General features: G+C 40.4%; 2 protein-coding genes and 1 non-coding gene across 7 annotated transcripts; 2 read left to right on the forward strand and 1 right to left on the reverse strand.

The window, feature by feature from the left end:
- The first annotated feature begins 6069 nt into the window (after nucleotides 1-6069).
- On the forward strand, nucleotides 6070-6207 carry LOC146394594 (U4 spliceosomal RNA). Its single transcript, XR_014835928.1, has one exon. It is a non-coding gene; the product is annotated as a U4 spliceosomal RNA (small nuclear RNA).
- Nucleotides 6208-6799: 592 nt separating this feature from the next.
- Nucleotides 6800-13371, reverse strand: NUDT11 (nudix hydrolase 11). 2 transcript variants are annotated; one of them, XR_014835407.1, is made up of 2 exons: nucleotides 12190-13136; nucleotides 6800-8237 (listed from the first exon to the last, which is right to left on the reverse strand). XR_014835407.1 is itself a non-coding variant. In XM_003360326.5 (2 exons), coding segments are annotated over exons 1-2 (495 nt in total). In that variant the 5' UTR covers nucleotides 12967-13371; the 3' UTR covers nucleotides 6800-8236. The 2 variants fall into 2 exon arrangements, 1 of the variants encoding a protein (XP_003360374.1); XM_003360326.5 differs by having other exon boundaries at nucleotides 12473-13371.
- LOC146394595 (uncharacterized) lies at nucleotides 13274-39106 on the forward strand. 4 transcript variants are annotated; one of them, XR_014835410.1, is made up of 6 exons: nucleotides 13274-13324; nucleotides 13652-13694; nucleotides 14428-14516; nucleotides 33706-33785; nucleotides 35449-36386; nucleotides 37233-39106. XR_014835410.1 is itself a non-coding variant. In XM_085007930.1 (4 exons), the coding sequence occupies exons 1-4, from the start codon at nucleotides 13687-13689 to the stop codon at nucleotides 21498-21500; spliced, it is 369 nt and encodes a 122-aa protein (XP_084864056.1). In that variant the 5' UTR covers nucleotides 13522-13686; the 3' UTR covers nucleotides 21501-22343. The 4 variants fall into 4 exon arrangements, 1 of the variants encoding a protein (XP_084864056.1); XR_014835411.1 differs by lacking the exons at nucleotides 13652-13694; nucleotides 37233-39106 and having other exon boundaries at nucleotides 13274-13403; nucleotides 35449-36136; XM_085007930.1 differs by lacking the exons at nucleotides 13274-13324; nucleotides 33706-33785; nucleotides 35449-36386; nucleotides 37233-39106 and adding exons at nucleotides 13853-13943; nucleotides 21320-22343 and having other exon boundaries at nucleotides 13522-13694.
- The last annotated feature ends 32983 nt before the right edge of the window (nucleotides 39107-72089 follow it).

Here is a 72089-nt window from a genome sequence, read left to right on the forward strand (position 1 = left end):
ATCCATCCATGTAGTAGCATAGTATTCCACTCCTTTTTATTGCTGAGTAATATGTCCCATTGTATGACCATACTACATTTTGTTTATGCGTTCATCAGTTAGTTGATGGGCATTTAGGTTGTTTCTGTTTTTTGGCTATTATGAATAATGCTGCTATAAATATTCATGAACAAATATTTTTTATGGAATATTTTCATTTCTCTTGAGTGCATATCTAGTAGTGGGATTATTGGGTCATGTGGTAACTCTAACATTCTTAAAAAATGGCCAAACTATTTTCCAAAGTGGTAGTAATATTTTACACATATGAGGACACTGATTTCTCCTCATCTTCAATGCCACTTGTTATTTTTAGTCTTTTTCATTATAGTCATTCTAGTGAGTGAGAAGTCGTATCTCATGGTTTTGGTTTGCATTTCTCTGAGAGCTAATAATGTTTCATGTACTTATTGTCCATTTGTATATGTCTTTGGTGAAGTCTATTCAAATCCTTTGCCCATTTTTTTTTTTCTCTTATAGGTGTGCCTGCAGCATATGGAAGTTCCTGGGTCAGAGGTTGAATTGGAGCCACAGCCACAGCAACACCAGGTCCAAGCTGCATCTGTAACCTGTGCTGCAGCTCACGGCAACACCAGATCCTTAACCCTCTGAGCAAGGCCAGGGATTGAATCCGCATCCTTGTGGAGACAACATCAGGTCCTTAGCCAACTAAACCACAATGAGAATGCTGCTGATTTTTTACATAGCATTATTCATTATTGACTTATGGATATTCTTTAATATTCTGGATAAAATATAGATTTTTTGATGATTTCAGAGACAACTTTTAATTTGCTAATTTGCTATTTTCACTGTTTTCCTATTTTTAGTTTATTTACATTCTATTCTTTTGTATTTCATTTCGCTTGCTTTGTATTTACTTTGCTCTTCTTTTCATAGGAATTTATAATTATGGATTATCCTTTCTTTTACTACTTTAGCTGCATCTCACATTCTGATGTTTTGATTTTATCTATCTTGAAGTATTTTCTAATTTATGTTGTGATTTCTTCTTTAATCCATTGGTTTTTTAGGACTATATTGTTTAATTTTCACATATTTGTGAGTTTCCCACATATCTCTCTTCTATCGTTGATTTCTAATTTAATTCCATTTTGGTTAGAGAACAAAATTTGTATTATTTCAGTCTTTTAAATCTATCGAGGCATGTTTATGATCTAGCATAAAGTCTTTTTTTGGAGAAGGATCCATATACTTGAGTGGAATGTGTATTTTGTTATTGTTTGGTGGAGTGGTCATTAGATGTGCATTAGTCTTGTCAGTTCTAGAGTGTTGTTCCCCTGTTGCTATCAGTATCCTGGAGCTACCAGGCCCCTCTTAATTGCACACCATTAATATTTCCATTGTTTTTAAAATGCCCTCAGGCATAAATGTTTCCAGGTTCTTTTCCAAATAAATTCAGTTTCTTTAGGCAAAGCTGCTGTGCTGTTTCTATGGCCTGCCTCTCCACCCAGGCAGAAACTTCAGACAACTATACCTGAACTGGGGGTGGACATAGTAGGACACTTCTCCTGCAGTAACATCCCAGTGGGCATTCAGGGGAGATGGAAGTGCCTGGTTATTTCTGCCCATCTCCATGTAGAAACTTCACCCTGCAAATGAACTTAAGCAGAAGATATTGGGATCCCATTATTATTGGCCTGTCATGCCTGAGGTCAAGCCCTCACCCTATCTATAATTGGGAGTTAGTGCAGGGAATGGTGCTTTTGTAATGTGGAGCTGTGGTAGAATAAAAGACACTGGTACCCTTTTCCTGGGGTAAAAGTATAGCCCTAGACCAGGGACTGGGGGGGACAGGGAGTCCTTGTCTTCTCGGCTATGTCCATACCAGGGGTAGAGCTTGTCACATAGAGCTGGGGAAGCTAGGACAGATTATAGTGCAAATTCCATATTCTATTTTTGCTGAGATTTAGTAGATTTTTTTGAATGAATGTTTATTCATTTGCTGTATGTCCTTACGACAATTTCTAGGGACTTTAACTGTGTGTGTGTGTACATATGTACACATTCGTAAACCAATTAAATGGTGATTCACTGGAGAGTGGGTCCACCAAGATCCTCAGACAACTTTTCTGGAAGTCCTGTACCTACCTTTAAATGTTGATATTCCTCAGGGAGATTTTCACTATCCTCTGTACAACCTCTCCTGGGTGACCTTGTGGTATACCCACCTCTTCACCTACTGCTTATCTACTGATGATTCCAAAATCTACTCATTCTGCTCATTCTTCTTTCTTAGGATGCACATCTGTATAGCTCTGGCCTTGTGGATGTGTCCAAGTTAATTAATATCCCTTGGGTACCAGAAACTAACAGTTATAAAACTAATCTCAGTTCCCATTGTGGCGCAGCAGAAATGAATCCGACTAGGAACCATGAGGTTGTGGGTTCAATCCATGGCCTCGCTCAGTGGGTTAAGGATCCAGCCTTGCTGTGAGCTGCGGGGTTGGTTGCAGACGTGGCTCGGATTTGGTGTTGCTGTGGCTGTGGTGTTGGCTGGCAGCTTCAGCTCCAATTCGACCCCTAGCCTGGGAACTTCCATATGCCGTGGGTGTGGCCCTAAAAAGCACACACACACACACACACACACACACACACACACACTAAAAAAAATAAATAAATAAAACTAATCTCATCTTCTCAACCTTCCATGACTAACAGTTTTGTTCTATTAGAGTCCATCTAAGGGAATCAACTTATTTGCTTCAGCCACTTACCTTTAAATATATCCATATCTACCTCTCTTTCATCTCCCACACCCAATTAATCAACTCAGGCCCCTTTAATTTTTTTTTTCTTTTTACGGCTGCACCTGTGGCATATGGAAGTTCCTAGGCTAGGGGTCAGATAGGAGCTGCAGCTGCCGGCCTGCACCACAGCCACAGCAACACTGGATCTGAGCCACCTCTGGAAACTACAGAGCACCTTGCAGCAATGTCAGATCCTTAGGCCACTGAGTGAGGCCAGAGATCAAACCTGCATCTTCACGGATACTGTGTCGGGTTCTTAACCCACTGAGCCACAACGGGGACTCCAACTCATGCCCCTTTAAACACCATATGTTTCTAAAATGTGTCCACTCCTGTCAATGTGGTCAATAATGTAGTTCAGGTCACCATCATTTCTTATCTGAACTATTATCACAATCTTCTCTCCATTTTCAAATAATTTTCCACTCTTTAGACAAGTTGATGTTATCTCTCTTCTCCTCAAATCCCTGAACAAGTCACATCAGACTTTATATAATCTGGCTTTTTCTTATCCCATTGGCTTCATCTTTTAGGAGATCCTTTCTTGTGTACACACTCAAACTATGTTCTAAACAAGCTCCTGTTCCTAAAACATCATACTTTGACTTCTGGAACCTCATGCCTGTTTTTTGTTTTGTTTTGTTTTGTCTTTTTCTAGTGCAGCACTCATGGCATATGGAGGTTTCCCAGGCTAGGGGTCTAGTCGGAGCTGTAGCTGCCAGCCTATGCCAGAGCCACAGCAACGCCAGATCCGAGCCACATCTTCGACCTACACCACAGGTCACAGCAACATCAGATCCTTAACCCACTGGGCAAGGCCAGGGATCGAACCCACAACCTTATGGTTCCTAGTCGGATTCGTTAACCATTGAGCCACAATGGGAACTCCTGTTCTTTCTTGAGGAATACTGTCCCACTACTTCTCCTGGCTAAGCCCTATTCACCCTTCAGGTTCCAGGTTACATGGGCACTTTTTCTGAGGCTCTCTCATTCTTGCTAAACTATGTTAGTCCCCCCTCCTATGTGCTGGCGGATCCCACTGAATCCCCACTGTCATAAAAAAAAAAAGTACATTTTGGGAGTTCCCATTGTGGCTCAGTGGTAACAAACCTGACTAGTATCCATGAGGATGTGGGTTGGATCCCTGGCTTTGCTCAGTGGATTAAGGATCCTGCATGACTGTGGCTGTGGTGTAGGCCGGCAGCTGCAGCTCCAATTTGACCCCTAGTCTGGGAACTTGCGCATGCCACAGGTGTGGCCAAAAAAAAAAAAAAATACAATTTGTTGGCATTTCTTGTTTTATCATTGGTCTCCCCAATACATTGGGGGCTCCAGTTGCAAGGATGGAGGTACTAGATAAATGTAAATACTTTCCTATTTATCTACTGGGTTAAAGCAAGATGAAAAAACATAGCTTAAAGACTTCAACATTTTACTAATTGGGACATGATAGAGGGCTTTTCTTCATATATATGAATATGTTAAATTATATAACATATATGAATATGATGTGTGTGTGTGTGTATATATATATATATATATATATATATATATAAAACATATTAAGATTTAATTCAGGATTAGGAAAAAGGTAGTTGTAAATAGACCTGGACAACAGGGTGCTCTTGGGAAGCGAGGTATTCCTGGGAAGGGTTGCCTTGCTCTAAACAGAATGCATCCAGGACTGGGCTAATTCCTAAAATGTCCACTAGGGAGCATGATGCCATCCCTGGACCAAGAATGACTTTGCAGTGTATTTATGTCTTTGTGACACCCACAATAAGGTCTAAGTTTGAGTGAATAGACAAAAGGAAAAGAGAGAACTGATACTAACCTGTTACAAGTTCTCTATACCTTTAGCACGGGCCCCCAAAGAAGTCTAAACTTTCAGAGGTCATGGCCTGTTTTTTCACACTGCTGTGTAGGATTACACAAGGGCGTGGTGTTAAGTCTTTTTGGACCAGGGATGGGCTTTTTGGTTCCCTGTGTTTACTATTCTTGTAGGAGGTAGAGCACTGAGTTCCCTGTCAGATATTGTCAGTCCTGTTCTTCTTCATCTTAATATAGAGCATGCACTCGGAGTAACAGAAAACTGAATTTCTGTCTCCAGCTCATCACATTCTAGCTCTTTGAACCATGCCATTGATTTCAGGTTCACATCTTTGATTCTAGGAATATAAATGTGAGACACTTTGAGTACTTTGCAGAAGATTGAGTTGTGGGAGAAGCTTTTCCTTCTCCATGGTGGGATTCATTTTATCCAAGATTTGAAATTACAGCCTCTCAAGTTTTGGGTAGTGATGGGGAGCAGGGAGCAGAGGGACTTTTCTAGGCCATTTGGAGTCACTCTGAGTTAGGGAACTGGTCTAGCAATGGAACCTAGTAAAGATCTCAGCTGTGCAGTAGTTGTAAATCATGTTCTTAGCCTCACATAATCTCATAATCTTCAGTAAAATCTCATTAAAAGTTATGGCCTTGCCTCTGGTGTGCTGTAGGAAATCAGGAATGGATGAGGGCACATTCTGGGATAAAAAGGTAGGAGAAGGAGAACAGGATTCCATTTCCTGAGTCCAGAATGGTGGTGTCCTTGTTTACCAGTTGAGAAATCAGTGTCCCCAGAAGAGCACAGGAGGATCAGAGGCTGCATAGAGGGAGTGACACAGTAGCTTGCTGAGGATCCAGAAAAGACAGAGGGAACCTAAAACAAGGTAGCAGCAGGTCTACTTTTAGCCAATATTTGCCAATCGTACAATTTAACAAAGGGCACCCTCTCTGAATTGACGCCCCATGCCCCTGCCAGCCTCAGTGTTTGGAGAGTAGAAACTGTGCAGACTCAGGAAACAAAAAATCCAAACCAAATCAAGCCTATTCTGCCTTGCATCAGCACTTGGTGAATAGAGAGCTCAGTCTAGATTTCACACCCAAGTTTTGTGCTATGCCTGGTGCACTTGTGAAGGAAAGAAGTAGGACAAATTCCATGATGGCCCTGAGCATTAGTCTAAAGAATTCTGAGGAACAGCAAGGTGCCTGTGTGCTATGTGCTGACCTACAAAAGGGGTCATGGATTTTTTTGAAGTATGTTAGGAGAAGGGGCTCACCTGTGCCATCTGTGGTTGGGTTACTTATGTTTGAAAAGAAAAGAGGTTGGAAAAAAAATGTATATTTACCTTGGTTATTTGGGGTAGGGGGATCATACGTGATTTTTGATTCATTTATTTGGGGGAGAATTCCCCAAATTTTCTGAAATTAAGATGAATTAAGTTTTGTGCAGTCACAGTATCGTAGCCAAAGAGGTTTATCTGAGGCACAGTAATTGCTAATTGAAAAAATTTCTCAAGATGAATTAATTTTGTAATCAGAAAAAATTCCATTCTTTTATGCTAAACTATAGAATGGGGAGTGGAACCTAAGCTTATGTCTGCCACTGGAGTTCAAAGTTTTCTGGTCATGTTTGACATACTGATGGGGCTGAAGGTCTTTTTGCATGTAGACCTGGGAGACCTCCAAGCAAAGAATTCACACTAAGGGAAGAGCAAGTCCACCGGTATTTTAGCTCAGCAACAAAAGCTAGGTTTTTGGAGGGGAGGAGAGAGTCTGGCTCGCTGGGCTGTAGACTTGTCTTCTGACCAACTCTCTCTAACGAAGTCTTAGGGATAGAGGTGGGCCTCCAAGTAAACTCTGAAGAATTTTTTTTTCAATTTTTATTATGGAAAATTTCAAACATGTACAAAAGTATAGAGAATAGGAACGAACTCCCAAATATCCGTCACACAGCTTCAATAGTTATCAATTTATCACCAATCTCATTTCATCTATATGCTCACTTATACCCCACCCTCAGATTATTTTGAAGGAAATATCAGTAGCATGTCATTTCATCTGCCAAATTTACAGTACATTTCTCTAAAAGATAAGGATTAAAAAATATATAACCACAGTACCATTATCACACCTAAAAAAAAAAAAACCCAATACATTGGGGAGATGTGTTTTTAAAATTCTGTAAGGATTAAGGAAACAATCAGTACATTTCACTGGTACTATGAGGAAGGGTGTAACGCTCAATTGGAGCCCAAGGTTTTTTCCCATGTGATTGCTTTACGATGCAAAAGAAAGAAAACAACCATACTAAAGCCACTTTAAGGGCCTTTGCAGGGAGCTGGGGAAGAGTGCTGACATCACAAACCCCATGGCAGAACTCTGGAAAATCTCCTCTGAATATCTCTGGCATTTTCTTAAAGTTGCTCTCCAGGAGGTAGCTGATTCAAGCCCTCTCTAAATTTTTCATTCTCTGTTCCCCTCTCACAGAAGTTTTTTTTTTTTTTTCCATCAGTGCCTCTTCCAAGTGACAATTTAGCTGTCTCTGAGCCCTCTGCATTCTCTTCTGCAGAAACCAACCAGGTGAGATGAGGAACTCGCTAAGTGTACTGGAAAAAGGGTATGAAAACTGTGGCCAACTGAATTAGTAGGAGATGCAAAAGAAACCTAGGCAAACTAAGTGGCGTGATTAACTTTGGAAACTGCCTACAGCAGTCTTTGTTGCCTCTGGCATCAAGTAATACAGTATATTAAATCTTTAAAATGAGAAAAACGATCTTTTCTCCAGAGGGATGTTAAGAATGAAAGAAATGGTTAGGACAAGTGCAAAAATGGTAAATCTATTATTTGGATATCATTTTATACTTTTTTAAAAAATCACATTATCTTGTGTTCATTGTATTTATTTTTAGCTAGTTTTATAGCAAGTGATTTTTTTTTGAATAAAATTTTAAGCAAAGTAACAACAGCACAAAAACACTGAGGTTGTTACGCAAAGGACTCATTTTACAAAATGCTGCCTTAAGTGATGGGTAATCTTAAACCACCGTGTGGTATGACATAGAAACATGAGGAATCATTCTTGTCCTTGAACATCTTACAACTGCCTTGAAAAGTTTCTGAAACACCTGATACAGAAAAGCCACGCACGTGGTGCCTGGACAGCATATACTCTACTAGCACCGGATTGGAAGGGAAATGTTTTGCCATGTAGTGATTATAAAATATGAATTGAAATCAAAGAACCTTCAGTGATGTCAACCATATTTCAAGTAGTGTCTCAGATGTAGAATATGCAAAGAGAAAGGAAACATGGTCCTTGCTCTCCAGGATATCATGGTCTATTGAAGAAGGCAGACACATCAAAAGAGCACAGCAAAAGGCTACAGGTGATGAATAAGAGTCTGTTCATGTACAACAGTACAACCACTGGGCCAAAAGGAATCAGTGGAATAGACAGGGAAGGAGTGTCCCAAGATGTAGGAGGAAAACCAGATGAGCTGTCTCCTTGGGAACATGGAAGCGCTCACCTATACTTGACAATTCCATTGATCAATGGTTCACATCAATGATTCTTTCAAAGCAATCTTGGATATCTTTGCTGTTCGTCTAAAGAAACAAACCAACATACAATTAGCAGGCTTATACTAATTTGGCAATTCTCTCAACCGATACATTTACAGAGGGCTTATTATCGGCATCACTCACTTCGCATGTGGAAAGCCTTCAGAGAATTATCTAATGCAGAGGCATTGCAAGTCTGGATCAGCAGCTGAGGGAGCTACAGGTCAATATATATTACAAAACAAAAAAGTCAGGAAAGCAGTGATACCAGAGGTTTTGCAAAAGGGCGAGAGGATCATCTAAGACATTAAAAAAAAATGCTAAATGCCACGTTCTGGACTCTAGGCTTATAGAAATTCAGGCTGGTTCCTACTCATCAAAAATGTTGTGGTCCCATGACCACACAGCCATGAAAATAGGTGAATACAATAAATTGTGAGAACCATGACACACAGATAAGGGGCTATCTTGACCCAGGTGGTCAGGAAAGGCTTCTCAGAGGAAAACTTTATGAAGTTTAACTATTTTTAATATCTTTAGGTTTATATTAAAAAACCCGAGCACCTGCTATTTAGCTAACTTGGCTGAAGTTACAGAATTAGCAAAAACTGGAATCAGTTTTAAATCCTTGGCCTGTTTGACTTCAAAGCTACACTGTGCTTTCTGTCACATCGAACTCTCATAAAAACACCGAGTTTTACTTCAGTCAACATACTGACTTTTCCATTTCTCATTGTGCTGTGTGCCCATGCAACATTTAAAATCTGCTAACTGTAGTATACCAGTTTTATCAGGAGACAACTATCGAGAAAATACTGAAGAAAGTGGTAGTGCCTGGTGGCTTCCCCCATATGGGATGCCTGGAAGTAAAAGCTCTCTCTGCTCAGCCAAATACCCATTATTTGTGTGTGTGTACATGTACAGACACTATTTCTTGAAATATTTTTATACATTATAAACACAGCACCAATTAATCCCAGTGTTCCAGTGTATCTATATTAATCTTTAGAGATTTTTTTAATATACATTAAAAAAATTAAAAAATTCTTGGCCATGCCTGTGGCATGTGGAAGTTCCCAGGCCAGGGATCGAACCTGCGCCACAGCAGCAACCAAACTGCTGCAGTGACAACACTGGATCCTTAACCTCCTGTACCACAAGGGAACTCCCAGAAAACATACTTCTGATTCATTTCTACAAACTTCCATTACCTGTGAAGAGTATTCTTTTTCCTTATTTTATGAAGGGGAGGGCTCAAAAACCAACCAAACAACATATAAATGACTTTTTAACACTCAAAGAAGGGGAAAAAAATCCCAACTGTACATCAATCTTTGGAGCACTGGGGTAGTAGAAATTTTCTATGAACTCTGCTCACCTGTTTAGCCTGAAACTGTTGGTCTTAAAGGAAAAAAAATCTCCTTGGAACTTTAAACTATTCTGACTAGGCTAGGTTCCAAAGAATATGTCACAAAAATTACTTCAATGATTCTGAGTCAACTCCGAAAAAACAGCACAACATACTTTAAGTATTTCTGGCAAAAATACCTAAACCCCACAATATATTTATTTGTAGGATAAATTTTAAATAAAAGGTTAATATGAATGTTGTGCACTTTTGCCTTTGTCAGATACTTAATTTAAAAACCAAGTAAGATTGTGCATCATTACCTCTAGGAATAACAAGTTAAGGCTCCAAAGTATTTGTGACAGCATTTCAGGTTGAAGGGATATTTATCTGCAAAAATGTCTGTAAAATAAGAACCCAGTATATCTGCTGTGTTAGTGTTAATGCAGAATTTAAGAATCTTCTTGAATAACTAGTTATTTGGGGGAAATATATTTGGGTCTATTTGAGATTGTATGAATAGTAAAAGTCAATTTGTTTGGAAACAAAAACATGTGCTCAAACATATATTCGATATATAGCACTTTCATAGAGAAAAAACAAAAGTACTCAATAACCATATTTAATCAAACAATATAACTTAGATAATAAAACTGTTATGGGTTTTAAAAACACACTCATTTTGTTTAATAGCATTAGTACAGAAAATGTTTTGTGAATAGAAATTTATACCTAATCTGTACTTGAATGTATAATAAGATTTGTTTTCAAAACAGTGGTACCAAACTTCTTTAGAAAGTGGAATAAAACCCAAGTTTAGAAGCAATCATATAAACATGTTACTAGTTTGGAGAGTTAAAATGCAACCAAATGGAAAAAAAAAAATTGAGTCTTTTGAAGAATAAAACACATATAGCACACAAGGGGACAGCACAAAAGAGTATATGTTCTAAAATTCAATATAAAGTTCAAAAGGAAAACTGTTCCATGGTCTTAAAAGACATGAGGGCAGAGTACTAATTAGGAAGAGGAATGCAATGGGATTTGAGTTACAAGCAATGGTAATTCTTGAACTGAACTCTCCTTACATATATGTGCTCACTATGTAAAGATTCATTAAGCTGTAAGATTTGTCAATTGTTCTATATGTAGTACAGCAGTACACACAACTATGAATTTTTTTAACAAAGGGTAAATTCTTTTAAATCTTCAGCAGGAATAACTGTGCTTAAAAAAAGGTTACTTTGAGGACTAACAAATGTTTTGAATAACCATTATTTTCTACCTTATACTTATTATTTAGTATTAGGATGATTTATTGATTGATTTATTTGCTTTTTTAGGGCTGCACCTGAGCCATATCGAAGCTCCCTGGCTTGGGGTCTAATGGGAGCTGTGGCTGCTGGCCTGGGCCACAGCCACAGCCCTGTGGGATCTGAGCTGCATCTGTGACCTACACCACAGCTCACGGCAATATCAGATCCATAACCCACTGAGCAAGGCCAGGAATCAGATCCCCATCTTCATGGATACTAATCAGATTCTTAACCCTTTGAGCCACAATGGGAACTCTTGAGGATGTTTTAAAAGTGCTCAAGTGTTATATATCGAATGACCATTCTACCCTGATGCCTCTTCGGAATGTAGATTTTCCCTCTACCAAACTGCGGATATGACTAGATGGAAAAAGGTAGTTGCAGAAGAGAGGCTTATACACTTTAGACAGAACCCCTAACTACAAACAAGTACTGAAGCAAATGTAAGAGCTTTTAACCTGGCGCCCAAGAAAGTTTGTTGTGTGACACAAAACGTTTATCCTAAATCTTTATGAGAGAGTGTTCAGGTGTCCTAACAGTTTGAGAAGCCTCTAACAACCTGAATATCATGAAAGCTAACTCAGTCCACTGGGACGTAATTACCATGTAATATTCCTTTCCTTTGGCTACTGGTATTCAGACAAGTTTAAGGAGACTATCACAAATTCAAATATACAAAAGAACTTTCGTTCAAAGACTAGTTTAGGTCAAGAGAACCATGGTTGTTCTAGGGCACTGAGACAGAAGCAATGGGAGTTGCAAGTTGACCATGGTAAATCATACTCTGAATAGTTTTCATGAACAGGTACAGAGCAGGACGTGTGTGGCTAAAAATACCTTCCCAGGGGGGTTTACTCTTAAAAAAATAAAATTCTGCTAAGCTACGTTTGGGCCATATGGGAAAATGGTCGTTTTTCAAGTAAGAGGTAAAAAATGACCAGTTGCAAAAGTGTGCTGAAAATCAAATATCGACACACGAATAGAGAAATTTCCGAAAAGGGCAAATGAGATCACATTTCTGAAGACTGCTCAGTGAGAAAGCACGAGATGTCCAATTTCAGAAACACTTTTTTGGAAATACAAAACTGGTCCTTCAAATCAATTCCCACGGTAGAAGGGCTTGCGGACTAGGGTGAAAGCTGTGAATGAGAAAACCACCTATGAAAAAATGACTGAAAATGCCACACAACCAAAGTGATCCGATTTCCAAGGCCTTGACTACAACGCAAACCACAAGACTGGTACCCAAAACGCAACGCACCTGCACGCGCAAGCACATGCGCGCATGCACACACAACACACACACACACACACATAGAGTCCGGGTGAGCACCTTTAAAAGCAAACAAAAACACTCCTGTGACTTTGGCTTTCCGAAATGTTACAGGGCTACCAAGAAGAGATTCTGAAAAGCCTCTGAAAAACGTGCAAATTGCCTGGAAACAAACAGTGCCTGGCCACTGAGACAGTTTGCAAGCCTGATTCAGAGGTCTGCCAAGGAAACAAAAGAAGCCTCTCTCCTCCCGGTGAGAGGGCACACGCTCTCAGAGGTGCTCCGGGCACTATTTATTGTAAGGTAGGCGGAAAGCAGACGTCTGTGCAGGAGCGGTACATACTAGGGAGCGCTCTCTGGCAGGGACGGGGCCACGGAGTTTCCATTGGTTGAGGAGCCGCCCAGCTTTAGTTTTTCCAGGTATTCGGCATGCACGGGTTTGTGGCACTGGAGAACCTTGATGGCATCTTCGATTTTGAACCACTCTCGCTTCCTCCCAATGCTCACCGAATCTTCCCAATCCTCCAGAATCTCAGTGACAGTCAGTACATACACGTACGTTCTGTGCTTGCGATCTTGGTTCTGCTCGAAAATGCCCAGGAGCCGGCCTAACTTCCCCTTGACTCCCGCCTCTTCGTACACCTCGCGGACGGCCGCACCGCCGGGCTCCTCCTCGGGCTCCATGCCCCCGCCCGGCACGATCCAGCGGTCCGGGTACCGACTGCTACTCACTAAGAGCACCTCGTCCTCGCGCTCGCTCCGGAAGCACAGGCACGCCGCCCGCTTCTTGAACCCCTCCGGGTCGTAGGTTCGCGTCTGGTTCGGCTTGCACTTCATCCTCGGGGCCGCCTGCGCCGGCCGCCCGCCCGCCCGCCCTCCCGCCGCTGCTCGGGTCCCGACGCCGCCCAGCAGAGGCGCTCCGAGGCGCTCGGGAGAGAAAGGGCCGCGGCGAGGGGCGAGGAGCGAGAGGCGCCTGAGCCCGCGAGCCCCGGGAGCTCGGGGAAGATGAGGCGGGGGCGGGGACGGGGACGGGGGCGGGGGCGCGCGAGGTACGTCAGTCGCTCCGTCCCCCGCGCGGCCGGCCGGGGGTCCTGGGCGCAGACGCCTGAGCAGGGGCGGTGCTACCGCCGCCGCCGCCGCCCCCGTCCCCGCCGCCGCCGCCGCGCCGCCGTCGTCGCCCGGGAGCCGCGAGCCCGCCACTCTGCACGGAGCCCACCCGCGTCTGTGGTGCGCGTCTCCCTCCCTCCTCAGGCTCCGGGCCGGGGTTGAGCGAGGTGAGGCGCGTGCGCGTCCTCGCCGCAGGGCGAGGGGCGGGGGCGGGGGTCTCGGGGCTCCCTCTTGTGCCCTGTGCCTCGGGCCCACTGCGCAGGCGCCCCGCGCCCCGCGCCCAGCGGGCTGGGACTCTCCATCCCGCGGGGGGACATTCACTGCGTTGTGACTCTGGCCACCCTTCTGTCCACGTGTGCCTTTGAGGCAGACGCGGCTGTTTCTCCTCATCCTCACCCTCGCCACCGGGTTGCAGGAAGCACAAACGCAGTCCTTTTACACGCAGGACAGATGGCGGGGTAAGTCTGGTCACCGTCACTTTCGTCACCCATCATGAAGGGTGCTGGCTTGTTTCTTGGAAGGCCCCGGTTTTGTGCAGATGATCCTCGGTTTTCTTGGCAAAAAGCACCTAATAATCTTTGCTGAGTCATATCATGCAGTTTTATTTCTTCAACAGGTTCTTCGCCTTGCCAGGCAGCTTGACACAGCCCACAACTGACCACCTTTCTCGAACCCCTGTTGACGTCTTACCCAACCTCGGCCCCTCCGTGGGTTTCCTCATCAGAAAACTCTTCACCTACTTAGTTCAGACCTTTGCACTTTAGGTCATGGTCACCCAACTGCTGGAGAACCACCCCAAGGAAGCTTTGAGTAAATCCCAGGACTCTCCATCCTCCCCACACCCCAGCCTTCTCTCTTTCTCGTTGAGAAGTACTGGTTGAGGTTTTGGGAAACACGCCTAAGGCAATCCCTTCACAGTTTACATTTTGATGTTTGGAATTCTCTGGTCCTGGGACTCCAGCAAGGCCACTTGGTGCTCACTCACCTCTGTCTGGTCATCCTGCCCCCTTGGCCAAGAAGTGTTGCCCAGCCCACAGCCCCAGCTGTCACAACCGAAAGCCTTCCTCCTCCCTGTTAGTTTCCCTTATTGTTTCCCTGCTCTCACCACAGCGTTATGGCCAAGACCTCCGATGCCCCGGTACCTTTTGCCACATGGCGCCATAGTCATCTTTGTCTCTCTGTTCCCCACAGAAACTCTGCTGGTCTCAGGTAAGGAGGATCACAGCAACTCACTTTTCCAGTGACATAATCCACTCATCAAGGGGAAACGGAATGGAAAGGTACTTGGAAACTGTTTAAGAAATTTTGCAGTCGAGTTAAATAACCAGTTAGTTCAGCTTCCCAGGGTCTGCTCCAGCCCATATGTACCCAAAAGAGCTCATAAAAATGATTCTCTTCCCGGTGGCAAGACTACTGTCAACATCTAGAGCAAGATGCCAAAAATATGTGGGCATAATATAACAAAAACATATGAAGGCTATGATACAATGGAGACATAAAGAGAATGACTTCAACCCGTGGGCGTACTACTGCTAACGACCATATTTTAATGCTATTTGGGTGATCAAAAATCATCTGGAGGGAAGTAACAGTCCATGGTTAAAAACAATCTAGGAAGGAGTTCCCATGGTGGCTTAGCAGTAACAAACCCAACTAGCATTCATAAGGACGTGGGTTTGATCCCTGGCCCCAATAAGTGGGTAATGGATCCAGCGTTGCCGTGACCTGCAGTGTAATTCACAGATGTGGCTTGGATCTGGCCTTGCTACAGCTGTGGTGTAGGCTAGCAGCTGCAGCTCTGATTCAAACCCTAGCCTGGGTACTTCCATATGCCACAGGTGCAGCCCTTAAAAATAGAAAACTAGCAAAATAGATTTTAGCAGGCTATATTCCTCAGTGTGTCCATACTCACAAATACACAAATGATGTTAAACAACTAGAAGCAAGATCCATTATAATCAGCATCTAGGCAAATATGCCCATTATCACCTATATTATTAAATATTATTTTAGATCCTCTTTCCAGTGAGTGTAAAGAGGCAAATCCTACCATTTTGGTGCAGACAAAATTCTCATTCTTTGCAATTGGTAGGAATATCTTTTTGGGAAACACCTAAGAAAGATATAAAAATAAATTTTTTTAAATGAGAGACATAAGTAAACATAGTTAAAATACCAAGAGCATTCGTATATGTGAGTAGTAATCCTGTAGAGAATATGATGGGGAAATGATGACATTCACAATAGTAATATCAACCACCAGAAAATAAATAAAATACCAAGGAATCCTAAAATATATGGTTTGGGCATTGTATTAGAAAATGATAAAATTTTTACTCAGCGTAAAGTCATTTTTAAGATGTTTATTATTTTGTATTATAGTTGATTTACAGTGTTCTATCAATTTCTGCTGTACAGCAAAGTGACCCAGTTATAAATATTTATATTTTTTTCTCATTATCCTCTATCATGTTCCATCACAAGTGGTTGGATATAGTTCCCTGTACTATACAGCAGGATCTCATTGCTTATCCATTCCAAATGCAAATGTTTGTGGCTACTAGTACCAAACTCCAAGTCTATCCCACTCGCTCCACCTCTTCCTTGGCAACCACAAGTCTGTTCTCTAAGTCCATGAGTTTGTTTCTTTACTGTAGATAGGTTCATTTGTGCCATATAATAGATTCCAGATATGTGATACCATATGGTATTTGTCTTTCTCTTTCTGACTTACTTCACTTAATAGGAGAGTCTCTAGTTCCATCTATGTTGCTGCAAATGGCCTTATTTTGCTCTTTTTATGGCTGAGTAGTATTCCGTTGTGTATATATACCACATCTTCTTAATCCATTCATCTGTCAGGGAACATTTAGGTTGTTTCCATGTCTTGCGTATTGTGAATAGTGCTGCAATGAACATACAGGTGCATGTGTCTTTTTCAAGGAAACTTTTGTCTGGATACATGCCCAAGAGTGGGATTTCTGGGTCATATGGTAGTTCTATGTATAGTTTTCTAAGGTACCTCCATATTGTTTTCTATAGTGGTTGTACCAGTTTACATTCAGACCAACTGTGAGGGAGGGTTCCCTTTTCTCCATGCCCTCTCCAGCATTTGTTATTTGTAGAATTATTAGTAATGGCCATTATAATCTAAAATCTTGAAATAGCTAAAGTTGTAGAATATATAACAGAATGAATGACTTCTGAAGATAGTAGTCTTTAATTTCCTCAATTTTTGCTTATTTTCGGTTCTCATGGTCCTGGTTTCAGATTTTATAGTCTTCTTTAATTTTTTAAATTTTTCATTAAAGTATATTTGATTTACAATGAGGTGCCGTTTTCTGCTTAGCAAAGTGATACAGTCAAACATATATATGTGTGTATGTGTAATATATATACACACACATTTTATATATATACACATATATATACATTCCCTTTATTATATTACCTTCCTGATTGTCTGTCCCAAGAGATTGGGCATAGTTCCTTATGCTCTACAGTAAGATCTCATTGCTTATTAATTCTAAATGTAACAGTTTGCATCTACCCCACACTCCCAGTCCATCCCACTTGCTCCCTTAATCACTCTTGGCAAAGAGAAGTCTGTTCTCTATGTCTGTGAGTCCCTTTCTGTTTTGTAGGTAGGTCCATTTGTGCCATGTTTTAGATTTGTTGTTAACAGTTCTAAGACAGAGGAGCTCTTGAGAGGACCTTTGACCACAGACAGAATGTTGCAGACCTTCTCAGGGCCTTATGGTATTCATAACTGGCCCAGGCTTTCAGGAGAGTCACCACACATACCTGAGAGGATTCTAGATCTACTGAAGGGAAGCCCGAGTCCGGGGAAGTGATTGTAGTAGTAGTCAAAGAGTGACAAATTGGTGTTTTGTCAACCACATCCCCTCGAGTTTAAACCTGGGTCTCTCAGTAGCTATGTAGCCTTAAGGAAGTGAGTGTCTTTGACCTTGATAGTTCTCATCTGTAAAATGGGGATAATAAAAGTCCCTCCCTCATTAACTTCAACTCTCCCCCCAAGGCTTTCCTGACCCTTTGTATTCACCCACCTCTTACACTGAGATTCAGTTCCACTCCGCCTTTTTCCCAGGATCCCTTGCCTTTAATTCTGTGGTGGCCCTCATCAAGGAGCGCCATTGTGATCTGTCTGCATGTTTGCAAGACATTTAAAGGCTAGGGGCCAGCCTGATACATGCCTGTTCCTGCTGAGGCAGCACAGTGAGTGAACTTGGCATCCGGCGGGGATTCCGAGTAGGTGGATTGAACGAAAGGGTGTGAGAAAAGCTACATGGATGATAGAGGATGGAGGTTAGTGCACCTAGGAATTGTTTATTAGAAATACATGATGAAAGATGAGTAAACAGAGGCAGCCGCACACGTGGGATTTCATGCGCTGAGGCTTCTTCATGTACCTTGGTCTCTGGTTTTTCCTGAAGCACAGAAGTAGCTTCCAAGTGGAGCCATAATAAGTAAGTCAGTAGAAACTTGTCAAATACCAAGTGATTAGAACAAAAAATTCCTCCCCGATTGTTTCCTTTGATTAATCAACGAACCACGGAGACAGATACAGGACATCTAAAGTTGCGATCTGGTGAGCGAGGGCTCCCATGTGCGGAGTCATGGGCGTGAGCACAAAGCCAGTGGCGGTCAAGTCCAAGTGAGTGTTTCCCGGTTCAAAGAGGCAGTGCTCCTTGATTTCTCCTGCCTCTTTGCTCACTCCCTGCAGTTCCCTGGTTGCTATACCCTCCTTTTCCCTGAGGCTGTCCTCTGAACAGCCCTCGAATGCAGCAACTAAGCCCTCGCTAGAGCTTCCCTGTTCAGCATCCCGTCAAATGCTAAACCTCACAAAGGTCTCCAGGGCCCTACAAGATCTGGGGCCCTTTCCTCTCCTACTTGACCCCAGCAGCGTCCCCTTCAGACCCTCAGCTCCAGCTCAGCTGGCCTCTGCAGTTTCTGGGTCCTGTCGGCCAGGCTCCCTCCTGGGAGCCTTTGGACTAGCTCGCCCTTGGCCTGGATGCCCCTCAGCCTCACTGGCCTGGCTGGCTTCCTCACTTCCATGGAGGCCTCGCTCGGTTCTCGCCTTGTCAGTGAGGGCTCCCCAGGCCACAGGACTGCATATTGCTAAGTGGACCCTTCTTCCCCCACCCTCACCGGATCCTGGATCCCCTTTGCCCAGGCCTCCCCGGTCCATTTGTTACAGCACTTGTCCCCCAGCAGACTGTGTTATTTACTTCTTTGTTAATGTTTCTGCTTATCTCTGTCCTCCTGTAGAGCTCCTGCTGGCCTGTGAGGCCCTTGGTCTTAGGGATCTTTGTCTCTTGCTCACTGGTCTATCTGGAGCAGCCCGGAAGTTTGCTGAGCACACACTGTGGTCATGCAGACAGTATCTGTTGATGTAAGGAATGTGCCAGCCTGCCTTGGTACAGTGTGATACCCTTAAGGGCAAGGGCCGCATCTCAGTGGTCTTGGTCAGTCCATGATCCAGGACACTCTGGGATACAACTGGAAAGGCGCTACTGAAGATTTGTTGCATTAATCCATCAGCGAAGTTCTGAAGGTGACAGTCATGGGGAAAACCTTCCTGTTTCCAAATGGCAGTTATTGCAGGAGATGCCACCTCTGTGCGCACCATGTGTGTGTCAGCTGCCAGGCCAACGCTGCTAGTCCGCCGGGCCAGGAGCCTGACTCTTTTTCCATGGAGCCCTCCTAGGCCAGCTCTGTGCTTCCTACACAGCATGACCTAGGGTGGCATGTCCATTCCTCAGGCCTTCATTCCCTAAGTGGTTTTTGCTTTATCTGTGCAGAACATATACACATTTACATAATATATCTTTTTCACATAAAATGGTGTCTTTGAGAACAAAACATAGCTATATAATGAAGCACCCTGAATGCAAAAGAATGTAATGAAATAGTTGAAAGGAGAGTTTAAAGAGAATTAATAGTACAGACAATGATGAGCAGCAAAGAAGTTCTTCATCAAACTTTTTTAATTGAATCCTAATAAAAACCCTTCAGAGGAGTTCCCGTCATGTCTCAGTGGATAACAAATCCAACCAGGAACCATGAGGTTTCAGGTTGGATCCCTGGCTTCGCTCAGTGGGTTAAGGATCCGGCACTGCTGTGAGCTGTGGTGTAGGTCCCAGATGCGGCCCGGATCTGACGTTGCTGTGGCTCTGGCGAAGGCCGGCGGCTATAGCTCCCATTCGACCTCTAGCCTGGAACCCTCCATGTGCCTTGGGTGCGGCCCTAGAAAAGGCAAAAAGACAAAAAATAAATAATTAAGTAAGAAAAACCTTTAGAGGAAACACTGGCCTTCCCACTTCACAAGGGAGCATATTGAGATCATGGACATTCTGTCCTGTGCCCAGGATCTGACAGAAGTTGCTTAAATGGGAGGGAGACTCAGGCTCTCAGTGAGGACAAGACCCCAGAAAGAATGCAACATAGGCAGTCCTCTGCTTCATTCACTCCCAGCGGTCCTGTCTGCTTCCCTTCCTTTTCTCACTGACCCAACTCCCCCAAACTTTTCTTCCCTTCTCCTAACCCTTGCGGAAGCTCTTCATCCCAGAGACCCCTCCCAGCTCCTTTGGCCAAAATGTCAGTATCTTCAAGACGGATTCCTGCTTGTGGAGATGGAAGGTGGCTGTTTCCAGGCCTTGTGCCGGAGTACAGTAATGATTGTTATTTCCACTCCTTCATGACTTGTGATGATGTTGGATCCTGGGGAGGGTCCCTTGTTGCAGCCGCCTTTTCCGATTGCGAGAATCTTGTTCTTGGCAGGATGCCCTTTCCTTGCACAGAGACAGACTGGCCTGGGAGGGAAGGTGAGTGGTTTCCTTATCAGTGCTGCTCTCTCCCACAGGCCCAGGCACTGTGCGACCAGTTCCCTCAGATGAAATACAGATTTCTCAGGGTTAGCGAGCTGTTCTGCACATTTCACAGGCTCCATTGATAAAGACCACAAAGTATGTACCAGTGAGGTCTGGGATCAAGAAAAATGGCCACACCCTGTCTTTCCTAGTAAGAGCTTCAGGACCCCGATAAAACCCACCTGTTCTGGGCAGATGCACCACTTGTGAGCACCCTGGTAGTGTGCCTCTGACCCCGGGCTCGGAGTTGGGCCTCAGTGTCTGGAATTGGAGATTTGTGGGAAAACGGATTGCCTTTCCTATTCCCCGCCTTCTCCCCGGGGTATTTACTTCAGGGCACGCTTAGACATCAGTGGTTTTGTTAGAGTTTTCTCAAGAGCTCAACAGAATCTCCTAGGAGAGGCCATCCGTGAGACCCTTAGTTTCTAAACTTCACGTTAACGTTGCTCAGAGTGCATTTCCTACCAGCCTACAGCTCAGAGGAGTTATCCTTGACTTGCTGTTTTGGATGAGCTTTCTGATGTGCCTAGTTCCCCAAATTCTTATACAGGAATCCTATATTATGTTGTCCTTTCCTAAATTTATATCAGGAGAGAGGATAAAAGCTCTTTGAGGTACTTTGCAAATCTCACTGACTGTTTCTATAACATCCCTGTGGCATAAGTACCTTTGTTCCAGTTGCGCAAATGAGGAAGTGAAGGCCTAGGAGGATGGGTAACTTGATGCTCACCACACACCTGGGGAGGGGCAGAGGTGGGATTTAGGAGAATGGCTGTCACAATTAATTGTCTGGCCCACCTCACAAAAATTTTTTATGAAAAAAGTTCCTGGGTTTATAAGAGTCTCTGATGTCAATTTTAAAATTCCATACCATTGTTCTGTCACTATTTTATTTACTTTTAGATTTTTACTCATGAAAAATAGTACTTTATGTAAACTCTTAAGCCCGTAACGTTATACTCAGGGTGGCAGATGTGGAAAGGCTTCCACATGACTCAGGTCTGGGACTTGTTGCTTTAAGGCATGTTGTGTGTTAACGTCTGTGCTCCAGGCTGTGCAGAGGCACATGGGCAGCTGAACCAGCTCTCATTCTCCAAAACCTCCTAGATTCTGGACAGATTTGCATGGCACCTGGTAGTGAAAACCTGCCCATGTGCTTCCCGTATTGAAAACATCTACTGTCCTACCCCCAGAGTGCAAGTGGATGTCTTTGCTGCCAGAGTTTCAAATGAAAGACATGAATTCAACAGACCTTCAGCAATGCCGAGCCATGTTTCGTGCAGTGTACGTCATATCGGATCAGCCAAGAGCAAAGGAACCATGGTCCCAGCCCTTGCAGATCTCACAGAAAAGCAAACACAAAAGGGAATGTAATTTCTGAAATAGAAGTATCCACAGAGTACATTTACAGAGCAAGAGAGGACAAGAGGAAGAGGAGACAAGGATTTGGGCTGAGGGAAGACAGAGGCAGTTGGATCTGGAGTCAGGTCAGGGGAGCTGAGTTCCTGTGACATGAACATGGGTGCCTGAACCTGGAAATTCCCTTGTTTGGGGGCTCACGGATGGGATCCCTAAATCCTGAGTTTGTGACATTCAAGAAAACAATGAAATCATCGAATTACCAGTTTTATATGCATGAATTAGGTTCTCATGTCCAATTTTCTTAGGTGATGTTTCAATCCATTGTTATTGGCAAAGTCTAGGGGATTTCAAAAGACTCCCACCGGGAGGACATGGCAGAAACCGAGAGGTTGTTAGAAAGGCTGACTCTGACTCTGAAGGCAGGAGGTCAGCAGGACTGTGGTAGTAGGAGGCTGTGAGCACAGGGAGCTGGGGTAGTCAGAACACCCGTATGTTCCATGCGCTCTGGGGGTAGAGGGATCAGTGAAGCTGATCCAGCTGTCTTAGGACAGAAAATCATGCAGGCGGATCTTAACTCCAGTGGTCTGTAACGATCTGTCAGAGTTGTTTATCGAGGAGGTGGTTTACCTGCACACACACAGACACACTCACACACAGTTAATAAATGAGAATCCTGAAACACAGCTCGGATCACAGAGTGTCGGAGCCAGTCTGTCTGCCTCTAAAGCCTCCAAGGATGTCTATGACATCAAACCCTTTTTCATAGTAATTTATATTTCACCTTAATTCAGAGCCACTAGCTGCAGTTACCCAAATGTGCTTGTCTGTTGTTGGCCCGTAGAGAGCCTGGGAAGGGAATGTTGTGCCTTATCTAATGGCAGGGACTGAGTGGGCAGCTCCAGGGTCCAAGCCCTTCACACCCCGTGTGGCCCCCATCTTACCAGGATGTGTCCTCGTGTTGGCATCGTGCCGTAAGCTCTCTGCTCTTGCCTCTGTATTGCAGTTACTCTTCAGTAACTGGAGGTAGCATTCTCTGCACTGTGACTTTGGTTGTGCTTTTCATTTGCCCCTTAGAAGTACGTGTGTTCATAGCTGGGCCAGAAATGATTCCCCACCCTCCCCAGTAGGTTGGATAATACAGAGAATTACCCTAAGCCCAACCGATCCAATTCAGTAATATCTTAAATACCCATGCATCAGTTTTCTATTGCTACATAACACATTGCCACAAATTTGGCAACTTAAACCAACACATATTTACTATTTCATGGTTTGCATAGGTAAGACACGTGGCGCAGATCAAGTGAGTTCTCTGACAAGGCTGAAATCAAGGTGTCAGCTGCACTGGGGTCTTACCTTCCGGCTCTGGGGAAGAAGCAGCTTCCAGGCCCATCCAGGTGATTAGCAGAATCCACGTCCTATGGTGGGAGGACCAAAGCTCGCCCTTGCAGGATGGTGTCAGGTGCTGCTTGCTCTCTGAGTCCGGAGGCTGCCTGTATTTCTCTTCATGTGGGGTCCTCCCTCTTCAAGCAAGCAATCAATGGTGTATGAAATCCTCCTTGTGCTTCACATCTCCCTTGCTTCCCTTCTTCTGCTAGCCAGAGAAAACTCTCTGCTTTTAACGGGCTCCTGGGATTAGCTTAGGTCTGGCCCTTTGGGGTAATCCTGGCTAATCTCCCTGCTTTAAGGTCAGTGGTTTAATAACCTCAATTACAACAGCAAAATCCCTTTAGCCATGCGGCATGATGCAAACAGGCATGTGTTCCCTCCTCTTATTTACAGTACCTGGGATTATGATGGGATCTCTTGGGAGATCATGTTTAGAATTCTGCCTACCATGACCTTTAATGACCATTGGATAATTATTTCCTGAAACCTGTTTTGTGCCCATGATTGTCTATCTGGAACTCCTCTGCTCATTCTGCCCACTCTTTACTGAGTTACATCATGTCCTCATGTAGTCAGTCCTCCTTGCACCTGTGGCTTGTGCCTTCCCAGATGTACTTGTTAGGGTTCCAGAGGAACAGGACACTTAGAGGGAGAAGCAGAAAGGCATTTTCATTGGGAATTAGCTCACATGTTTTTAGAAGATGATAAGACCCAAGATCTGCTAGCAAGGTAGAGACCTGGGTGAGCTGATGGTCTAGTTTCTGCCTGAATCCAAAAGCCCGCGAACCAGGAGAGCCAGTCGTGTAGGTTCCAGTCCAAAAGCTGCTGGTATACAGTCTCAAGAAGATGTGATTTTCTGTTTTTGTTTGTTTGTTTTGTTTTGTTTGCTTTTCAGGGCCACACCTGTGGCATGTGAAGGTTCCCAGGTTAGGGGTCGAACCAGCACTGCAGATGCCGGTCTGTATCACAGCCACAGCAATGCCAGATCTGAACCATGTCTGTGACCTACACCGAAACTCCTGGCAATGCAGGATCCCTAACCCACTGATCTGGACCAGGGATTGAATCAGCAACCTCATGGATACTAGTCAGGTTTTTTACCTCTGAGCCACAATGGGAACTCCAAGAAGAGCCAGTTGTGTAAGTTTCAATCCGAAAGCTGCTGGGATCCAGTCTCAAGAAGATGTGCTTTTTCAGTTCAAGTCCATAGGCCTGGAAAGTCCAATGTTCCCAGCCCCTAACCCCAAGCCGTTAGGCTCTATTTCTTCCTGCTTGAGGGAAGGTCAGCTTTTTTATTCTATTCAGGCTTTCAGGGGACTGGATTTGGGACATCTCACTGGATGGCAACCTGATTTCCTCAGTCCACCTGTGCAAATGTTGATCCCATCCAGAACACCCTCATAGACACACTGGGAATAAAGTTTGAGCCAATATCTTGGCATCGTCTGTGGCCAGTCCAGTAAACACATAAAATTACGTATCATTCCAGGCATCATTACACAGTCCATACACTAACATTTATTTTTCCTATTGTTTTTTTTTTTTTTTTTTTTTTTTTTTTGTCTTTTTAGGGCCGCACCCACAGCATATGGAGATTCCCAGGCTAGGGGTTGAATCTGAGCTGTAGACGTGGGCCTACATCATAGCCACAGCAACACCAGGTCGGAGCTGTGTCGTGAACTACACCACAGCTCACGACAATGCCAGGTCCTTTAACCCACTGAGCGAGGCCAGGGATCGAACCTACGTCCTCATGGATGCCAGTCAGATTCATTTCCACTGAGCCACAACGGGAACTCCCCATTCTATCTTACTTAACTGCTTGGTTTCGCAGTGTCCTTGCCTATAAAAGGGAGCTGCGAATAGTTTCAATTTGCTAGTTGCATGTTAACTAGTTGCCTTTAAATTTATAACAGATCATGAAGCAGCTTACATTCTTTACTGCAAAAGAGAACTTTGCATCATGTGGCATGCAGATTTAATAATCCTTAATATTTATGAAATATTTAGCACATTTAGCAAGTGGTTTTAGAAGCTCTTGAAATGCTCTACCTCATTTGGTCAGCAAAACACTGTGAGATATGTGCCATTGTTAGCCCATTTCCATATGAAGAAACTGAAGCACAGCAGTTAAGTAATTTGTCCAAGATGACAGCTGTTAAGTGGCAGGCCCAGGACTGGCATCTATGGCTTTAGAACCCATGTCTCCAATTAATTAGCGTGACCCTGTAATTTATCTTCTAAGGAAGAACTGAGAGCACTATTAAACATTATACCTCAACAGGCATAACACAGAAAAGACTTAGAGGTATAAAGGCATTTCTCATTCTGTTGGTGAAAATTCTTTTGGGTGCAAGTAGCAGAAACTTCTTATCTAGATTGGCTAAATCAAAAAGGAAGTTCATGATCTCAGAGCATTTGTAATATGAGCTTCATTTTTTTCCCCCCAAACTTGGCCTCTGTTCACCAGTAACTGAAGCGAAACATGGAGACAGAGTTTTGGGTGAAAGAGAAAAAGATAGCTTTTATTGCTTTGCCAGGCAAAGGAGGCCACAGCAGGCTAATGCCTTACTGACTATGGCCTCCATTGGGAAGAATTGTGGGGTGTTTTATGGTAAAAAGGAGAAAAACATGCTTTCAGATAAGAATCAGGGTTGAGAGCGAATATACAATCTTCTCTCTTGGGGGAATCTTAGTCATCAAAGCTGGTGTCAGGAGATCTGGGCATAATCACGATGGTTTTCTAAGTTATTGCCTAGAATAACAGTACTTGCAAAAGGGGGTGTATTGATCAGAGATTAGAACAAACTAGGAAAGTTCCTGAAAAACATCACGTGTTAATAATCTTTAACCCACAGGCAATTTGCTCAAGGTTTCTAACCTTTAGCTTATGGGTGATTGTGTTTAGGGTACAATTAAGATAGGGAGAAGGACAAGGAAGGACTCTAAGCTGGTTCAATTTTAATTTAATTAATTTTGGTATTTTTTATAAAGATGGTTTTATTTTATTTTGTTTTTAGGGCTGCACCCACAGCATATGGAGGTTCCCAGGCTAAGGGTCGAATTGGAGCTGTAGCTGCTGACCTATACCACAGTCACAGCAATGCGGGATCTGAGCCATATCCACAAGCTACACCACAGCTCACAGCAAAGCTAGAGCCTTAATCCACCGAGCGAGGCCAGAGATGGAACCTGTGTCCTCACAGGTGCTCATCAGATTCATTTTCACTGAGCCATGAGAGGACCTCCCAAATTTTAATTTTAAAGTATTCATTTCTAAAAGAAGCATAAGGAATATAAATTTCTCTTAGGTGTATAAGATGGATACATAATTACACATATCCCTTGAGAGGGAACCAGGATCCCACCCCATATCTGTACTATTATTTCTTTCTTTTTTTTTTTTTTTTTTTTTGTCTTTTTTGCCATTTCTTGGGCGGCTCCTGGGGCACATGGAGGTTCCCAGGCTAGAGGTCTAATCGGAACTGTAGCTGCCGTCCTACACCACAGCCACAGCAACGTGGGATCCGAGCCGCATCTGCGATCTACACCACAGCTCACAGCAACGCCAGATCCTTAACCCACTGAGCAAGGCCAGGGATCGAACCCTCAACCTCATGGTTCCTAGTCAGATTCGTTAACCACTGAGCCACGATGGGAACCCCTGTACTATTACTTCTTGACTATTCCCCTCTTGTCTTTACATCCCTTTCCTTCCCTGATCAGCAGCTGTCTGAATCTGCCCCATGGAACTCAGGGAAGGCCATGGAGGCTGAATGAGGCCCATTTCCTAAAAACAAGAAATTGGAGACACAAAAAGTCTTTTGTGCGTGGGAGTCACACAGGGCCCTGCTCAGTTACACTTTTCCCCCCTTGGCTAGATTATTCCTGTCAGCATACAAACTGCTATTATTTTTATCGTAAAAACAAACAAACAAAAAACAAATGAGAAGACAAAAACCCTTTATTTTGCCTCAACTCCCTCTTACCACCCCGAGGGCCACTCAGCCTCCCCTTGGTAACAATCCTTCCATATTGAGTGTCTGCATACACTATTTCCAATTCTTCCCATGCCTTCTCAGTCACACTCTGACCAAAAGTATACACCTTAACTAAACCGAATCCATTCTGGTCAACTTAACAATGACGTCAATATTTCTAAACCAAAAGGCTGTCACAGAGCCCTCTCCTTAATTGGCCTGCCCATCATTTTGGACAGAGTCGATCATTCCTCTCCCCTGGTGTATTGCTCAGCATTCCCTAGAGACATGGAAACAATAGGATGTATATATTAGGGAAGAGTTTTATCCAATGGAGTTGGTTCATGCAATTCTGGAGGCTGCGAACTCCCGCAATTTGGTGTCTGCAAGCTGGAGTCCCAGAAAAGCTGGTGGTTCCTTCAGTCCGACTCCGAAGGCCTGAGAACCCAGGGAGCCAAAGGTGTAGATTCCAGTCGGGGACCGAAGACCAGAGAAAGTAGCGCCAAGGACAGGAGAGGGTCAGTGTCCTGTTGTTCTTTCCATCAGGCAGGAAAGGCCCAGTCCTTCTTCCGCCCTCCTGTTCTCTTCAGGCCTCAAGGGACTGGATGATGTCCTCCTCACACTGAAAGGCAGACTGCTTTGCTGAGTCCACGGACACAAGTGTTCACTTCACCTGGAAACAGCCTTAGAGAAACACCAGAAATGATGCTTCGCCATGTATTTGGATGCTGCGAGATCCAGTCAAGTTGGCACATACTGGGTTCTAGGCCAATACTGACCTGGTGGTTTTCTAAGCTCATTGGCTTTGACTCTGAGTCTCCTCTGCTGGCTCTCCTTTCCTTGTGACCTCTTGACACAAGCCTCAGAACCGAATCCTTGGTCCCCTTGTCTTCTCTGCCTGCACTCCTTCCCTTGATGACCCCATCCAGTGCTGTGCATTCTACACCATCTCTGCCCTTCTGTGTCCCCTCTTTAGATGTCCAACTTAGACTCCAGAGTGAGCTGTCTCCTTGGCAAGTCCACCTGGGTGTCAAATAGACACTAGATTTTTAACTGTATCAAGTTAATCTACTCACTCAATCTACTTTTGTTTTTCCTCATCTCATTTCCCATTAACCTTATCCTTCTAGATGCTCCCTTAAAAACATTGGGGCCTGTCTTGCGAGTAAATCCATTCAGAAATCCTTTTGCTTCCATGGTCTAAGTCCACTGAGAACATGAACAATTTTGCCTCCTCCATTGCTACCACTTGATTCTAAGCCACTACAGTATGTCCTCTGGATGATTGTAATAACATCAAAGTATTTACATGAACTACAAGTTTTTCCATGATCCTTTGTTGTGTGATTTCTCTAAAATCCAACTATACTACCACTAGATCCCTCCACACTTTCTTTAAACATAGTAGGCATATTTTGAACTGAAGGGTCTTGTGCTAGATGTTCTCCGTGTTGGAAACAGTCTTCCTCCACATATTAAATGGCTCATTCCATCAACTCCTTCAAGTCTTTACTCAAAGATCACTTTCTGTGGGAGGCCTGTCCTGACCATTTACAACACTTCTGATTCCTCAGCATTCCAGATCTTTCTTAACTTGTTATAATTGTTTCCGTGGCAGTATAATCTTCTTACAGTGTAAGTTGATAATTTATTTATTATTTTTACAGCTAACCCCAAATATGAGTTCCATGAGGGCAGAGAAATATCTGTTTTGTCTACTATAGTATATTCAGGGACAGAAGTAGTTCATGGCTGATAGCTGTTAGTCGTTAAATATTTGGTCCATTTTACAAATAGACTGAAAGTCCCAAGTATGTGGGTTGTAGACACAGAGAAGTTGAGCTCAGGGATGTGTTCGAGGGTTCAAATCCTTTCCCTCTCTTTTCCCAGCCACCTCCGTGTCCTCATCACACTGGTCCCTAGATGTCTGTCCCAGTCCCAAGGCTCATATCTGGGAATGGTAATATTTAGACAGAAAGGGAAAATGTTTCAGTGTCCCTTTTCAAAGAGAAAGAAAAGTGTGATGTAATACTTTCCAGAAGATATCCACCCCCATCCACCCCATCATGGGGGGGGGGTCTGAATCTGATCACATGACCAATCCGAAATCAGTACTTCTCAAGTGTGTGGGATTTACCGTGATTGGCTTAGATGAATATGAGGTGATGAGGAGTCCCCACAAGCACATCAGTGCCCTGGTGTGTTAAGATGTAAATGTGTGTGTGTGCCTGATAGGGGGCTGACTTCTGGTACCTAATTGTTGCAGAGTGAAAAGAAACAGATTATGGTAATTTGGGAGGCAGAATATGGGGGAAGACTTGACATCTTGCAGAGATCTCCTTGCCTGTTAATGGCATTTGGCCAGCATCTCCCAGTGTGTCCTTCTCATATGAAGTAATACTTTGACAAAGGGACCAGAAATACTGTCACCTAGTAGAGACAGTTTTACCCACACTGTGCTTAGATGGGCATTAACAGTATTTTATTTCATGGAAGACCAACCCACCGCTTCTGATGGATAACATCTTCTTCATGTAACCATGTTAATTCCTTTATTCCAATCTCAGTGTTTCATTGTCCTGGGGCTTCCTATTCTCTTGTTGGTTTTAGTTATGAAATAATGTATACCTGCATACAAAAGTGCATACACATATACAGAGAGATGAATAAGGAACAATTATATGGTGAAAACTTATGTAACCACCACCCAAAACAAAGAAATCAACCTTAAAACCCCAGAGCCCCTGATGCTCTCTCTACTCCTTGTCCACAACTGTGTGTCTCAGCAGAGAAAGCTGCCAACCTGACTGATGTCCACTGTCTCTTCCTTGATGCTCGTTATACCTTCACCTGCCACCTATGAATATGACTCTAATCCAGCTAGTGTCTTCCTTCTTCCTTCCTCCCTCCCTTCCTTCCCACCACCTCTCTCTCTCCCTCCCTCTCCCTCTCTCTCTCTTTCTTTCTCTCTTTCTAAGTGGCCCTACCCACAGCATATGGGAGTTCCCAGGCCAGGGATTGGAGATTGAATCTGAGCCACAGCTATGACCTACACTATAGCTGGGGCAACACAGGATCCTTTACCCACTGCCCTAGGCTGGGGATTGAACCTGTGCCTCTGCTGCTGCAGTCAGGTTCCTAACCCACTGTGCCACAGTGGGAACTCCTATCTAGTCTCATAAAAAAACCAAGCAAACTGTACAGCCCCACAACTGTACTTTGAGTTTTTCGTGTACACTTAGAAAACCACCCCATGTAATGTTTCTAGAGGCCTTGAAATGTTGACTCTCCCCCAGGTTAAAGGGACAAACCCTCTCCCCAAGTATGTGTTTGCGAGTGAATTCAATGCCACGGTACACACGTGAGCTAAACAGTGTTCTCTACCTGCCATGAGTCTAAGGTCTCATTAGGAGGATGGACCTTCCTGATGCCGTACAGTTAGGACTGAATGCAGCCAGGTCAGCAACAAGGCCATGGGCAATGCAGTCGAATATTCCATGTGACTCCCTCAGTCATTTGTGATATGGGGCAGGCTTGCTACCTTTCTGAGGAGGTGAGCTACCTCTCATTTACTTCTGAAGAGAGATTTGAAACCTGCTTCCCAGGCTTGTCAAGTGTGGAATTCTCTTAGAACACACTGTACTAGTCCAAAGGAGGGGACAGCGGTGGCCCAGCTCTCCCTGAACAGTGTAGATGGCGTACATACAAGTCTAGTGACTTCCGTACCTACTAGATTTCATGTGAGGATTTGTTTTTGACCCAAGGAACACACGAGGGCAGCAAAGTGGAGTGATAGGAGGCTAGACATCAAGGTCGGAAATGTTAAGGTCAATGATAGTCATGGTGACAGCTGACTATTACCATGTGACTATGCACCATATGGCCCCACTGCCACACAGAGTCTGACTCCTGGGGGGCACCTCAGTGACATGGTAACATCTGACTGCTTTAGCCAAAAGCACCTAGTTTAATGATGTACTTTACTGTATAAAAAAATTTAAAAAAAACTTTAAAGAGACCTAACTTTTACTGAGTATTCCCTGCGTCCAACTTTTAAAACACATTATATGTGTCTTCTCATTCAGTCCTTACCATGGCCCGGGGTTGTAGGTAGGCTCAGTGATGTTCCATCTTTACAGGTCAAAAACTTTGAATTTAGAGATTAAGTAACTCTTCTGTGATCACACAGTTAATAATGAAGGACCCAGGAATTTATCTCTGTCGGTATCCAGAACCCACATTACTTTTTATCAGGGAGGTTCTTTCTTGGAGGAAATAACTTCAAACTTACAGAAAAGATGCAAAAGGAGTACAGGGACTCCCATTTATACGTCACCCAAATTCCTCAAGAGGTCTTATTTCCCATAGTTGTTCTCTCTCTTTGTCCTTCTTTCTCCCTGCCCATCTCACTCTCTCTTTTTCAGGTCCATAAACACACCACACACAGATGCATGTACATACAAATTCTTTCTAAATCGTGTGAGAGTAAGCTGCAGACATGTTCTTTTACCCCCAGAACACTGCAGTGTTACTTCCTGAGAACAAGGACATCCTTTTGCGTAAGCACAGTGCAATTACCAAAGTCAGGAAATTAACATCGATGCAATACTATTATGCATCTCATTAACAGTCTTGTTCAAATGTGGCAATTGGCTCAACGATGTCATTTGTGGAACATTTTATAATTTTCTGACCTACTCTACAGTTTAGCGTCACACTTGTATTTTGTTGTTACTTCACTTTAGTCGTCTTCAGTCTGGAACAAGTACTCAGACTTAATGTCTAAAGGACCACAACAGTTTTACAAACTATATGAACCATTTGCTAATGTGTCCCTGAATTTGGGTTGGCCAGATTTTCTATTCTCCTGACCAGATTCAGCTTATGTATTTTTTTCCAGGGGATCCACAAAAGTGATAGTCCATCCTTTTCAGTGCATGATACCCATCAGCACATGTTATTTATTCATTCTGTATTGGCCACGTAAAATTTGATCACTTGTTTAAGGTTGTAGCCACCAGTTTACCCCAAATACTTTCCCTTTATCCACTAAGATATGTTGTAGGTGGTACTTGGAGCCTACGGAAATATCCTGTTCTGATATCATAGATGATTCTTCACTGACTGCATTAATATATGATGGTTGAAAAATTGTGTATTTCCAACTCCATCATTTCACTCCTATTTAATAGTTGGGATTCTTCTGCAATGAAGAGCTTTTCTCTCACCCTCATTTATGAATTATTCATATATCTTCATTTACATCTGTATGGGCTCATGGACATATATTTTATTCCCTGGGTAAGAACTCATTATCATGATGATCCATTTTGATGCTCCAATTTGCCCAGATTTGGCCAGTGGAAGCCCCTTGAATCTGGTTCCTGTGTCCTTTTGTTGTATCTCCATTTTTATTTTTAATTTCTTTTTGGTACAGCAGGATATTCCTGGCTCTTTTTGTGCCTTCCCTGTTACAACCCTGGAATCAGCCCTTTTCCAAGCAACTCTGGTTTCTTTTGTGAACAACGGTATTTAGAATCAAGTCTATGCTTTCAACTTCCATTTTCTGTTGGCATTATGAGTTTACAACCCCCTTCATTTTGCTTAACTTCACTTAGCCAGTATGTGAAAATGGCATAAAAGACACAGTTTTTAGTCTGCTTTATCCATTAGTCTGTGACCTTATATATGTAACTCGTTTATGACTTATTCTTGGCACCTAAAACAGTGCCTCAGGAGACATTCAATAAGTGTTTGCTGATTGAATCAATGAAAACAAGTAATTTCAAATATCTAGTTGATAACTAATGAGAGAAGGAAGCTAAGGCTCAAAAAAGGTACAGAAGCATCCCCAAAGTCACACCACTAGTAAGAGATAGAGGTGGAATTCCATCCTGTTCTGAATGAAGTCTTAATTGTATTGGCCTCTTTGGACAGCGGGCCTTCCCAGAAAGATTGGCTTGTCCGGTTTCCATGTTTCCCACAGTCAAGTGAGAGACCCATGTGCACCAGAATGCACAGCCAAGGCTGATTTAAGGATCAGGTATTTAATTCAATGAATATACATGGATCACTTATTGTAGGCCTTTCAGACTCTAGGGACAGAATTCTGAGCACAAGAGTCAGATCCTCTACTCTCTTCAATATTTCATTCAAGTGTGAAGAAACAGGCAATGAAGAAAGGGATACATAAGATTTAAGCGGGTGGATAAGTTAGAGATTGAATTACAAATGGGGAATTATCTATCATGTGCATGTACAGAAGAGGGAGTAGATGTAGAGGTGAGGGAGAGCTTGCTGAACTCAGGCATTATGAACTTGGCATAGTTCATAATGGCTGTAGGTAGATATAGGCTGGTGGTTGAGGTGGGAAATCAGAAAGTAGAATCCACAAGAAAATAAGTCACGTAACTCCCCTGAGGTGAGGTTCTTTTTAAGAAAGATAAGGATTCAAACACCTGAGAAAGTGCATCAAAACATCTAAAGCTGAAATCTGAAAACAGTAATGCTGTTATTAAGTAATATCCGTTTAAGATTCTTCCATGTCTTTTTATATTTTGAGAGTTCATTTCCTTTTAGTGCTGAGTAATGTTTTATTGTCTGGATGTACCACAGCTTCTTTATCATTCGCCCCCTGAAGGACATTTATTGCTTCCAAGTTATGCCAGTTAGGAATTAAGTTTCTACAAACTTTCGGAGGCAGGTTTTTGTGTGGATATGTTTTCGAGTTCATTTGTGTAAATACAAAGGAGCATGATTGCTATATTTTATGGTAAGAATATGTTTTGTTTTGTAAGAACTGCCAAACTGTTTTCCAAACTTGTTGCACCATTTTGCATTCCCACCAGTAATGAATGAGAGTTCCTGTTGCTTGACATCCTTGCTAGCATTTGATGTTGTCAGCGTTTTGGATTTGGCATCCTGGTAGGTATGTAATAGTATCTCATTGCTGTTGAACATCTTTTCATATGCTTTTTTGCTGTTTGTACATCTTCTTTGATGATGTGTGCCTTCAGATCTTTAAAAAAAACAGGCAGTTTTTAAGCTTTATTGAGGTATAATTGATATACAAAAATTGCACATATTTTCATGGTTTGGACACATGCATTGCCTGTATGATATCATCACCACAATCAAAGTACAAAACATACCCATCACATCCAAAAATTTCCTTGTGCTCTTTTGTGGGTTTTTGTGTTTTTTGGGAGATAGTCAAGAACACTTCACATGAGATGTATCTTTTTTAACATATTTTAAAATATGCAATATTATATTGCTAACTATAGCTGCTGTGTTGTACAAAACATCTCTTATTGTTGAATTTTAAGAGTTCTTTGTATATTTTGGATAACAATTATTTATCCAATGTATCTCTTACAAACATTTTCTCCCAGCCTATGGCTTGTCTTCTCATTCTCCTGACATTATCTTTTGCAAAACAGAAGTTTTTTTTAAATAAAATACAGGTTATCAGTTATTTCTTTTATGGATCATGCCTTTGGTGTTGCCAGATACCAGGCGGGGCTGCTAAAATTTTTCATTGGTGAGATTCTCCCAGCAATCTCGAAAGAGATTACAGCGTTTGCTTGGAACCCAATCTTAAAAGTCATGGATATAGTGTCTGCAAAAATATCATCCAATATATAAAGTCTCTACTGGAAGTGGGTATTTTTTTCTATCTGTGGTCTCTATAAAATATTAATGTTGTGATAGTAAATACTCAGCTATGCGCAGACTGTTTCCAGAAGTGTGTCATACCCTGGTTATGCAAAGACCAATGAAGCATGATCTATCATAATCATGGATTTCACCATCTTATGTTAGAAACAGATAAATGAAAAAGAACAAAAAAAGGAACTGTAGACTCTCAAATTTACATCTGTACAGACTCCAATGGGAATACTAAGGAGGAACACAAGAGAAGTAGACCAGAGAAATGCACAGAGGAGTATCTCAAAATGTAGGTTAAGGGCAGGAGAGCTGTCTCTTCTCTGTTAAAGTCAGAATGTTCACTTTTATATGACCATTACTTTCGTTGAATTCACATCCTTGTTTCTGTCAGTATAAATCTGAATGAAATATATCTTCATTAGGTGAAATAAAATGATCACACATATTTGTTCAACTGTTTCTCCAACCAAAAAAATAAGAAATACTTGAGAAGCTAAAAATTAACCATTTTGTATTTGATAAGTTTTCAGAGAATTTCCAAATCAAGTCCCATTATAAGTTCAAATCAGAGGCTCAGAGAATAACACTCTGTCCCAAGTACATTGTAAAATAGTACATTATGAAGTTCAGAATGTACTGGTACTAGGTATTTCTCAAAACAGAGCAATGATGAAGTATATAAACTTTCTCTGTGTGAGGGTAAACTGAGTTCAGTGATATTTTATAATCATTAATTTATCATAGATTTTTTCCCCAATAGGCAAGTGGTTCATAAAATAGACATGTTTTTATGGGTGACTATCAGATAGTGGGTCATCCACATAAATGTTTATTGAGCCCTGCTGGACACTGGGTTCCAGGCTATGTGCCAAATTCTGTGAACAGGTATAACACAGACCCATCTTTCAATGTCTTTTCAGATTAATGACCATAAAGACACAGAAACATAATTTCTGAACTATTAGGACAACAAGACAGAAGTAAGCACAGAAGACATTAAGAACAGAGAAGATGATGCTAATTCAAAATTTTTAAACCACTTCTCATTCTCATTTGCCATTATTATCCCAATTTTTCAGAGAAAGCTAGAAACAGAGAGAATGGTATCAGGAAGATAGCAAACACTCATGATTTGTGAAATGTATTAACGTTTATTTGACCAACATTTCAGAGACAAATGCTGCATTGAAGTAATATTTTTCATATTTGTAAAAACTAACAGTCTTTTTATATTTAAGGCCACACCTATAGCATATGATGTTCCTGGGCCAGGGATTGAATCTGAGCCACAGCTGTGACCTATACCGCAGCTTCAGCAATACTAGATCCTTTAACCCACTGTGCTGGGCCAGGAAGCAAACCCACTGTAGAGACCAAGCTGCTGCAATTGAATTCTTAACCCACTATGTCACAACAGGAACTCCTTTAATGGTCTTTTTTTAGAGCAGTTTTAACTTTATAAAATACGAGCAGAAATTATAGTCTCCATGTACCCCCTGACAACCCCCTTCTATGATTAGCATTTTGAGTTAATGTGGTACGTTTGTTACAATTGTTGAGCCAATATTAATATATTATTAATAACTAAAGTCTGTAGTTTATGCTAAGGTTCATTTTCTGTGTAATACTATTCTATAGGTTTTTATAAATATGTTAAATGTATCACAGTATCATACAGAATACTTTTACAGCCTGAAAATCCACCGTGCTTCATCTATTTTAGCCCTTCCCACTTCCTTCCACCCAAACCCCTTGCAACCACTGATTTTTTTTATTTTCTCCATAATTTTGCCTTTTCTTTCTTTTTTTCTTTTTGGTATTTTTTAGGGCCACACTTGTGGCATATGGAAGTTCCCAGGCCAGGGGTCCAAACAGAGCTGTAGCTGCTGGCCTATACCACAGCCACAGCAACGCCAGATCCAAGCCACATCTGCGACCTACACCACAGTTCATGGCAATGCCTGATCCTTAACCCCCGAGCGAGGCCAGGGATCAAACCTGTATCCCCATGGATACTAGTCGGATTCGTTTCCACTGCACCACAATGGGAACTTCCAATTTGCCTTTTCCATAGTGTCAAATAGTTGTAATCACACAGTATGTAGTCATTCAGTGTGAAGACTGGCTTCTTTAACCTAGTAATTAAAGATCCTCCATGTCTTTCTATAGCTCATTTTAAAAAAATCACTGATTAATATTCCATTGTATAGATGTACCACAATTTATCCATTCACCTATTGAAGGATGTTTTGGTTACTTCCAAGTTTTAACAGTTATGAATAAAGCTAGTATAAACATCTGTGTGCATATATTTATGTGGATGTAATTTTCAACTGATTTAAGTAAATACTAAGAGATTTTGTAATAAACTACCAAATTATTTTCCACATTGGCTGCACTCTTGCATTTCCACCAGCAAGGAATGAGAGTTCTTTTTGCTCCATATCCTTGTCAGCATTTGGTAGTGTTTTGGATTTTAGCCATTCTAACAGGTTTGCAGTGATTTCCTATTGTTGTTTTAATTTGCAATTTCCTCAGTGAATGTAGTATTGAGCATCTTTTCACATGCTTACTTGCCATTTGTATGTCTTGATTGGTGAGCTATTTCTATTGCCCATTTTTTAAAATTATTAATTATTAATTATTAATAATAATTATTATTAAAATTATTAGGGCCACACCCACAGCATTTGGGAGTTCCCAGGCCAGGGGTCAAATCTGAGCTGTGTCTGCAACCTACACCGCAGCTCATGGCAGTGCTGGCTCCTTGGCCAATTGAGCAAGGCCAGGGATTGAACCTGTGTCCTCATGGATACTAGTCGGGTTCATTACTGCTGAGCCACAACAGGAACTCCTGTTGTCCATGTTTAATTGAGTTGTTTTCTTATTAAGGGTTCTTTTCATATATTTTGGAAACCAGTCCTTTATTGTATTTAGGTGTTTTGCAAAGATTTTCTCCCAGTCTTCAACTTGTCTTTTCATTCTCTTAAGAATGTATTTTGCAGAGCACAGTTTGTAATTTTAGTTAAGTCGAAGTTATCCATTTTTTCTTTTACGGAGCCTACATTTGGTATTGTATCTGAAATGTAATCGCCAAACCCAAGGTCAACTAGAATTTCTCCTATATTATCTTCTAGGAGTTTTATAGTTTTGTGTTTTGCATTTAAATTTATGATCCATTTTGAGTTAATTTTTGTGAAAGATGTAAAGTCTGTGACTCCACTCATTTTTTGCATGTATGTGAATGTCTAGTTGTTTCAGCATCATTTGTTAAGAAGATTATCCTTTATCCATCAAATTGTCTTTGATTCTTTGTCAAAGATCTGTTGAATATATTTATATGGGGCTGTTTCAGGGTTCTCTATTCTGTTCCATTGATCTATTTGTTTATTATTTTGCCAATATGACAGCATCTTGATTATTGTAGATTTATAGTAAGGTTTTTTTTTTTTTCCTGTCCTTTTAGGGCCACACCTGTGGCATATGGAAGTTCCCAGGCTAGGGGTTGAATCAGAGCTGCAGCTGCCAGCCTATGCCACAGCCACAGCTACTTGGGATCAAAGCAGTGTCTGCAACCTACACCACAGCTCATAGCAATGCCGGATCCTTAACCCACTGAGCAAAGTCAGGGATTGAACCTGCATCCTCATGGATACTAGTCAGGTTCATTAACTGCTGAGCCATGACAGGAACTCGAGATTTATAGTAAGTTTTGAAGTTGGGTACTGTCAGTCCTCCAACTGTTCTTCCTAAGTATTGTGTTGAAAATTTTGGTATTTTGTCTTTCCATATAAATTTTAGAATCAGTTTGTTGATATCCACAAAATGACTTGTGATTACTTTGATTGGGATTACATTGAAACTATAGATCAAGTTGGAAAAACTGACATTTTGACAATGTTGAGTCTTCCTATATTTGTACAAGAAATATTCTCCATTTATTTAGTTATTCTTTGATTTTTCACCAGAATTTTATATTTTTCCTTGCTTATTTTGTTAGATTTTTATTAAGCACTTCATCTTGAAGGAAATGTTATTGTATATGGTGGTGTGTTTTTAACTTCCAGTTCAAATTGTTCATTTTCTGTACATAAGAAAGCAATTGAATTTTGTATATTAGCATTGGATACTGTAACTTTTATTTAATCACTTATTAGTTGCAGTTTTGTTGTCCTTGTTGATTCTTGTCATCTGTAATCAAAGATAATTTTATTTATTATTTCACTTTCTATGTAACTTTTATGTCTTATTCCATTAACTAAATCTTCCAGTATAAATTTGAATAAGAGCAGTGATAGAGGACATCCTGATCTTAAGGATAAAGCATCTACTTTCTCACCATTGATGTTAACTGGAAGATTTTGTGATTATTCCATATCGAGTTGAAGAAGTTCCCTCTCTTGTTTGCTGAGACTGTTCATCATGAATGAGTGTTGAATTTTTTCAGATGCTTTTTCTGTATGTAATGATATGATCATATTTTTTCTTTAGCCTCTTGATGTGATGGATTACATCATCTGATTTGTAAATGATGAACCAGCTTTGCATACCCAGAATAAATCCCACTTGGCTCTTGTGTAGTTCTTTCTATAGATTGTTGGATTCAATTTTTTATTTTATTTTATTTTTTTATTTTATTTTTTGTCTTTTCCAGGGCTGCACCCATGGGATATGGAGATTCCCAGGCTAGGGGTCTAATCAGAGCTGTAGCCACCAGCCTCTGCCAGAGCCACAGCAATGCAGGATCCAAGCCCCATCTGTGACCTACACCACAGCTCACGGCAACACCAGATCCTTAACCCACTGAACGAGGCCAGGGATCAAACCCGCAACCTCATGGTTCCTAGTCAGATTTGTTAATCACTGAGCCACGACTGGAACTCCTGGATTCAATTTTTTAATAAATTGTTGAGGATTTTTGCATCTATGCTCATGAGGTATATTGGCCTGTGTTTCCATTTCTTTTTTTGTGCTCTTTTGATATTTTTAATTAAAGTATACTTGATTTACAGTGTTTCTTCAATTTCTATTGTACAGCAAAGTGACCCAATCATACACAGTTCCCTGTGCTGTGCAAAACAGCCCCATTGCCCATCCATTCCAAATGTAGCAGTTTTCATCCAAAACCCCCAACTGCCCAACCATCCCACTCATCCCACTTCCCCTCCCCATTGGCAACTACAAGTCTGTTCTCCTTGACCATGGTCTGTTTCTATTCTGTAGATAGGATCATCTATGCCATGTTTTAGATTCCACAAATACATGATATCATATGGTATTTGTCTTTCTCTTTCCAACTTCCTTCACTTAGTATTAGAATCTCTAGTTATATCCGTGTTGCTGCAAATGACGTTTGTTTGTCTTTTTTATGGTCGAATAATATTCCATCATATATATGTACCACATCTTCTTAATCCATTCATCTGTTTATAGGCATTTAGGTTGTTTCCATGTCTTGGTTATTCTGAATAGCGCTGAGATGAACATTGGGGTGCATATATCTTTTTGAATGAATGTCTTGTTTGGGTATATGCCCAGGAGTGGGAATGCTGGATCATATGGTAGTTCTATATTCAGTTTTCTGAGGTACCTCCAAACTGTTTTCCATAGTGGTTGTACCAATTTACATTCCCACCAGCAGTGAAGGAGGGTTCCCTTTTCTGCATACCCTTTCCAGCATTTGTTATTGACTTGTTAATGAAGGCTGTTCTGACTGGCGTGAAGTGGAACCTCATTGTAGTTTTGATTTGCACCTCTCTAATAATTAGTGATGTTGAACATTTTTTCGTGTGCCTGTTGGCAATCTGTATGTCTTCTTTGGAGAAATACCTATTTGTATCTTCTGCTCATTTTTAAATTGGGTCATTTGTTTTTTTGCTGTTGAGTTGTATGAGTTGTTTATATATTTTGAAGAATAGGCCCTTGTCTGTTGCATCATTTGCCAAGATTTTCTTTCTTCTGTGGGTTGTCTTTTCATTTTTTAATGATTTCCTTTGCTATGCAAAAGCTTTTGAGTTTAATTAGGTCCCATTGGTTATTTTTGTCCTTATTATCATTATTCCAGGAGTTGGATCAAACAAGATGTTGCTGTGATTTATGTCAAAGAGCGTTCTGCTTATGTTTTGCTCTAGGAGTTTTATAGTATCTGGCCTTATATTTAGGTCTTTAATCCATTTTGAGTTTATTTTTGTGTATGGTGTTAGAGAGTCTTCTAATTTCATTCTTTTACATGTAGCTTTTCAGTTTTCCCAGCACCATTTATTGAAGAGACTATCTTTCTTCCAATGCATGTTCTTGCCTCCTTTGTCATAAATTAGTTGACCATAGGTGCTTGGGTTTATTTCTGGGCTTCTATCTTGTTCGATTGACTTATTTCTGTTTTTGTGCCAGTACCATATTGTTTTGGTAACTATAGCTTTGTAGTATTGTCTGAAGTCAGGGAGCCTGATTCCTCCATTTCCATTTTTCTTTATCAATATTGCTTTGGATATTCAGGGTCTCTTGTGTTTCCATACGAATGTTAAAATATTCTGCTCTAGTTCTGTGAAGAATGTCCTTGGTGATTTGATGAGGATTGCATTGAATCTTGAGATTGCCTTGTGTATTATAGTCATTTTGACTATATTGATTCTTCCAATCCAAGAGCATGGTATATCTTTCCATTTGTTTCTCTCATCTTTGATTTCTTTTATTTCAGAGTGTAGGTCTTTTGTCTTTATGGTAGGTCTATTCCTAGGTATTTTATTCTTTTTGATGTGATGATAAATGGGATGGTTTCTCTGATTTCTCTATTTTCATTGTTAATATATAGAAATGCAATCTATTTCTGTGTATTAATTTTGTATCCTGCCACTGCCAAATTCACTGATGAATTCTAACAGTTTTCTGGTACTTTTTTTTAATGTTTTCTAGGTATAGTATCATGTCTTCTCAAAACAGTGATAGTTTTATTTCTTCTTTTCCAATTTGGATTCCTTTTATTTCTTTTCCTTGTTTGATTGTTGTGGTTATGGCTTCCAAAACTATGTTGAATAATAGTGGTGAAAGTGGATATCCTTGTCTGTTCCTGATCTTAGTGGAAGTGTTTTTAGTTTTTCACCATTGAGAATGATGTTGGCTGTAGGTTTTTCATATATGGCTTTTATTATGTTGAGGTAGGTTCCCTCTAAGCACACACTCTGGAGAGTTTTTAACAGAAATAGGTGTTAAATTTTGTCAAAAGCTTTTTCTGCATCCATGGAGATGATCATATGGTCTTTAGTTTGTTGATGTGGTATATCACATTGATTGATTTGCAGATATTGAAGAATCCTTGCATCCCTGGGATAAGTACCACTTAATCATGATGTATGATCCTTTTAACATATATTTGTATTTGGTTTGCTAAAATTTTGTTGAGGATTTTTACATCCATATTAATCAATGATATTGGCCTGTAATTTTCTTTTGTTGTGGTATCCTTTTCCAGTTTTGTATTAGGGTGATGGTGGCCTCATAGAATAAGTGTCAGAGTACTTCTTCTGTTATTTCTTGAAGAGTTTCAGAAGAATAGGTGTTTACTCTCTGAATGTTGGATAGAATTTGCCTGTGTGGCCATTAAGTCCTGGACTTTTGTGTTTTGGAAGCTTTTAAATCACATTTTCAATTTTGGAACTTGTGTTTCATCTGTTCATCAGTTTCTTCCTGGTTCAGTGTTGATAGGTTGTACCTTTGTAAGAATATGTCCATTTCTTCTAGATTGTCCATTTTATTGGCATATACAGTTGCTTACAGTAGTCTCTTATGATCTTTTGTATTTCTGTGGAATCAGTTGTAATTTCTACCTTTTCATTTCTAATTTTATTGATTTGAGCCTTCTCCCTTTTTTTCTTGATGTGTCTGGCTAAAGGTTTATCAATTTTGTTGATTTTTTCAGAGAACCAACTTATGGTTTCATTGATCTTCTCTATTGTTTTCTTTGTCTCTATTTCATTAATTTCTGCTCTGATCATTATGATTTCTTTCCTTCTGCTAACTTTGGGCTTCGTCTGTTCTTCCTTCTCTAGTTGTTTTAGGTGTAAGAGTAGGTTGTTTACTTGAGCTTTTTCTTCCTTCCTGAGATAAGATTGTATTGCTATGAATTTCCCTCTCAGAACTGCTTTTGCTGTGTCCCATAGGTTTTGAGTCATTGTATCTTCATTGTCATTTGTCTCTAAGTATCTTTTTCTTTTGTCTTTATAGGGCTGCACTGGTGGCATATGGAAGTTCCCAGGCTATGGGTCAAATCAGAGCTGTAGCTGCCAGCCCATGTGACAACCACAGCATTGCAGGATCCAAGCCACATCTGCAAGCTACACCACAGTTCAAGGCAACACCAGATCTTGGCCCACTGAGTGAGGCCAGGGATTGAACCTGCGTCCTCATGGATACTGGTCAGACTTATTACTGCTGAGCTACAATGGAAACTCCTGTCTCTAAGTATCTTGATTTCCTCTTTGCTTTCTTCAGTGATCCATTGATTTTTCAGTAGCATATTGTTTAGCTTCTAGGAGTTTGTGTATTTGGCTTTTTTTTTTCTTGTGGTAGATTTCTAGTCTCATAGCACTGTGGGAAAAGAAAAAGCATGAGATAATTTCAACTATTTAAAATTTACCAAGGCTTGATCTGTGGGCTAAGATGTGATCTATCCTGGAAAATGTTCTGTGTGTACTTGAGAAAAATGTATATTCTGCTGCTTTGGGATGGAATGCTCTATAAATATCAGTTAAATCTATCTGGTCTAGGGTGTCATTTAAGGCCTGTGTGATTTTTTTGTCTTGATGATCTGTCCATTGATATAAGTAGGATGTCAAAGTCACACACTATTATTGTGTTGCTGTCAATATCTCCTTTTACGGCTGTCAGCAGTTGCCTTATATATTGAGGTACCCCCTATATTGAGGTGCATATATATTCATAATTATTATAGCTTCTTCTTGAATTGATCCTTTGATCATTATGTAGTGTCCTTCTTTTTCTCTTGTTATTTTCTTTATTTTCAAGTCTATTGTTTCTGATATCAGTATTGCTACTCCTGCTTTCCTTTTATTTCCATTTGCATGTAATATCTTCTCCCATCCCCTTACTTTCAGTGTGTAGTGTATGTGTCTTTAGGTCTGAAGTGGGTCTCTTGTTTATGGCATATATAGGTCTTGTTTTTGTATCCACTCAGCCAGCCTGTGTCTTTTGGTTGGAGCATTTAATCCACTTACATTCAGTGTATTTATGGATAAGTGTGTATTATTGCCATTTTGTTAATTGTTTTGAATTGTTACTTTGGGTCTTTTTTCTTCCCTTCTTTTGTTGTCTTCTTTTGTGATTTGCTGACTGTCTTTAGTATTGTGTTTGGATTGCTTTTCTTTGTTATATGCATGTCTAATATAGTTTTTGTTTTGTGGGTTCCATTCGATTTGGATATGACCATCTACGTGTGTACAGAATTGTTTTGGGTTGCAGTTCTCTTATCTTCAAATGAATTTTCAATGTTCTGCATTTGTCTTTTCCTCTTCTCATGATTGCTAATTTTTATACCATATTTGTCAATGGGTAATTTTCTACCTTTATATTATCTTTGTCTTTACCAGTGAGTTTTCTCATTTGAAATTTTCTTGTTTCTAATTGTGGTATTTTCTTTTCTGCTTAGAGAAGTTCCTTTAGAAATTGTTATAGAGCTGTTTTTTTTTTTTTGTCTTTTTAGGGCTGCAACCCTGGCATATGGAAGTTCCCAGGTTAGGGGTTAAATCAGAGCTGCAGCTGCTGGCCTACACCACGGCCAAAGCAATGTGGGATCCGAGCCATATCTGTGATCTACACCACAGCTCATGGCAATGCCAGATCCTTAACCCACTGAGTGAGGCCAGGTATCAAACCTGCATCCTTATGGATGCTAGTCAGGTTCATTACCTCTGAGCCATGATGAGAACTCCATTAGAGAGCTGTTTTGGAGATGCCGAATTCTTCTAGCTTTTGCTTGTCTGAAAATATTTTAATCTCTCCATCAAATCTGAATGAAAGCCTTGCTGGGTATTGTATTCTTTCTTCTAGATTCCTCCCCTTCATCAAATTAAATATATCTTGCCACTCCCTTCCTGCATGCAGAGTCTCTGTGGAAAGATCAGCTATTATCCTATGGGGGTTCCTTTGTATGTTGTTAGTTGCTTTTCCCTTTTGGCTTTTAATATTTTTTCTTTGTATTTAATTTTTGTCATTTGATCAGTATGTGTCTCTCTGTGTTTCTCTTTGGGTTTATCCTATGTGGGATTCTCTGTGCTTCCTCAACTTCAGTGAGTGTTTCCTTTCCCATATTAGGGAAGTTTTTGGCTGTAATTTCTTTGAATATTTTCTCTGGCCTTTTTCTCTCTCTCTTCTCCATCTGGAACCCCTACAATGCAAATATTGGTACATTTAATGTTGTCTCAGAGATCTTTTAGATTCTCCCCAGTTCTTTTCATTTTTTCTTTATTTTTTTCTGTGGCAGTGATTTCCACCACTCTGTCTTCCACTTTCACTTATTCATTCTTCTGCCTCTGTTATCCTGCTGTTGATTCCTTCTAATGTATTTTTCATTTCAGATATTGTGCTATCCATCTTAGTTTGCTTGTTTTTTAGGTCTTCTAGCTCTTTGTTAGACATTGCATGTAACTTCTCTATCTGTGCCTCCATTTTTTCCCCAAGGTCTTGGGTCATCTTTGCTATCATCACTCTGAATTCTTTTTCAGGTTAGACTACCTATCTCCTCATGATTTAGTGGTTTTGTGTGTTATTGTCTTTTTCCTTTGTCTGAAAGCTACTTCTTTGTTGTCTCATAATGTCTTAGTTTCCATGCTTATTGTCTCCTTGATGGAAATATGTAGATTCAGCAGCTTGTGCCTCCTCTTGTTATTCTTAGTGGTGGTAGTGGCTCATGTATACCTAGAACACATGATGAGAGCAGTGGTATTACACTACCTCCCCTGAAGCCAGGTGGCTGTTAGGAATGGATCCATGTGAGAGCTCACAGTGGTTCATGGTTTACAGGATTGCTTTTGTGGCAGCAGAGTGGGGAATCACTGACTCCTGCGACCCCTCCTGCTTCCAGGTAGCTCTCAGGAGGGTTTCATGTGATCGGTCATGTCAGCAGTTGATCCTGAAGTCCCTCCATTTGTCAAGGAGGTTCTAGGAACTGTTCTCTGTAGCTGAGCGGGGGGGCGGGGGTTGTGGGCAGGTGCCTTTCTGTAATCACTTCCTTTGTTTGGCCAGTCTAGGGGGCATCCTCTGTAGCCCCAAGGGCAGGGGCTCCTTCCTAACTGTTGTTAAAAGGCTTTCCCTGTAGCCATAGGGCCTCCACCATTCTGCCAGTCCCTCCCCCTACCAGGCCAATGGCAGAGTGCTCCCTGTAGCCTTTGTGAAGTAAAAATGTGTGCCAGTGGGCCCTCTCAGCTCCTTTGTCAAGGCCTGCAACATATGCTGCTTCCCCAGTCCCCTGCTTGATGGCAAGGATCACAGAGCTTGTGCTATTCCTGAGATCACTCTGCCAACCTGCCAGGCTGTTTGTGTTCCCTTGGCTGTGTTTTTTGTTTCTAGGTTCACTTTACCCCTTCACTGGACCTTTTGGAGCTTTCTACCTGCCCACCAGGCCTCTTGTGACTTCCAGGATCCTTTGTGTTGTTTCCAAATTCCCTTTCTCTGTTCCCTATGCAGGTTGCAACTCTGCCTGCCCACTAGGACTCTTGTGACTCCCAGGACCTTTTGTGCTGTTTCTGAAATAGCTTTATCAGTTCAATGGGCCTTTCACAGCTCTCCACCTGCCCAGAAGACCCCTTGAAGACTCCCAGGGTCTTTCTTTATTTCCAAAATAACTTTCTCCACCCTCTATGCAAACCGTGGCTCTCTGTCTGCTCAGAGGGCCCCTTGTGGAATCCCACCTTTCGATGCTGTTTCCAAAATCACCTTCTATGCCTTAAGGAAATCAGGGCTCTCCACCACCACACCAGGCCATCCATGGTCCCCTGTGCCTTCTGCACTATTACAGCAGTTGTTTAAGTGTTCTCCTACCCAGCCTATGCTAGTCCTAAGTTCCCTCTGCCTGCTCCAAGGGTTCCATCCATTTGTTCCACTTTGTACCCTTCAGGGCTGTGGGCTGCACCACAAATGTTGCTAAGCAGACAGTGCTCAAGGGTAGCTCCTGGAGGTGGGGCAGTTGGGGTCTTGCAGCCTGCTAATGCTTGCAGGGGGTAAGGCTATAGTTATGGATCCAGCCCCTTCCCTCCAGCACCCCCTAACAATGGTGCCTTGCCTCCAAGCCTGACCAGGATTCCTCAGTTTACAGCTTCAAATGTGGTCACTCTAGACTGCAGCACCTCCAGGTCATTTCCATGCTACCAAACCTAGATTTTCACCACATAGCCGGCCCCAGCCTTCTGTCTGAGTCTGATCTCCAAAGCTGGAGTTTAGGTTCCTGGGCCCTGGCCACCCCAGCTTATGGCTGGGAAATGCAGGGCAGTGACACTGACCATTTGTAGAAGACCATTTCCATTTTAATTGCTTTACATAGATTGCTGTGTTTTCCTCCAGTACTCCAAAGTTCTGTCTTGGCTGGTATCCTCGCTGGTGTGGGGGACTTCCCAGGTGCAGAGTTTTTTTCCTTTTCTAGCTCCCTCCCAGGTGCGCAGGTCCTGACCTGCTTTGTTTCTCCTTTTCTCTCCTTGTTTTCTTCTTTTTTTGTCCTAATCAGTTTCATGAAGTTTTTCTTTCTCTGTCAGAATCCTGGGGTCTTTTGTCAGCATTCAGTAAATTTTCTGGGTAAATAGTTCCACATATAGATGGATTTTCAGTATATTTGTGGGAACAGGTGAGCCTCACGTCCTGTTGCTCTGCTGCCATATTTTTCCCACTCCTTTTCTTTATTTTTATTTTTTATTTCATTTTTTTGTCTTTTTGCCATTTCTTGGGCTGCTCCTGTGGCATATGGAGGTTCCCAGGCTAGGGGTCTAATCAGAGCTGTAGCTGCCAGCCTACGCCAGAGCCACAGCAACATGGGATCCGAGCCACGTCTGCAACCTACACCACAGCTCACGGCAACGCCAGATCCTTAACCCACTGAGCAAGGGCAGGGATCGAACCCGCAACCTCATGGTTCCTAGTCAGATTTGTTAACCACTGTGCCATGACAGGAACTCCCCATTTCTTATGATATCTTTAGTTTTGGTGTTAATGTAGTGCTGGACTCATAGAAGGAGTTAGGGTGTATTCACTTTGCTTCTATTTTCTGGGAAAGATTATAGAGTTTTGGTATAATTTCTTCCTTAAATGCTTGGTAGGCCTATTCAGATTACCTATTTATCTTTATGTGAGTTTTGGTAGATTGCGTTTTCAAAGAATTGGTCCATTTCACCTGGTTATCAAATTTATGGGCATAGAATTGTTCATAATATTTCTTCATTTTCCTTTTAGTGTCCAGGAGATTAGTAATAGTGGCCCCACCTTCATTTCTGATACTAGTAATTTGTATTTTCTCTCTTTTTTTCTTAGTTAACCTGAATAGAGGTTTAACCAGGTCAATTCTTTTGGTCTTTTCAAATACAGATTTTGGTTTTGTTGATTATCTATGCTGATATATTGTTTACAATTTCATTGACTTCTACTCTGTTTTATTATTTTTCTTTTATTTTGAATGTAATTTGCTTTCTTTTTCTAATTCTCTAAGGTAGATACTTAGATTATTATTTTTTTTCACTGTTTTTTAGGGCCACACTCACGGCATATGGAGGTTCCCAGGCTAAGGGTTGAATTGGAGCTACAACTGCTGGCCTATGCCACAGACACAGCAATGCAGGATTTGAGCAACATCTGCAAACTACACCACAGCTCACAGCAACGCCAGATCCTTAACCCACTGAATGAGACCCGAAATTGAACCCACAACCTCATGGTTACTAGTTGGATTCATTTCCGCCGTGCCACAGTGGGAACTCCCTGGGACTTGGATTATTGATTTTAGGTTTTTCTTCTTTTCTATACATATGCATTCAATGGTGTGACTTTCTCTGTAAGCACTGCTTTCACTGCATCCTACAAATTTTGATAAGTTTTATTTTCATTTATTTCAAAATGTTTTAATATTTCACTTGATATATCTTCTTTGTCTCAGTGTTTATTTATAAGTGTGTTGAAGTAGTGTGTTTAGAAGTAGTGATCTCTGGGAGTTCCCTTTATGGCTCAGCAGTTAGCAAACCCGACTAGGATTCATAAGGATGCAGGTTTGATCCCTGGCCTTGCTCAGTGGTTTGGGGATCCAGCGTTGTCGTGAGCTGTGCTACAGGTTGCAGATGAGGCTCGGATTCCTTGCTGCTGTGGCTGTGGCATACATAGGCCATCAGCTGCAGCTCCAATTTGACCCCTAGCCTGGGAACTTCCATATACCACAAGTGCGGTCCTAAAAAGAAAAAAAGTAGTGATCTCCAAGTATTTTAGGATATGCCAGGTATATTTCTGTTATTAATTATTAATTTAATACCATTGCGACCATTTTTGTTTAATTCTCTTGTCATCTTTGTATGATTTATATTTGTTTAAATCTGTTAAGGTGTGTTTAATGGTACATAATGAGATCTGTCTTGGTGAGTGTTCCATGTGAACTTGGAACGAATTTGTATTCTGCTGGTTTTGGAAAAAGTATTCTATAATTGTCAGTTAAATCCAGTTGATTGGTGGCAGTGTTCAGTTTAACTAAGTCCTTGCTAAGTTTTTGCTTGTTGGATCAGTCAGTTATATAGTCTCCACCTATAATAGTAAATTCATCTATTTCTTTTTTGATGCTCTGTTGTTAGTACATACACATTAAAGGTTGTCATGTCTTCTTCCAGGATTGACCCCTTTATCATTGTGTAATGACTCTCTTTATCCCTGATAATTTTTCTTACTCTTAAATTGGCTTCCTTTGAAACCAATGTAACCATTAATGTAGCTACTTCAGCTTTCTTGATTAATTTTAGCATGGTAGACCTTTCTACATCACTTTACTTTTAACCTGTTTCTGTATTTTTTTATATATAATGATTTTTTCCATTATAGCTGGTTTACAGTGTTCTGTCAATTTGTTTCTCTATTTTTAAAGTTGGCTTCTTGCTTCTTGTGGACAACATATGGTTGGGTCTTGTTTTTTTTTTTTAATCTATCCTACCTTTTTATTGGTATATTTAGACCATTTACATTTAAAATGATTGTTCATCTAGTTGTATTAATATATACCAAAATCAGGTCTTCATCTTATTTTTTAAGGAATGAACACTCTCTTTTAATAATGTCATCTCCTTTACTGCACAGGTACTAGCTACATTTCCTTGGCTTTGCTTTCCTATACATTTGAAAAGTAAATCTGCTAAAGATAGTATAAAATTGAGCAGGAGAAAACATCCAAGGAAAAACAGCTAAACATCCCTGTTTTTACCTGGTGCCTAACTTGATCCTCAGAGAAAGGTTATGGGCTATTTTCTGACATAAAGTATGTGTGCTGATTTTTTTTTTTTTCTTTTTAGGGGCACAACTGTAGCATATGGAAGTTCCCAGGCTAGGAGTCAAATCGAAGCTGCAGCTGCTGGCCTGTGCCACAGCTCAGCAACATCAGATCTGAGCCACATCTGCAACCTACACTGCAGCTTGTGGCAACACCAGATCCTGAACCCACTGAGCGAGGCCAGGCATCAAACCCACATCCTCATGGATACTAGCCGGTTTCTTAATCCACTGAGCCACAGCAGGAGCTCCTGTGCCATGATTTTACTAATTCTACAACAGGAAGCAGAGGCGCTTGATAAGGCATCTCAGGTCACTTACTGAAGGTCCCACTGCCAACAATGGCTGAGGCTGGAATTTGATTTATTCATATTAAGCAGTTGAGGCCCTGACAATTTTGAAGGAGAAGAGCAGCTGCATATACCAATATCTTCTGTGATATGCTACTAGGGCTAAGGTAGAAGAGTATTCCTTGCATACTTTTTCTGAAACCCCAGGATCTCATCCATGCTGTTCCTCTGCCTGGACAACTCATCACCCATTCTCCACTGGACTAACTTCTCCTCATCCTTTATATCTGAATTTACAGGTCCCTTGTGGAGACTATACCCTTAAGTAATGTTATAGTTCCCTGCCATATGTTGCTAGGGCCCACTGAATTCTGCTCATCACGCAGAGCACAGAAGATTATTTGTTGTCTGCCTCCCCCAGCTGACTATGAATTCCATAAAAGCAGTGTCCATGCTTGCCTTTCTCAACCATGAAGCTCCAGATCCTCACTGCACAGAAGTGTGAGGTCCAGAGATCTTAGAAGAATTCTCTTCCTGCTGGGATCAAATGATTGGTTAGGGAGTGGGGGAGGTGCTATCATATATATGAATAATTCAATATCTTTTTCCTGTTCATCCAGGAAAAGTTTAAAAATGGATAAAAAGGTACAGCTAAAGATTGGCATTTTGATGGAATGAAAATGATGGATATCTAGGGAAGATACTGGATAGTTTATTTTACTATAGTATATGTATTGTATAATACACACACATGAAATTATATATTTTAACAATTAATGTATTTACAAGATAAAACACTCATAATACATAGAGAGAACTTATGTTCTCTCTATATATTATATGCAGTATATAATATATATAATATGTTAATACAGTATGTAGATAGGCAGATACCTAGATAAAGGGAAATATTCACTTCACACTGTAATTAATACTAAAACAGCCAGTTGGGATTTACAAAAGTGAACATTCTAGTACACTAAGTGAATGAAGCAGAAATTAGTAACTGAAATTAACAGAGTGCCTGTTAAATAGTGGGTGCTCAGTAAGTATTAGTTGTATAAATAAGCCTTTGCATAATTTTCTCCTTTGGTTGGCATTTATAGAGCCCTTAACTGTATGCTTCACCTAAATGCTGCCTGGAAGGCTTTCTGTGTTTCCATAGTAAGTACTCTCTTCTGTTCTGCACACTGCTTTTCAAAACTTCTCATCTCTCATCGAACCTGTCCTTTCACCTATCATCACCACCTCTGGTCATAGTATATAAGCCTACCTACAAAATCATCAAGGAAGGAGGAAAAAAAGTCTAGTTATTTTTAACACTCTATTGCATTATAGTTAATATACCAAAAAATGTACCCATTGTAACTCTAAATTTAAAGAATTTATAGGAAAATGTTAATAGTTGTACAAACATCACCACAATCCTGTTCAAGAACACTTTTGTTATCAATAAAGTTTCCTTTATGCCCATTTTTTGAACAGCCTTATTGTGGTATAATTGTCATTTAATAAACTGTACGTGTTAAAATTGTACAATTTGATGTTTTGATCTATGTATACACCTATACATAGCACTGCAAGCACTATAGTCAGGATAGGGACTATATACATGTCTCCCCAAAGGGTTTTCTAGCGACCCTTTGTAATCTCTTTCTCACCCCTCCCACTGCTCCCTTCCCCCACGTAACCATTAATCTGATTTCTATCATTTTTATTAGTTTATATTTCGTAGGGTTTCATATAAATGGAATAACACATGTAATTTCTTTCTGGATTCTTTCAGTCAGATAATTACTTTGAGATTCATTCATTGTGAATTATTTTGAGTTATTTTCTTCATGGTTGCTCTGAAGATTACAATATACATTTTAAATAAACCAGTCTACAAAAGATTAATGCTACTCTAAAAGCAGTAGTATATAGAAATTTGGCTCTAATACAGCACCCTTCCTCTCTCTTTTGTCTTACTATTTCATATATATTATCTTTATATATTATAAACCTGTAAATACAACAGTGCTGTAAGTTTTCATTAAACAATCATATTTTTAAAAAAACTGAGAAAAATATATGTACTGTATTTATTTTTTTGGCTGCATCCATGGCATTCAAAAGTCCCTGGGCCAGGGATTGAACCTGAGCCACAGCAGTGACAACACCAAATCCTTCACAGCTAGGCTATCGGGGAACTCCTATATATTTTCATATATAAGTAATATATATAGTATTTGCTCGTATATTTACTATTTCTGGCGCTTCTCATTGCATCTTATGTTTTCAAGCTAATTTTGGATGTAATTTCCTTTCTGTTTATATGACTCCCCTTAGGATTTCATGTAGAGCAGATCTGCTAGCAATAAATCCTCTTACTTTTCCTTTGTCTGGGAATGCCATTATTTTTATTTTTGAAAGATAGTTTCACTAGATAGAATTTTGGTTGACTTTTATTCTTTCAGTACTTTATGTATGTCATTTTTTTGTCTTCTGGCCTCCATGATTTCTTGTGGGAAGTGAGCTATTATCATATTGTTATTCCCCTATAAGTGATTGGTCATTTTTCTCTTGTTCCTCTTAAGATTTTCTCTTTGTCTTTTAGCATTTCAACTATGATGTGTCTATACCTTTCTGTTTATCCTACTCATGGTTGGTTGGGCTTTATATATATATATATTTAAATATTTTCTATTAAATTTCAAAGATGTTGGCCATTATTTCCTCAAATGTTTTCCCACCTTTCCCATTAAATATGTATTTAGGTGTATAACATTGTTTCACAACTTTCTGAGGCTTCTGTTTATTTTTCATTTTTTATTCTCTCTGCTTTTCTTTTAAATTTTTTAATTTTTTTAGCTGAGGCATAATTGACATACAACATTATATTAGTTTCAGGTGCACAATGTAATGATTCAATATTTGTATATATATGGTGAAATGATCACCACAATGTCTAGTTAGCATCTGTCACCATACATAGTTATAGAAATATTTTTGCTTGTGATGAGAACTTTTAAGATGTGCTTTCTTAGCGACTTTCAAATATAGAATACAATGTTATTAACTACAGTTGCCATGCTATAAATTACATCCCCAGGATTTATTTATTTTATAACTAGATTCCCTTCACCCATTTTGCCTACCCACCAACCTCTGTCTCTGGCAACCACCAATCTATTCTCTATACCTATGAGCTTGTTTTTGTTTGTTTGTTTATTTTTAGAGTCCACATGTAAGTGAGATCATATGGTATTTGTGTTTCTCTGTCTGACTTCTTTTACTTAGCATAATGCCCAAAAGGTCCATCTGTATTGTTCAAATGCCAAGGTTTCATTATTTTTATGGCAGAAAAATATTATATATGTTTTTCTTTATCCATTTATCTTTTGAAGGATATTTAGTTTATTTCCATATTTGGCTATTGTAAGTAATTCTGTAGTGAACATGGGGGTGTATATATCTTTTTGAGTTAGTGTTTTTGTTTCTTTCAGATAAATACTCAGAAGTCTAATTGCTAGATCATATTCTTTCTGCTCTTCAGATTATGTAGTTCTCTTCATATACAGTCAAGTTCACTGATACCTTTCTTCTGATACCTCAAATCTGCTGTTGCACCCCTCTAATGAATTTTTAATTTTATGATTGAAATTTTAAACTTCAGAATTTACATTTGGTCATTTTGAATAGTTTATCTTTTGAGACCCTCTATTCGTTGTGTCATTATCATCATATTTTCTTAGTTATTTTAGTATAGATTCCTTTAGTTCTTTTAACATATAGGCATACCTTGTTTTGTTGTGCTTTGCTTTATTGCATTTAGCAGACATTGCATCTTTACAGATTGGTTTGTGGCAACCTTGCACTGCCAAGGTTAGTATCTTTTAATGATAAAGTATTTTTCTTTTTGGGGCCACACCTGTGGCATATGAAAGTTCCCAGGCTAGGGGTCAAATCAGAGCTGCAGCTGCTGGCCTATGCCACAGCCACAGCAATGCCAGATCCAAGCCACACTGCAGCTTATTGCAACACCAGATCCTTAACCCACTAAGCAAGGCCAGGGATCAAACCCGTATCCTTATGGATACTAATCAAGGTCTTAATCAACTGAGCCACAATGGGAACTCCCAATAAAGCAGTTTTTAGTTAAGGTATGCACATTGTTTTTTTTAGATATACTGTTATTGCATATTTGATAGACTACAGTGTAGTGTAAATATAACTTTTACATACACTGGGAAACCAAAAACTTTGTGTGACTTACTTTGTTATGGTACTTGCTTTATTGCAGTGATCTGGAATCAAATCCTATCTCCAACATGTGCCTGTAGCTCTGACAGCTGCTTTGAATGATTTGTCTGGTAAATATAACATCTGGGCCAACTCAAAGTCAGTTTTGCCTATTTTTTGCCTATTTTTTTTCTTCCTATGTATGTGTAACATTTTCATTTGGTTATCTCAAAAGTTTGAATTGTAAACTAGATAGTTTAGATAATATATTACAGGAATTCTGGATTTGGTTTTACCTTTATGAGTTTTGTTTTTTTTTTTTTCCAGAGAGTTGCCTGGCTTTAACATTGTAATTTCTCACTCCATGATAAGCAGCCACTGAGACCTCTGTTGAACTTTTTTTTTATTTTAATTTTTTATTCTAGCTTCCCATTGGTTACCCCTATTTCTACATAGCTTAGTGGTTAGGCAGTGATTTTCAGAGATCTTGAGCCTATAAAGCTTCCAACCCCAGCTGATCTGGGAAATAAAATCAATATTTCAGTCAATTATAGGAGTTCCTATTATGGCTCAGCAGGTTAAGAACTAGTATTCATGAGGATGCAGGTTCGATCCCTGGCCTCATTCAGTTGTTTAAGGATCTGGCATGGCTACAAGCTGTGGCATAGATCGCAGCTATGGCTCGGATCCAGTGTTGCTGTGGTGTAGGCCTGCAGCTGCAGCTCCGATTTGTCCTCTAGCCTGGGAACTTCCATATGCCACAGGAGCAGGAGTAAAAAGAAAAGTTCAGTCAACTCTCAAGTCTACTTTCACTTTTATTTTTTCCTTGCGTCTCTTGGCTCTCTCCCATAAGCATGCATATTTTCCCAGTCAGCCAGTGATATGTAGAGCCCTAGTATGGAGCTCTCATTTTCAAAATCTCTCCCATCAAATTCCTGCATGGTCCACTGCTTGTTCCATTGGAACCTCAAACTTGGACTACCAAGTGAGTAGATTTTACCATTTGTTTCCTAATGAATTTACACCTTTTAGCTAACAATAGCCCAGCTTTTCATCATCTGATCCAAGTGGATTCACTTCCTCTCAGAGTAAAGCTGCTAAGTTTTTGGCCAGCCCATAGTTTGGTAAACTATCCTTCTCACCTTCGCAGCTGAAGGGCAATGAAAGGGGTGCTGAATGGGAACAGCCTTATGCAACGAGACCACAGACTCCTATTCCTACACACAGCTCTAGCAGTTTTCCAAGGCTACCATGTCTCAATAAGTTGTTTGCCTTCAGTAGAGGTTCAGAGACATAAAATGGTTACTTGTTTTGTATCTGTCTTAGCTTGTCTATAGTGATGCTCTCAGCTACAAATGCCTGGGGGCACTGACCTGGACCTTTTCTTCTTGTGAGGAGCCCCCACAGAAATTTCCCTAACTGGAGCCAGTGTTGTGGCTAGACTTGCCCTTGTGATTCTTATTATAACATCAAGACATACCTAAGCAACCACTATCAGGGAGCTTTGAAAAATACAAGGGGAGTTCCCGTCGTGGCGCAGTGGAAACGAATCCGACTAGGAATCATGATGTTGCGGGTTGAATCCCTGGCTCCGCTCAGTGGGTTTTGTCAGGCGTTGACATGAGCTGTGGTATAGGTCACAGACGTGGCTCGGATCTGGCATTGCTGTGGCTCTGGAGTAGGTCAGCAGCTGTAGCTCCAATTAGATACCTAGCCTGGGATCCTCCACATGCCACAGGTGCAGCCCTAAAAAGACAAAAGACAAAAAAAAAAAAAAGAAAGAAAGAAAGAAAAAAGAAAAGAAAAGAAAAATACGAGGTTTATTACTGACAAGTCCTGGAGTGTATATGGCATACCTAGGGCCACAAATGGTCACTGGAGGAGAGACAGAGAAATAGAGGGCACACCTGAAGCTGAGGTTCTGCCTTTATTTGGGATGAGGGTGGGGCACCTAGGGTTTCATAGGTTCACTTTCTGTTGGCAAATTTAAACAATGAGGATGGAAACTAAAGCATGGGAAGGGAAAAGCAGAATCACTCAAATGGTCAATAATCTAGGTCAACCAAGCCTTTCTAAAATGAGTGGTATGACCTGGCTCTTTATCTGGTTGTATATTGGACAATGTGCTGGAAATGAATGCTTTAGCAATCAAAAGTTAAATGTCAGACACTTACTACATTGCTTTGGACCATTTTGTTCAGATTTATACTTGCTTTTTTTTTTTTTTTTTTTTTGTCTTTTTGCCTTTTCTTGGGTCACTCCCACAGCATATGGAGGTTCCCAGGCTAGGGGTTGAATCGGAGCTGTAGCCACCGGCCTACACCAGAGCCACAGCAATGCAGGATCTGAGCCACGTCTGCGACCCACACCACAGCTCACGGCAACACCAGATCGTTAACCCACTGAGCAAGGCCAGGGATCGAACCTGCAACCTCATGGTTCCCAGTCGGATTCATTAACCACTGTGCCATGACGGAACTCCGATTTATATTTGCTTTTGACAGAGAAAATTAGCTAAAATTTCAAGCAACTACAGCCAGAACTTCTACTCTCTCAGGTAGAATTTTTCTCATTTTCTCACAACCAAACCTAAAACTTGGCCGCATTCATGCTTGTATCAGTTATTGCTGTGTAACAAATACCCCCAAGATTTAGTGGCTTAAAATAATACCCATTTATTTACCTCTTCTTTCTCTGGGTAAGCAATTAAAACTTAGCTCAAATAATCAGTTCTTCTGGTCGCAGTTGGGCCTGTTTATATTCCTTTGGTGAACTGACAGATAAACCTGGGACTGGATCATTTAAAATGGCTCCAGATGGAATGGATTTTCTGTCTCTGCTACATGTGGTCTCTTATCCTTCAGCCACTGGCCCAGGATTATTCATCTGGAAACTGAGAGTTCAAGATTGAGAGCAGAAGTATTCAAGGCTTATTTAGAATATACAGAGAATTAACACTGTACTATTTGTTCTGCATTGTATTAGTCAAACCAAGTTCCAAGGCCAGCCCCAATTCAAGTCTGAGTAAAATAAACTCCACCTCTTGATATGAGGAGCTTCATTGGAAAAGGACATAACCCAAGGATGGATAGAGAATTCCATTTTTTAAAAATGGATCACAGCACACATCCTCCCTTCCTTTACGGTAGAATAGATGTCCTTTCTTCCATCTAAGATAAATCCCTCTACTTGTGCTCTGTACACTCACTTCGCCCACCTTTTAACTCTCTGGAGGGAAGTTATCATCCTTAGTAGTTTTTCCTTCCATTCCTGGTATGAAATGGAGCAATCAGGCAAAAAGAAGATGATAGTTTTTATTTATGGATATTTATGTGAGATATCATAATGGGTGAGGTTATCCTTTACGTGTGAATTTCCAGATAGTCCCTTGTTCATTTGTAAGTATGAAAATGATGTTCTTGCCAAAATGGATGCTTTGTGTTATTCGATATTTTCCTTCTGTTCAACAATAATCAAGGTAGTATTGACAAACATGCTTGCTCCCTAGGTCCTTATTACATTGTTGCTTTAATAATTCCTATTGGCCCCATTAAACAGATGAAGAAAATGAAACTCATCAAGGCATTGCTTGGAAGTGAAGAAATGGATAAACACATTTTGAATCTATACATGCTCTGCCAGATTTTGTGTTTTCTTCATCCCATATTTCAAGTGATATACTGAGGGTTTGTAAAAAAATGATCACAGCTGAAGCCCATTTTGAGGGATGGAGGTAACATAGAAATGAAGACTTTGTCACATTCCTGTTCTGATACACAGATTTCCTTTGCTCCTCATCACATACAGCTTTTTATACAAGTAAAGGCTTGAAATTGCACTGGCTTAAACTTGATGGACATTGATTATAATGATCTAGACTGCACCAAGTTTTAATTCTTGTTCAGAGATCACTGGAAATAGTCTGATAGTATGACATATATTTAGTCCAAAATATTACATGTTAGCTTTTTTCTCTTTTAGTCTGACAGATTATTGACTTACAAAAGATACTTTTTGTTTGTTTGACTGATTTTAATATTGTTATTTTAGTGTATTTTTTAGTTGTGAAGATTGAAAGTCATTAATGTATTAGGAAACAGGAAAAAAAAAGCAAAAACTCAACATTTTCACATAATCCTGCTCAGTCATTTTGCTTTTTATCTATAATGCAAAAATATTTCAATATTTTACATTTTTAACAAATATACAATATATAGTTTTTGTCTTGGGTATTTCAGTTAATATTTCTGATTCAAAACATAATAATGTTTTTGGCTGCACCCAAGGCATGCAGAAGTTCCTGGACCAGGGATTGAACCCATTCCACAGCAGCTGCCCAAGCCACAACAGTGCCAATACTTGATCTTAACCCACTGAGCCACCAGGAAACTCCAAAAAATAATAATGTTTAAAGTAAAACACAACAATGGAGATTTGGGGGAAAAGAAGAGTAAACAGGGGAGTTCCCATTGTGGCTCAGCATGTTAAGAACACGACATAGTGTTCATGGGGATGTGGTTTCAATCTTGGCCAGTGTTCATGGGGATGTGGTTTCAATCTTGGCCTCACTCAGTGGGTTAAGGATCTGGTATTGCAGCAAGCTGCAGCGTAGATCACAGATGTGGCTTGGATCTGGTATGGTTGTGGCTGTGGTGTAGGCTTCAGCTGCAGCTCCAATTTGACCCCAGCCCAGGAACTTCTATATGTTGCAGGTACAGCTGTTAAAACAAAACAAAACTAGAATAAACAGACTGTATAGGGCTCCCAAATTAAAATGTACATTAATAGGCATAACACTGGTTAAAAAATTAATTCAGTAATTATAAGCAATTTGATTATATATCTAGAAAAAGGAAGATAGTTAGTGGTAAAAATAAATCCTACTTAAAGTGCTTAACACAAGAAATACTCCTAGTTTAATATTTCCCACTATACCATAAGTAATAAATTATTGAAACTAATAATTTCAATAATTTACTAAAAGCAAAAATATCTAAGAATAATAAAGATGTGGCTTCAGTTATTAAATGGGGGTAAGAACAAAAGGTAATTTGAACAAACTGAAATATTTATTGTGCAACTGAATTTGAAGACTATGTTATAAAGATATAAATGATTTGATATCCTCAATAGATGTTCCAAAGGCACTCAGTAAATTCAACACCTATTCCCATTTTTAAACTATATATTTTGAAACTAGATTTGTAGTAGACTATATTGAGGTGAGTTTTTTCTGTAAAAAGACACAGCATGATTTTACACCACTGGAAGAAATTTCATTAAAGTTAGGACCAATATAAATATGCTCATTATCCCTACTCCCTAATATTGCTTTAGAAAATCTCTATGCCAAAAAAGGTATGAAAAAGAGATAATGCATATAACTTTAAAGGAAGGAGAAAAAATAATCATTTCTTACAGGCTTATGATGATAGTATATTTGGGAAAATACATGGAAAATAACACAAAATGTCTTGTTGTACATGAATTCTATGAAAGGCTAGAATAAGATATCAATAACTTTTATGTGTATCAGCAAGAACCACGTACAAAACATAATGGGAGAAATGATGGCCTTCACAATAGGACCTAGTTAAAAAGAAAGGATAAAATGGAGAGTTTTAAAAGAAAGTTTGAAGGATAAATGGGAGGACAGTTTTTCAGAGCTAGGGATGATTGAGGTGATGGCTGGGGTGATCAAAAAGCAATCACAATGCCCCTCTCAGATTATAAAGTCCCCAGGTTCTAGCCATGTCACAAGAATACTTCCCAATCATCTGGCAGGATTCCCATGTCTCATCTATGTATCATTTTGTATAATTCATTGTAATTGAATAAATTCAGCATTTCCACAACTGATTTTGCCCATCCAGTCTCAGTGTCTTTGCAAAGGCCTGTGCCAAGGGAAGGGGGAAGAGGAGAAAGGCATGCTAACACAGGAAAGGGGTTATGGGATAGGCAGCTCCTCTAATGATAATGGTAGGCAAAATCTTACTTCCAGAGCACAAGGGCCATAACTTACAGGGGTAATACACTCCCAAAAAATATCAATGGAATCTTAGTTGAAGAACTCAACATAACTGTGTTCATATTCATCAATTAGAATAACTTGAGAAAGAATGCAAAATCTAAGAAGAGTAAAATCACTTTTAAAAGCATGGCATTCCAATTTCTGAATTTGCAATAATTATCAAATCTTTTACTAATGTTGCTTAAGTATTATTTGCTAAGTGCTTTTAACTTTAGCTCCCATGTTTTATCTTCACCAAAAAGGAGAGAAACAATAGTCACAAAATTTGATAGGGATTGCATTGAATCTGTAGATTGCTTTGAGTAGTATGGCCATTTTTACAATATTAATTTTTCCAACCCAGGAGCTTGGAATATCTTTCCATTTCTTTACATATTCTTTAATTTCCTTGATTAATGTTTTATAGTCCTCAGCATATAAGTCTTTCATCTCCTTGGTCAGGTGTATACCCAGGTATTTGATTTTTGGGGGTACAATTTTAAAGGGTACTGTATTTTTGTATTCCCTTTCTAGTATTTCATTGTTCATATACAGAAATGCGACTGATTTCTGAATGTTAATCTTATATCCTGCTACTTTGCTGAATTTGTTGATCAGTTCAAGTAGTTTTGGGTTGAGTCCTTAGGGTTTTCTGTATATAGTATCATGTCATCTGCATACAGGGACAGTTTTACCTCTTCTCTTCCTATTTGAATGCCTTTTATTTCTTTTGTTTGTCTGATTGCTGTGGCTAGGATTTCCAGTGCTATGTTGAATAACCGTGGTAAGAGTGGGCATCCTTGTCTTGTTCCAGATTTTAGTGAGAAGGCTCTCAGCTTTTCTCCATTGAGTATTATTTGCTGTGGGTTTTTCATAAATGGCTTTGATTATGTTAAGGAATGTTCCCTCTATACCCACTTTGGTAAGAGTTATTATTATGAAATGGATGTTGGACTTTGTCAAATGATTTTCTGCATCTATTGAGATGATCGTACGTTTTTTGACTTTTCTCTTGTTAATGTGGTGTATGACATTGATTGATTTGCATATGTTGAGGCATCCTTGTGAACCTGAGATGAATCCCACCTGGTCATGGTGTATGATTTTTTTGATACATTATTGGATTTGGTTAGCTAAAATTTTGTTGAGAATTCTTGTGTCTATATTCATCAATGATATTGGCCTATAGTTTTCTTTTTTGGTGGTATCTTTGTCTGATTTGGGGAATAGGGTGATTGTGGCATCATAGAATGCCTTTGGGAGTGTTCCATGACATTTTTCACAAAACTAGAACAAACAATACAGAAATTTATATGGAACCACAAAAAAAAAACAAGAATTGCCAAAGCAATTCTGAGGAACAAAAACCAAGCAGGAGGCAAAACTCTCCCAGACTTCGGGCAATACTACAAAACCACAGTGATCAAGACAGTGTGGTCCTGGTACCAAAACAGACAGACAGACCAATGGAACAGAAGAGAGAACCCAGAAATAAACCCAGACACCTATGGTCAATTAATCTTTGACAAAGGAGGCAAGAACATAAAATGAGAAAAAATAGTCTATTCAGCAAGCATTGCTGGGAAACCTGGACAGCTGCATGCAAAGCAATGAAACTAGAACACACCCTCACACCATGCACCAAAATAAACTCCAAATGGCTGAAAGACTGACATATAAGACAAGACACCATCAAACTCCTAGAAGAGAACATAGGCAAAACATTCTCTGACATCAACCTTACAAATGTTTTCTCAGGTCTGTCTCCCAAAAACAACAGAAATAAAAGCAAAAATAAACCAATGGGACCTCGTCAAACTGACAAGCTTTTGCATGGCAAAGGAAACCAAAAAGAAAACAAAAAGACACCTTCCAGAATGGGAGACAATAGTGTCAAATGATGCAACTGACAAGGGCCTAATCTCTAGAATATACAAACAACTTATACAACTCAACAGCAAAAAAGCCAACAACCCAATGGAAAAATGGGCAAAAGACCTGAATAGACATTTCTCCAAGGAAGATATACAGATGGCCAACAAGCACATGAAACAATGCTCAACATCCCTGATTATTAGAGAAATGCACATCAAAACTACCATGAGATACCACCTCACACCAGTCAGAATGGCCATCATTCATAAGTCCACAAATAACAAGTGCTGGAGGGGGTGTGGAGAAAAGGGAACCCTCCTGCACTGATGGTGGGAATGTAAGCTGGTACAGCCACTGTGGAGAACAGTATGGAGGTACCTTAGAAAACTATGCATAGAACTACCATATGACCCAGCAATCCCACTCTTGGGCATATATCCGGACAAAACTTTCCTTAAAAAAGACACACGCACCTGCATGTTCATTGCAGCTCTATTCGCAATAGCCAAGAGCTGGAATCAACCCAAATGTCCATGGACAGATGATTGGGTTAGGAAGAAGTGGTATATATACACAATGGAATACTACTTGGCCATGAAAAAGAACAAAAGAATGCCATTTGCAGCAACATAGATGGAACTAGAGAGTCTCATCCTGAGCGAAATCGGAAAGAGAAAGACAAATACCATATGATATCACTTATATCTGGTATCTAATATACAGCACAAAGGAACCTTTCCACAGAAAAGAAAATCATGGACTTCAAGAATAGCCTTGTGGTTGCCAAGGGGGAACGGGAGGGATTGGGATGGACTGGGCGCTTTGAGTTAATAGATGCAGACTGTTGCCTTTGGGATGGATTAGCAATGGGATTCTGCTGTGTAGCACTGGGAACTCTTGTCTGGTCACTTATGATGGAACATGTAATGTGAGAAAAAATAAGATGTACATGTATGTGTAACTAGGTCCCCATGCTGTACAGTAGAAAAAAATAATAAAAATTTATAAAAAATAGTCACAAAACTTGCTTTTGTAGTAGAAATTAAATCTATAGTCAAGGGTGTAAATGCTTAACATCGCTTAGGTAGAAGGAAAGGGAAATGTTTAAGTCATTCAACATTGCTTGAGAACAATCTATGTGCCAGGTCCTGTGCTAAGCACTTCGTCTTCTCTAATTCTCATAATATCTTGCTATTAATGCTAATTATATAAAAGGGAACCAAAGATTAGAGAGGAGTTGGGATTTGATGTCAAGTTTTTCTGGCTCCCCAGCCTGTGCTTTTTCCACCACCACCATGATTTATTTAAAGAATTATTTCATTGAGTACTGTTTTTTGTTATGTCATTTTTTGGTGGCATATAGAGCTTACAGTTTAAATAAAGTCCCTGCCTGCTTAAAAACACCATTTCCCTGGATGGTGTTTGCTGCATTGGTTTTTCCTTCTTTAGGATATAATGAATAATCTTGAGTGTTATCCTAATACAGATCTGCATTCCAATTACATTCCCAGCAGTTAATAGCTGTGTAACCTTGCACAAATTGTTTAAACAGTTGGAGCCTCAGTTCCCTCAACATGTATAAAACTTTATGTAGTCACTCAGAAAAGAAAATAGTCTATTTTGCCATGACCCCATGCAACCATTTTGATAAAGGCTTCACCTTCACAAAGGATTCAGCGACATTTTGGGTAATGATGGTATTGTCTATTATGTTGCCTCTATTGTATATTAAATGTTGGATGTGTTTATCACCCACACTAGTGTATAATATTAATAAATTAATCTGGCCCACACTTAGCTATATTCAAATAAAAGCATCTGGTAAATATAACCAAGTTAAAAGTCACAATATAGGAAAAATTGAATTTTCTATTCAATGGGTTAATGTTTCCATCGAACTGTTGGATATAAACTTTAAAAAGAACTTTCAAGAGGAATCACATCATCTTGCAGAGGAAGAGACCAAGAATGTATTTGATCAGCTAGGATACACTGACACCAAGTATACATTAGGTGCTATGGAGGGCACAGAGATGAATCCTTTATAAATCCTTCCTTCAAGAGGATAAGAGTCTACTTGGGAGGAGAAACAGAAACAAATCATAACCTTTCTTCTTGATGATCTACTCTGTGCCATGCAAATGTGTGTGTGTATATATATGTAATTATATATTATATATAAATATATATACACTTTTTTCTCAATTGGGTTTTCTCAGGGTTGCTGAGAGGTGAATAACTAGTGAGTGCTGAAGCTGGGACTTACACTAAGTATGTTTGACACTAAAGCTGATCCTTCTTCCACTCATTATGGAAACACTTACTTCATATGCAGTGGCATGTATAATTCCCAATGGGACAGTTTTGGAAAGAATTCACATCTGGAAAATCCAGGCATACAGCAAGACTTCTCTAGCTTCCCCCTAGAGAGCCAGGTCACTCTCAAAGCACAGGTAAGTAGCATGCTGAAACCAACAGGCCATTTGTATATATCCTAACCTTTTTGTTTGTGTTAGTGTCAACTTAAAGAAAAGTGCACAGTGTAAAAGTTGTGAGTTAAGTTTTATTCAGGACTTTACTGAGGACTACGGGCTGGGAGACAGCCTCTCAGACAGCTCTGAGGAACCAGGACATACGTGAATTTTTTTGGCTGGAAAATATAGGTAGTCAAACATACATCTTAGTTAAAAAAATGACTGTTAATTACAAAGAACAGATAGTTCAGGTTAACAATCCTAGTGCTTTTCTATGTGTGGGAAGATGCAAGAATCTAGAGTCATTAAAATTTTTCTTTAGATATGCATCTTAACTATCTAGGGGCCTATATATCCGAAGCACAGAAAGTTTCGTCCAATTTTTTCCTATCCTGAGTTCCTCTCAAGGGGCACTGTTAGTGGATGACTGAAGTGGGTTGCAGTTTAACTCTTTGCATAACAGATGATTAGTAACACTCTTTATTCTTTTTGTTTACATTAGGAATGAGTGGAGAGCTTGGGAAATGAGAGCCATTATATTGGGCCCTTCTGTGGAAGGTAGATGTTTTACCCAGTATAAAGGGCTGGGAAGCTGGCCCTTTGTTTCTTCCATTTCTGTGGGGTTCAATGCTGAGAGAAGTTCCTCAGAAACAGTTGTTATTTTGGAAAGGGTCTATGAAAGGCCTAGCTAAGAGCCTTGAGCCACTCACCGTTGGGCAGTGCTTTCACCTCCATCATTCCTCTCTGGGAGGTGCTAGAAAAAAAGTTTCTTTAGAGACTTCAACAGATTTTAAGTCGAACCGAAAGACCTATGGGACATATTTTGGTGGGTAGAAATGAAAACATACTGCAAGGATGGCGTTAAAAGACCAAGAACTGAAAATTGATTCTACCCTGTGGTTTTAATTGTAGAACAGTTCCTGACACATTGTATTCACTCAATAGATGTTAATTGATTGAATTAAGATGTTTGTGTTCCCCACTAGATTTTGAGATCTTTGAAGGCAAGGGCCATATTTCGTTGGTCTTTGTAAATCCAGCATCCAGTTCACTGTCTATATCCTGAACATCACTAAATTCTGAATCAGTTATTCTTTTGTGAGTAACATTGATAAGAAAATCATCCTCCCAATGTGGACATAGTCCAGAAAATATTGATGTAGGCCTCATGTATTTTGCTTTTGTGTACAGGTACCAAACAAATTATTCTTTCTAATCAGCTGTGAGTTTTTGAGGGCAAAGAAATCTGACTCATTATCTTTGGCATTCCACACAGTAGCTAGTATTTATAGTTACATGTAATGATTTATTGCAGCTTTTCCGTGATCTCAGTCATTCAAGTGTCACTCTTATGGTTTTTACTTTATCTGTGTGCAATCTGTACCTTTATTAAAATGTTTTTGTTTCTGAAATAAAAAAAGTGTCTTTTAAAGTGAAACAACTCTAAGATTAAGATTAAGAACACATCAGAGGGAGTTCCCACTGTGGTGCAGTGGGTTAAGCATCTGACTGTAGCAGCTCTGGTCACTGCAGAGACATGGATTTGACCCCTGGGTGGCGTAGTTGGTTAAAGGATCTACCATTGCTGTAGCTGTGGCATAGGATGCAGCTGCTGCTCGGATTCAAACCCTGGCCCAGGAACTTCAATATGCCCCAGGTGCAGTCATTAAAAAAAAAATAATATAAAATAATGTTATGAAATATTCCAAAATGAATTTAAGATTCAGTACAAGTATTAGTAATCTAGTGGTGTGTGTGTATGTTAACTAATTTCCCCTCTTTTTCAGTCCTCGTAATAGCTCTTCTAGAAAAATGTTCTTCCCATGACCAAAGATGAGATTAAGACCCAGGGAAGTTAGGCCACAGTCCAGGGTCACACAGCTAGGATAAGAGAGAACCTGAACTCTCACTCAGGATTTTTTTTAGATACTAAAGCCCACATGCAGTGCACTGTAGGCAGTCACCAAACGTATTATTCCCAAGTGCTTTCCCCTGATTCTTTTCTCCCTTTTCTCATTGATCCAGACTTCCTTGGTTTTCAGGCTATCTATCTCCTCTTCACACTTTCAGCAGCTTCTCATCCCACAGGCCACTCCCCGGATCTGTACCCACTGCTTGTACACTGGCGCCTGCTATAACAGAGGAAAATGGATATTTTGAAGTCCTTCTGAGAACATGAAATAATTGTTATCTACACCTTCCTGATAACTGCTAAAGAATGAGCATCTAATGAGGGCTCTCTGTTATCTAGTTTCTTGGAGTGAGAATGCTGGTAGGGGCCTGAGGAAGAGATGGAGAAAGCGCCCTCCTTGTGCCAAGGACTGGGGGAGGAGATTAAGTCTGGAGGATCCAGAGGCTGCTGTGAATGTGGGGGAGGGAGAGTGAGCTGTTGGTCTGCAGGAAATGTAGGAGATAAGGGCTCGGCTCATCACCCAGTCAATAACCATAGGTTTTAACTAGAGAGATGTAAGAAGTTTTGGGGAACTGTCTAATAAAGAAATCGCCTTCCAAATTGAAGCTGTGACCAGGGACTTTGCCCTTGGGTTCACAAAAATCTTTCCATTGTTTTCAGAAGCTGAGTGGCCAGATCAAGGAAACTTGAGGCAGAAATTATTTGAGGTGAGGTAGGATTCAAGGAATGATGAATCTGGAGCTGGTAACAAAGCCAAGCAGCAGGAGGAAGGGGGAAAGGAACTATGTTGCTTATTGGTGCCCTCCCTCCACCATGTCAGGTACTTTATAGGTATTATTCCGTGAACACTTCAGAGCCAATCTACTAGGCATGTCCCTGCACATGACAGATGAGGAAATAGATTCAGAATGAGTGAAGGAATTAGCAGCCCAACAAAGTGATATGAAGATAATTTAAACTGAAAACATCTGGAGTTCCCATCCTGGCAGCGCAGAAATGAACATGACTGGCATTCATGAGGAGGCAGGTTCAATCCCCGGTCTTGTTCAGTGGATTAAGGATCTGGCATTCCCACGAGCTCTGGTGTAGGTTGCAGATGTGGCTCGGATCCCATGTTGCTATGGCTGTGGTGTAGGCCAGCAGCTACAGCTCTGATTGGACCCCTAGCCTGGGAACCTCCATATGCTGTGGGTGTGGCCCTAAAAAAGACAAAATAAATAAATAAATAAATAAACTGAAAACATCTGAACAGACAGCAGTCATAGAAAGAAATATTATCTAAATTTAATACCAAAAATAGACTGCCACTGACCTGTTCCCCTAGAAGGTTTCCAGATTGAAAGAAGACCCTCCGCACCAGAAAGTGTGGATTCGGCTTTCATAAACCTCCCCCTCACCACCACACACACACATACATGGTAATTTTGAGCTTGGAAGCAGATAGACTGCCCATTCTAGACCCTTCCATAACCTTTCCATGGAAGCCCTAGCCTCCCTCCCTTTTGTTAATCTGCTGTATAAATCTCTCTTGCTACTCTTTGAGTTACTCTTTTTTTATATATTTATTTTTTAAATACAATTTATTTCCCAATCCTTAAATGAATAGATACAACTTATAGTAAATAAGAGACATTTCAAAAAAGAGGAAAACTTCTCAAATTTTGCTACTTTAACCAACCTGCAGTATATAATATGGTAATTAAATTTTAAGCCACAGCTTTACATTTCTGGAATTATGGCAAAGACCAATTCCTATTGAAAACAATTCAAAATGCTATGGTAAATAACACTGTGATTTATCCTTTTGGGCATATTTTGTCTGAAATTAATTGTTGCTGTAAGAAAATAAGAACTGATTTTTTTGTTCTAATTCAATAGTCATCATTCCAGACAGCCCCAAATTGTTCTAATATTTCATGAAAAGGGGCACTTCCTTGGCTTTTCCTAGACCAACTCAGAAAGGAAGAGATTCACAATAAAGTGGTTCTGACAAATACTTGGCAAACGAGTGATTCAGGTGCTCCTCTACAATATATTCTCTTCCTGATGGTTTTAGCGTCCCATACCCCCTGAATACACAGTCTTTTCTCAAACTCTTTTCATGATGTATTTTTCTAGAGAAGTCTGAAAAATTGCTATTATTGATAGAATGTTAACTATATTCCAGGAACTGGCTTAATTTACCTCCCATCCAAGGGAATACAAACTGTTCAATCCACAAAACAACGTAAACAATACAGACAATTAATTACTGATTTTTGTTTCTTTTGTCTTTTTTTTTAGGGCCACACCCCACGGCATATGGAGGTTCCCAGGCTAGGGGTCTATTCAGAGCTATAGCTGCCAGCCTACACCACAGCCACAGCAACACCAGATCCTAGCCACATCTGTGACCTACACTACAGCTCACGCTCAGGCAATGCTGGATCCTCGACCCACTGAGAAAGGCCAGGGATCGAACCTGCAACCTCATGGTTCCTAGTCGGATTCGTCTCCACTGTGCCACAACGGGAAATCCTAATTACTGATTTTGAATATTAGGAAAGTGAAACTCAGAGAGGAGAAGCAACTAACCCAAGGTCATATGGTTAGTAGCTGAAAAAACTACAGAGCTGGAATTTAACTTGGTCAGTGGTATGCTAGTTAAGTGTTTAAAAAGCAGCAAGGGAAAAAGGAGAGGCCTGTAAGTACATGTTTTGTTGAGTTTTCTGATTTTCTTGATGGAAATAGTTCACAGTAGCCAATTTCAAGGAAGGGATGCATATAATCAGCTCTCAAGAGCCAGTGCGAACCAGCTTCAGCATACCACTATGATGGGGTAAGCCACTGAACAGTCAGCATCATAATCTCCTCACCACAAACTGATAATAACTTCACTGAAGGAATGCTCTGAAGGCTTACTGAGAGAGTGGCTAACCCTGGACTTGGCCCATAGGTGCTCAAAGAATGTTTGTTTAGAGTAATAATGACAAAAATATCTACTTTCTTTGTAACAGTAAAACAAGATCATTACCACTTCCCTTAACTAACTCCTGAGTTGAACCTACTCTTAATGAGCAATAGCTAATCGTTTTTATGAGAATATTCCTGTATGGGTCTTGTCCTAAAGACAAATTTAAAAACTAACATTTAAGCAATAATTTATAACGTGTAGCACAGAAAACTATAGACTGACTAGGTTCTGAGTGGCGCACGTTATCTTTCTGAGTCATAGCTCCTATTAAATAGGCATTATATGAGTTACATTTCGAGTCTGGTTGGATAATGACAATTTGGTGGCACATCTAGCATGGAGTCTGGTACATAGTGCAAGCACTACATATGGTACCTGTAGATTGATATAGTAATTCGCACCCTGAAGCTTTCCCTGATATAGTAATTTTCACCCTGAAGGTAGGAAGGATGTTCTTCTTTCCCCCAGGGACACCAAACAAGATTAGGAGAAAAGATTGCTTACTTAACAGAAGGATAGCATGTGCTATCAAGCAGAGTCCCCACAGAGGGTGAGCATGTTTCCCAGGGTCACGAAGCAGCTTCAGAATTCTCACAGATTCCTAAGATTGAAAAAAATAAAAGCTCACACAAGTGTCTTTGTGGTCTCAGAAGGTATGGTCAGTAAGTAAAATGGCTTACATTCCCTGTTCATTTGTAAAAGCTTTTAAGTGGCTTTCTGTACAATGAGCCTATTCTGCAGTGATGCCTCATTAACAGGCACCAATGGTAGAGTGGTTATGACCACAGGCTCTGATTCAAGCATTATTTTTTGCAATCTGTTTGGAAGGAAAGCAGCTTTTACCTTTCATCTTATTTTATTTCATGTTTCGTATTTCGAGAACGTTTTTTCCAATAATTAGCTGTGTTTTAGTTTTTCCAAACCAGTTATGTTCTGTAAGAGATATCAATTATATGTTTAGTTTGTGAGATTCTCTTTTTTTTCCTTTTTTTTTTTTTTTCTCTTTTTGCCTTTTCTAGGGCTGCTCCCATGGCATATGGAGATTCCCAGGCCAGGGGTCTAATCGGAGCTGTAGCCTCCGACCTGCACCAGAGCCACAGCAATGCAGGATCTGAGCCGCGTCTGCAACCTACACCACAACCTCAGGGCAACGCCAGATCCTTAACCCACTGAACAAGGCCAGGGACCAAACCCGCAACCTCATGGTTCCTAGTCGGATTCGTTAACCACTGCGCCACGACGAGAACTCCTCCATTTTCATTTGCATGTAATTTTTAATATAAATGCAGGGACATGAAACATTAATGCAAGTCAAAATATTTCAGTTAACAAATTTCAACTGTTCAACTTTGTAACAGTTATAAATAAACCTGTTATTTTTTTTCTGGACAAAGCATTTGCATTTTTAAAAACAAGTAAATTTCCCATCAACTGCAACTAAATGGTGTTTATAGCTCTTTTTTTAAATTTATTTCTTATGGTTATTTCCCCAAAACACTTTTTTATTTCCACTGTACAGCATGGGGACCTAGTTACACATACATGTATACATAATTTTTTCTCCCATGGTTGTGCTTCATTGTCAGTATCTAGACATAGTTGAGTGCTACACAGCAGGATCTCATTGTAAATCCATTCCAAGAGCAATAGTTTGCATCCATTGACCCCAAGCTCCCAATCCCTCCCACTCCCTCCCCCTCCCCCTGGGCAACCACAAGTATTTTCTCCAAGTCTATGATTTTTTTTTTCCTCTGGAAAGGTTCATTTGTGCTGTATATTAGATACCAGATATAAGTGATATCATATGGTATTTGTCTTTCTCTTTCTGACTTACTTCACTCAGCATGAGAGTCTCCAGTTCTATCCATGTTGCTGCTAATGGCATTATGTCATTCTTTTTTATGGCCGAGTAGTATTCCATTGTGTATATATACCACTTCTTCCTAACCCAATCATCTGTCCATGGACATTTGGGTTGATTCCAGCTCTTGGCTATTGCGAATAGAGCTGCAATGAACATGCGGGTGCGTGTGTCTTTTTTAAGGAAAGTTTTATCTGGATATATGCCCAAGAGTGGGATTGCTGGGTCATATGGTAGTTCTATGTATAGTTTTCTAAGGTACCTCCATACTGTTCTCCATAGTGGTTGTACCAGCTTACATTCCCACCATCAGTGCAGGAGGGTTCCCTTTTCTCCACACCCCCTCCAGCACTTGTTATTTGTGGACTTATGAATGATGGCCATTCTGACTGGTGTGAGGTGGTATCTCATGGTAGTTTTGATGTGCATTTCTCTAATAATCAGGGATGTTG

Source organism: Sus scrofa, chromosome X (genome assembly GCF_054392235.1).
Source record: "Sus scrofa isolate SSC_HxYL_T2T_F1_AM1 chromosome X, Sscrofa_HxYL_maternal_Yorkshire_Landrace_v2.0, whole genome shotgun sequence".
Taxonomy (NCBI): Eukaryota; Metazoa; Chordata; class Mammalia; order Artiodactyla; family Suidae; genus Sus; species Sus scrofa.

Bases quoted from the DNA above. Each gene is read 5' to 3' on its own strand.
- NUDT11 (XM_003360326.5), bottom strand. From the start codon at position 12,966: ATGAAGTGCAAGCCGAACCAGACGCGAACCTACGACCCGGAGGGGTTC.
- LOC146394595 (XM_085007930.1), top strand. The intron at 13,944-14,427 runs GTGGGTTTCCTC...TGTTCCCCACAG, and splicing joins TACCCAACCTCGGCCCCTCC to AAACTCTGCTGGTCTCAGGT. The intron at 14,517-21,319 runs GTACTTGGAAAC...TCCTACCCCCAG, and splicing joins AGGGGAAACGGAATGGAAAG to AGTGCAAGTGGATGTCTTTG.